General features: G+C 46.9%; 2 protein-coding genes and 3 long non-coding RNA genes across 5 annotated transcripts; 3 read left to right on the top strand and 2 right to left on the bottom strand.

The window, feature by feature from the left end:
- Positions 1-7,649: 7,649 nt before the first annotated feature.
- Positions 7,650-9,413, bottom strand: LOC311602114. The gene is made up of 4 exons (XR_014780684.1): positions 9,362-9,413; positions 9,003-9,061; positions 8,588-8,706; positions 7,650-7,693 (listed from the first exon to the last, which is right to left on the bottom strand). It is a non-coding gene; the product is annotated as an uncharacterized lncRNA (long non-coding RNA).
- A 2,376-nt stretch (positions 9,414-11,789) lies between these two features.
- Positions 11,790-13,368, top strand: LOC311601801. The gene is made up of 3 exons (XR_014780656.1): positions 11,790-11,859; positions 11,970-12,150; positions 13,266-13,368. It is a non-coding gene; the product is annotated as an uncharacterized lncRNA (long non-coding RNA).
- Positions 13,369-13,401: 33 nt separating this feature from the next.
- On the top strand, positions 13,402-14,117 carry LOC311601731. The gene is made up of 3 exons (XR_014780639.1): positions 13,402-13,430; positions 13,576-13,727; positions 14,065-14,117. It is a non-coding gene; the product is annotated as an uncharacterized lncRNA (long non-coding RNA).
- Positions 14,118-21,748: 7,631 nt separating this feature from the next.
- LOC311601214 (uncharacterized protein) lies at positions 21,749-52,190 on the bottom strand (the record flags this gene model as incomplete). The annotated part of the gene is made up of 7 exons (XM_084788608.1): positions 52,134-52,190; positions 49,482-49,638; positions 49,123-49,181; positions 48,708-48,826; positions 47,747-47,813; positions 47,346-47,589; positions 21,749-21,867 (listed from the first exon to the last, which is right to left on the bottom strand). The coding sequence occupies exons 2-7, from the start codon at positions 49,543-49,545 to the stop codon at positions 21,749-21,751; spliced, it is 672 nt and encodes a 223-aa protein (XP_084644734.1). The 5' UTR covers positions 49,546-49,638; positions 52,134-52,190.
- A 2,643-nt stretch (positions 52,191-54,833) lies between these two features.
- LOC311601213 (doublesex- and mab-3-related transcription factor C1-like) lies at positions 54,834-58,177 on the top strand (the record flags this gene model as incomplete). The annotated part of the gene is made up of 6 exons (XM_084788607.1): positions 54,834-54,879; positions 54,946-55,004; positions 55,511-55,638; positions 56,509-56,581; positions 56,756-56,873; positions 57,961-58,177. 5 exons carry the CDS (start codon positions 54,834-54,836, stop codon positions 56,867-56,869), a joined length of 420 nt encoding a protein of 139 aa, XP_084644733.1. The 3' UTR covers positions 56,870-56,873; positions 57,961-58,177.
- Positions 58,178-60,948: the final 2,771 nt, after the last annotated feature.

The raw sequence follows: 60,948 nt of genomic DNA, 5'->3' as shown, positions 1-60,948 counted from the left end.
AACAGAGGAACATCGAATGGACGAGAAACACATTAAGAAATGGTCAACACCCTTTGGTTATCATGGAAATGAAAATCAAAATGACTCTGAGATTCCATCTTACTCCTATCAGAATAGCTAAGATAAAAACTCAAGTGACGGCACATGTTGGTGAAGATGTGGATCAAGTGGAACACTCCTCCATTGCTGGTGGGACAACAAACTGTCACAACCACTTTGGAAACAATCTGGAGCACTCTCAGAAAATTTGGAATAATACTACCTCCACACCCAGCTATACGATTCCTGAGCATACACACGAAAGATGCTCCACCTTACCACAGGTGCACTTGCTCTACTATGGATCTAGGCCTATGCTTTACATGCAGATTTATTTGTAATAGTCAGAATAGGAAACAACCTAACTGTCTCTCAGCTGAAGGATGGATAAAGAAAGTATGGGACATTCGTACAATGAAATACTACTCACCTGTTAAAAAACATCATGCTATTTACATGCAAATAGATGGAACAACAAAAGATCATCCTGAGAGACATTGGCTATAAAAAACAGGATAACGTGGCTACAATCTACAGACCCAAAGAAGCTAAGTAATACGGAGGGCTCAAGGGAAGATGCTTGAATCTTACTCAGTTGGGGAAATAAAGTAGGCGCTGGATGAGAATGGAGGGAGGGAACTGAGTAGAAGAGGGCATGGGAATGGGACCAGGGGGGAGACTAGGAGTAGGGAGAGCCGGGGCGGGCACAGAGGGCTCCTCGAGAGAACAAAAATCAGAGGTAGGGGGCATCCTTTGGTTGTGCCAGAGACTTGGGATAGGGGGGCTCCAGGAAGTCTATTGAGGCCGTCCTCCTGAGATTCCTTCCTGCTGGGGGTATGGAGCCAGATTGGCCTCCTCCTATAGCCTGGTAGGATTTCCAGGGGAGGGATAAGGACACCAAAGACCCACAGAACCATTGACGAGAGATTTGTCCCGCCTACAGCTGTGGGAATGATTGAGGGGATGGACAACCAAAGCCTGGCCCTACTTGAGAACCACACCATGGCAGAGAACCAATCCCTGAGACTATGAGTGTTATTCCTCTGTGATTACACAGAGGAGCCTAGCATAGCTGTTCTCTGAGGGGCATCAGCCATCTCCACGTGGAAGCAGACGCAGAGACCCAAACTTTAGAGTCCTATGGAAGAGGTGGGGGAAGGACTGAGGGAGCCAGAGTGCTCAAGAACAGCACAAGAAGATCTACAGAGTCAACTAAACTGTTCCCATAGGGGCTCAGAGTGACAGAACCAGCAACCAAAGAGCATGCGGGGACTAATCATGGCCCTCTGCACACATGTAGCAGATGAACAGTTTGATCTTCATTTTGGTCCTGCAACAACTGGAGAGTGGTGGGGATGGGCTTGCCACTGACTCTGATACCTCCCTTTGGATCCCATTCTGCTACTGGTCTGTTTTGTCTGGGTTCAGTGGGAGAGGGATCACCTAGCCCTTCAGCGACTTAGTGTGCCAGGACAGATAGGTACCCACGGGGGGACCTTCCCTTTATCTGAGAAAAGGAGGGAGAATGGGGGTGGTTTTGGTTGGGGCCGGGCCACTGGGAAGAGAGGAGGAGGAGGGTGCTGCACACAGGATGTAAAGTGAATGAAGGAAGGAAGGAAGGAAGGAAGGATAAATAGAAAAGAGAGGCTGAAGTGGTAAGGTTACAAGTATAGGTCATGTACAGTCCTGTGGGTGGGAATAAGAAGGAAAGGCATCGACTACACTATAATTTGTTCAAAAATGCCATAGTGACATCTCATACCTTTTTTGCTAAGTTAAAAAAAATGTCTAAATTCTTATGAGAAGCATGTGTGTGTGTTTGTGTGTGTGTGTGTGTGTGTGTGTGTGTGTGTGTGTGTGTGAGAGAGAGAGAGAGAGAGAGAGAGAGAGAGAGAGAGAGAGAGAGAGAGAGACAGACAGACACTCAATGACAGAGAGAGAGAGAGAGAGAGAGAGAGAGAGAGAGAGAGAGAGAGAGAGAGAGAGAGAGAGAGAGACAGACAGACAGACAGACAGACAGACACTCAGAGACAGAGAGAGAGAGAGAGAGGGCAGAAGGCTAAGGAAGTCTTTTGACTTACATGCATGAGGATGCGAGGCCATTCCCACACTCCATGCTAAAGGCCTGGTACAAATGGTTTTGTCTGCTTATAACTCCAGAGTGGCAGAAATTGAGAGTGGTGACTCTCTGTCATTCATAGACCTGCTGGCCTAGTATGCTCGGACAGTTGGTGGCCAGTGAGGAAACCATGTCTTATAGACAAATGTGGATACAGTCTGAGAAAGAAACAGATATGGACATTTTGCACGCCTTCATGAGTGCTCAGACACACACATACAAACACACACACATACACACACTAGCAGAAACACACACACACACACACACACACACACACACACACACACATATGCACACACAGCAAGAAGCTGTACCTAAACTCCCAGGTATATGTTCATGACCACACCCCAAAATAAACCTTACAAAAGAACTCTTCCTTGTTGGCTTCAAATCCTTCAGGATTACATTAATTTTTACCAGAAATGTAGACAAACAACACGCTGAGTAGGCCAAAGAGTACTCGTGCTATAGAACTGGTTTGTGCCACATTCTTGGTATCCAGTTCAAAGCAAGCCTTCCCCATACCTTGACCAAGGTTTTCTCCTATCTAGGTGACCTCCAGGCTCTTGCCACAGTGCTCCCACATTCTCTAAGGTGCTGTGGATCAGCTCTGTAGCTGGCAGCCTAACAGTAGGTAGTGAATACAAGGGGCCCAAAAGACATATCCAGGCCTTCAGAATATTAGTGGAGCTGATGGGTGACAGATACCAAGTTTCAGACAAGCTAATGTATCCATGTTGTTGCAAAACACACACACAAACACACACACACACACACACACACACACACACACACACACACACACACACACACACACACCGAGATCCACTCAGTCCTGTTCCTCTAGAAAACCCAGCATCACACACTTTGCGATGTTGAACTTTCCTTTACGAATTAACATTTGTCACTTGTGGGGTTTTTTTCTTTTTTCTTTTTTTGCTTGTTTATTATTTTATTAATGAAGACTACTCATGAATTTGGTCTGTTTTCCATTTAGGTGTTTTTCTTGTTAGGGTCTGGCCACTGTTACACATACATATCTAATATTATCTCTCATAGAACACATGGTCTGGAAATATTCTCTTATAGTGTGAACGTTGTCAGAAATCTGGATGATTATCCCTGTACTCAAAGATACAGAGCAATCAAGTTGAAAGGAAAACTATGGCAGCCTCTAACCATTGCTGGCCTCCAGAACCACCTCTGCATTTTGAAATACCGTTGCAGCCACAATGTCCCCTGCCAGTTTCTACCTTTGTCTGTTTTCTGATACCAAAAAGAATACTTGAAGTTGGGTCTTCCTTTGTAAATACAGACATTTAATTGGGCTTATGTACAGGACCCTGGGTAGACATGGCTCAGGTGGCAACCTCTAGTAGAATGCGGGTGCTGCTTTCCCCACAGTTAAGCTTGCAAGCAACAATGGGCACAGGCAAAGGACACAAAGCCTCCCTTCACATCAGCCCACTCTTGATCAATTTCCCTACTTCTTTCTCCTGACCCAGAGCGATTATACAAGGGCCTCGCAGCTTTGGAGATGAAAAGAAAAGCAGGAGAAGATGCCATTGTTGTAAACCACACATGTCAAAAACACACCCAAGCACTTGGAGACACAGAAAGGTGGATCTCTGTGAGTTTGATGCCAGGCTGGGCTATAAAGAGAGTCCAGGACAGACGGGGCTACACACACACACACACACACACACACAAATCTGTCTTGAAAAACAAACACACAAACAAACAAGGAGAGTCAAGCACTAAGGGGGAGATAAGTATCATGGGAAAGCACTCAGGCCAGTGAACTCCAGGTGACCTTGACTTCTGCACAGTAAGCATGACTGACTCTTCATTTCTCCAGAACAGAAGTAGAAGACTGATGGTAGAACATTAGATTTGGGCAAGAACCTTGTGACTGGTGGTCACTGTCTCTTCTCCCAGGGTCTCTAGTGCAGCCTGGACACGACCATGGCAGGCCATCTTAGAGGAGCATCTCAATGGGGCTGCCAGCACGCAGAAGGCCTGGGGGCACACCACACAGCACCCGTGTCCATCTCTGGCTTGCTGGTTCACTCTCCTTCCACACAGCCAGCCAGTGTGGCAGGGATTTGGCTCGGTTACCACTGCCAGGTTACACTGCGGGCTTCTCTGGACCACAACTTTGCAACACAGTTCCAACCAACATGATCTGACTGCATGGCTACCACAAGGCCATGGTGTGGTGAAGCTGTGTGACCATAAGTGAAGCCGGGGTTCTTTGGATTCTAGAAGACCTGAGAATCACGTGGTTTGCTATGGTTTGATGATGCTGGCCATCAGATGCTGCACTGTGATGGGCTATCCATCCTGTGTTCTGTCACAGTCTTCTTCTTTATTTGGAATCAGTTTTCTCTATTTTGCCTGAGCACCTTAGGTGCAGAAAAGTATGGGGCCACATCCGGATATGATTTTCTTCTAATTAGGTGGCTCCTAATTTAAAAATTTCCCACCTACCCTCTGAATAGTTTCCTGGTCAGCCCTGGCTCCCATGGATGTCAGGGTTTTAGATTTCTCCTGTTATGTGGAGGTTGACCCAGTATGGAAATGTACTTAGGAGGTCAGAACCTGTCTCAATTCTTACCCAGATGAGAGATTTTTTTATCTTATGCAAGATGTTTCCAGCAAAAGAGAATTCTGCAAATTCGGGATGTTTGTGTTGATGACTGCAGAGTTGAATCAGCACTGCATTGCCATATCGTGACTTAACCATTTTCTGTTCCCTTGTTTTATTCTTTTGGGGTAGATGGGGCAGTAGTGGGTTTTGTTTTTGGTAGTCAATTCAAGGATCATGAAACAGATTTTGGCTGACAGTTGGAAGCAATCTGGTTACATACCATGGCCTCAAAACCAAATTAGACAAAATGATCTTAGTGTCAGATAAGTATTTATAAGGACACTTGTTGTACAGCGGTATTTCCGTGGGTTAAACTTTTGGTTGTGACTACACTTGTTCAGTTCCTATTACAATCGATGTAGAAACCTATAGTGTAGGGGACAGGCTACATGGCCATCTTGCCAGAGCCTAGGTTCCTATTTCTCCAGCAGTCTGCCATTCACCCGAAACCAGCTGACCTTGTCATAGGTCGGCAATTAGACACCTGTTGTGGTTTATTGTGGGGGCTGGTCATTCTAGACCCCCGAGCTACTCCTTTTCCCGAAAGGCGACTGATAAGATCAGATTAAAGGCCAGCTGCCTGCGAGCAGCAGTTCCGGGAGCCTTTTCCTGACTAACCAGATGCTTCAAGACTTACCTGGAATCTCTCTCCTGCAATTATAGCAGCTGTAAAGGTAGACCCCTGCTGGAGCATTCCAGAGTTAGGTATCCACAGCAACCCTTGCTTACGCAAATACCCATGCCTCTGTGCCTATATAAACTCTGTGAAAATTTTTAATAAACGGGGTTTGATCAGAATGGAGACTTGCCCCCTTCTTCGTGTCTAGTGTTCTGTCTCTATACAGGAAAATTTTCCCCCGAGAGGACACATTTGCATTGGGTGTGAGCACATGGTTGCAAAACCATGGCGCTAGATTACTTCAATGACATGGTCAATAGGGTTATGCTTTTCACAGTATAGAGGCAATCTTTGAGTGTGGTAGTGTGGACCAGTGAAATGTAAAAGGTTAGTCTCCCTGTAAGTAATATCATAGTGGTACATGAAGCCCAACTACTAAAATGTGATTCTTGATACCATAGTGCCAGAAGGCTAGGCCCTAGGAGCAAAGGGGGAATGTAGTTGTAATAGGCTGAGAACGTTGTGAACAGACAATTCCTCATATGTTGCACAGTGAAGCTCTAAAGACACAATGAAAGAGCCAAGGCTTCCTAAGGACAAACACGATGGCAGGGTCAAAACGTCCAGTCATATTTAAGCCATTTTGCTACTTCACACTGAGGGGTTGAATGTCCACAAAACAACTAAAGGGTTAAGGAAAACAGAATCATTGTGAACAGGAAAATATATATCAAACGGTGGGGTTGCCACTTTGGGTTCCGTAAGGCAAGTGTTGGGTGCAAGGCAGATGTCCCCTTGCCAGTCACCAAAGCAGAGTGTGTATGCTGAGGTGACACAGAGAGGTGGGACAGCTGCAGCCTTCACTCTCCATCAGGAACTGCAGACAGAAAGGCAAAGGCAAAGTCAGATCACAAATATGTGACAGCCTGGCTCTCTAGTCATAACATTGTGTGCCAGAAGTGTAAGAGGCTCATTGCGATGAACCAACAGACCTGTTCCTAGGTGAATGCCTTCTCTCTAGCACTGGCTCCACCATCATTAACTGCCCTAGTTCTCATTTGGTCAACCCCAGGTACTCAGAGAGGAACCTGGCATTCCTTTATCCCCATGCCTGGGGGGAATGCTTACACTGCCCACCCAGATAGATCCCTGTGAGATTAAAGCACCCCAACCTCATTTAGCATTGTCCTTCAAGGATACCCACAAAGAGTGGATTCCCACTCACACTGGGCTCTTAATTGACTGTTTTTACCCAGCAGCCTTGTTTTCAAGCTTCCCTGGCTCTGAAATTCTCCTCTGAACTCACAGAACCCTTCCTGGATAGAACTCTGAGGTTTGCTGACAAAATTCAGTCTGGGAAGGTATCCATGTTCCATGTGCACAAGGAAAATATCCTGAGTTGGGATGACGATCTCCCCCACATCACAGACACCTATGCCCTGTGCATATGCTGTTAGGCCTTGTCAGGCTGCTGTGGACTGAGACACAGCTGCTGACTGGGAGACATCTCTCCTAGTTCTTTTCCTTCCACTGCCCTCCTGCAAGACTTTCCCACCTTTAGCACCTCACAGTTTTCTTGACTTCTGGGCACTGGCCCTCTGCTATTGAGCAAAACACTAGATAGGTGAAGACCTAAGCAGACACTGGGGTCCACTTTCTCAGTCCCATTGAGGAGTAGGAGTCCCTAGCTGACACGTGCAGGAAACCACCAGCTCTAGCTACCTCTCTCTCAGCATAAGCCCTTCAGTTTTCCCAGTCTATCCACTCCATGTCCCTCATCCAAGCAGCCACCAACCTGCTGTCCTACAAGTCTCTTGCCACGCTGGAGGGGAGTTGTGCAGAATCAGGAGAGCCTCGGCAGCATCCATGACCCTCTGCCTGTCTACCTCAGCAGAAAAGCTGCCCTGGTTTGAGATGTCTGGGGCCCTAGAGTGGACTGCAGGGTTCGCAGGGTTCTGGTTGGAGATGTCATTGATCTGGGGTGTGCTGTCTCTTCCCACGTTGGTACTTTGAGAGTCCTGGGAACTGATGGTGGGGACCTGCAGAAAGGGGTTGTGAGAGAAGGAATTATGACAAACCATACCTCCATCCTTGATGACAGTGGACCCTTCAGCCATCATTCCGCCCCACCAGACAACCAGCTCTAGCGCTTCCCAAAGCCCACCCTCTCCCAGGACATCACCCCCAGTCATTTACCAGGAGCTGTGCTGGCCGTACTGACCGGGCAATGCAGCCGCAGGGATGCATGACCACAGAAGACAACCTGACAACGTGAGGAGAGGAAACATGGACACTAAAGGCACTGCTGACAACCCCTGCAAGCTCACAGGGAGAGCTGGGTGCTCTGCAAGGTCAGCCTGGGGGAGGGGAATATCTGAGGATAGCAGGACCAATGACACCAATGTGGTAGAACTGGAATTGTTCTGATTTCTGTATCACTGCTTCTCAGAGTCACCTTCCACATCACTTCTCTAGGAACCACCTTTTCTGAACTCTTTCCTCCCCGGGTACAGAAAGGTGACCAAGAACTGTTCTAATCTGGAAAGCAGCAGGGAAGATGGGACCGTGGTCCTCTCAGAGACCGGCTCTGGCCTCCACTTGGCCCATGCTCTTCCTGACGGGACACGTTCTCTGTTGGCCTGCAACACTCCCCGGGGCCTCTCTGGCAGGTCCAGTTATGCCTCCAGATTTCTGCAGAGCCTCCTCCCATGCCCACTCACTCTGGGTGCAGGAATAGTCTCAGCGCACTGGGAGCCAGCTGTGTGCTGTGCGCATTGTGCCTGTCCTCCTTAATGCTGCTGTGCAGACTAGTCTCCGCAACCGCCTGCACTGAGGGAAAAGCTCACAGTGATACTTTTCCAAGTATGCCATACAGAATACAGGAAAGCCCAGAGGTCTGTGTCTTTGCAAGTCTGGCTGCAACGTTGCTCTGCTATTCCCCTGTCATTTTTTTCCTTCCTTCTTTCTTCTCTACTTCCTTCCTTGTTTCCTTCCTCCCTACTTCCTTCCCTTCCTTCCTTCTTTCTCCTCTTGCTCTGTGTCCTCCGCCACCCACATGGTCTTCCTTCTTTCTCTCCTAACCTTATCGTACTAATAACGTGATTTCTCACACAGGACAGTAAGCCAGAGCTGGCCCTGTGGGCTTTGTTGTACTCACAGACAGGGAATAAACATGGGATGCCAAGGATCACATGAGAAAGGAATGGGCATTCGATGACTGAAGATCATAGGTGAAAAGGCTGGGGGGCAGTGGAGCAGTGGCCCTTGGATGATTTCCTGCAAGAGCACACATCCTTGTTCAATATCAGGTCGGACACTCCAGAGAGAAGGGATAGGAATGTTTCCAAAACCGGAGATATGCATAAAGAATTACAGAGCTTTCCAAAACTTGATGACCGAACAATACCACGCTTTAGGTTTTCCTTTTAGGTCAGAACATACTAAGACCCAAAGGGAAGTGACTTTCCCAACACAGGAATTTGTCTAGAGACAAAGGCTTTAGGACCCAGTTGAAACGGTACGGATGGTGACTGCTGGCGTGGACTCTCTCTGGACCTGCACATTTTCCTTACCTCTGGGGGAACTGTGTGAGGCAGGACTTCAGGCTGGTAATGAAGATCCTGTTGCTCATCTGGAAGAGACCATGCAGAGATGGTGTGAGCATCCCTTCCCACCGTAGTCTCCTGAAAGCACCCACTCCATTTGAGGACTCCTGCCCCTGCCAATCTTTACCGTACCCCCTCCACAAAGTCTCCGTTTTATGTGTACGTGGGATGCTTGACACAGAATGGGCATCTTATACCTGGACAGATTCAGGTCCTGAGAAGTATTGCCTAAGGCCACATTTCTAATCGATGGCATGACTGGTGACAGAAACACTTAGGATTACTGCACCCAAAGTGACACCAAACCCCTAGCCAGACACACTGACCCACAACATCTGATGTGGTGGAACTCTCTTCAGCGTTCACAGGAGATTTGGGGTCTTCAGCCATAGTCTCTCTCTGGCCTCAAGGACGGTGCCTCTGTCTCTGTGTAGCCTACACTTCTTCCATGAATTCACAGCAGTCAAGGCCCCACCAGATTCCCTAGAGTAGGGGATGGACGGGCTCGTGTTAGGCACACCTACAGGAGGCCTGACCTCTCTCCTATAGGTATGGCACTCATGAGAGGAATGCACAACTCTGCCATTTCTTGGGATCAAAGAGTTTGAAATGCACTTGACCTCTGATTGGTTCTGAGTCCATGGATGTTATGCTGTCAAAGCAAACTACAGTTTCTCAGGGAGCAAGTTAGACTGACATTCTTTATTGCTCTGGTCAGTCTCCTATATCAGTTGAAGTCAGAAGACCAGTACGAAACAGAACACATCCCTCTTCAACTTTTTTGACCAGAATGAAACACTACGCCCTGTGCCAGCCAGGAGATAGTTCCTCCGCAGGTTGTTTTTCTCAGTACAAAATACTATCACTGTGGGCTGTAGACTTTGCTCAGAGCTTAAGAGCACTGGGTGCTCTCCCAGTCGATGCATTTTCAATCCCAGCACCCACATGGCAGCTCACAAGCCTCTGTAACTCCAGCTCCAGGGTTTCTGACACCCCCCCCCCCCGCACACACACAGAGACAGGTAGGCAAAACCCCATTGAACAAGAAATAAAAATGAAGTCAAAACAATACACTCTCTGCTGTCATGAAAACCCATGCCTTCTGCTATATACAGCCTTTGGCCAACCTCCAAATGCTCCTCCTCAGCGCACCCATGGCACCTGAGCTCAGCTTCTTCCACGCTTTGATTGGCCCTTCTTGTGCATGTCACGCTCTAGCAGTTCAAGACCAGAGATTCTCCTCTGGAAACTCAGTCATCCCTCCCTGCCCCACCTGAGCCATAAGTAGCAGAAGCTTCCCCCTGGGGTGCTGAAGCTGGGAACCCTGGCGAAAGGTTCAGTCAGGGGGCAGGCTACATCATGGCAGCGTCTGCCTCTCTGGCCTCACCCCTTTAGACTTGCCAGAGGAGGCCGAATGCTGTAAGATTGGGAGAGCCCAGGTGAAGGGGGCAGGGATAAGAGGACTTGGAACCTAGTTTGTTTTTCTTGAAGCCAGCCTCTAGTCACCCCAGAGTCCAGCCAATCAGGATGAAGCAGTGGGCTTCTGAGGGAAGATGCAGCTCCTTCCCCTGCCAGCTGAGGCTCCTGCCAGTGAGCTGCCAGAGCTGCTTTCTCCATCTCTCTCTCTCTCTCTCTCTCTCTCTCTCTCTCTCTCTCTCTCTCTCTCTCTCTCTCTCTCTCTCTCTCTCTCTCTCTCTCTCTCTCTCTCCTTGCAGCACCCTCTTCTGGACCAATGACCTTCCAAATTTACTCCCCTCACACATCCTTCCCAGCCACCTTGTGGCTGCTCTGTGACCCTTGCTGACCTCTAGGTGACCCAGCATCCAGTGTCTTCCGCGAGAAGAATACTGAGATTTGCGCCCCCTGGTGGTGGCTCCCTGGATTGCCGCCGTTTTTGTGGCGCAAATGTTTTGAACCCCCTTGCTTGCTGAGAGCTCTGTTCAGCATTCTAAATTACAGTACCTGGGGACTAGAGAAGGCAGGCGTCCTGGTGTCAAGGGTAACTAATGCCAGGGCTCACTTGAAAAGCAGAGGGGGGTGGATCTCTAAGTTTGACGGCAGCATGGTAAACAGAAGTGAATTCAGAAGAGTTAGCATGCAGATTCTCACATATAGGTAGAAGGACAAAAGACAAGGGGCCGGGAAGTCACATGTTTGTCTGAGGGAGTGTTTCCTAGCTGACACTACGGAGTAAAAAAAAATTTTTTTTACTTACACAATAAAGACAGAGGAGGCAGGGAGTATGCGGCTAGCAGAAATATGGAGGGATTTATTCCTAGAACAGAAAACAAAAAGGTTAGATGTAGACTCCAACAAGTTGAAGCCCTTGCCAGACATCGGCAAGTATTCTCTGGGGTTTTAAGATGGCCTCAGAATGAGAAAAGACGATGTGAGGACAGATGGTGGCCCATGCCGAAATCTCACGCTGGAGTTCGAAGAGACAAATTAGAGCAGCTCGGCGACCCGATCTACTGAAGCTGTATGCACCCACACCCCACGTTGTTTCGCACTCAAACGGAGGCAGTTTGCGGGCCCGTGACCAGAGGGTGCAAAGCTCAATTCGTCCCTCCTGTGGTAAAGGTGGCCCTCCTGAAGTGAGCAGCAGTTACCAGCACCACCACAGCTTGAGTGCAGCAGCGGGTCTCCGAGCGGCCACTAGGGGCCGCCATTCTGCCGGACGGACGAACACTGGAAGCTCATTGGCCTTTGTGGCAAGGCAGGAAGTAGAGCCTCGGGCCAAGCCGGAAGCCCTGAGAAGGCTTGAGGAACAGCCGCGAGCCTAGGCTTCTCTCAGGCGCCTCAACTCGCTGATCCTGAAGGCCTGGTACCTGGGCGTAACCACGGGTGGCACTGATGTGGGACAGGTCCTTCCTATTTTTCTGTGCCTTTCCTCTTCCCTCTACCTGCTCAGGTGCCCGTTTCCTTCGTTTTCAGGCCTCTTTAGGCGACGCCTGCCAGAGATGGGAAGCAACCAGGAGGAGCACCCCTCGACCCCCCGCAGCCTTTCGGCCCCTCCAGGCCCTTCCCAGCCGCCTCGGGCCCCGCCCCAAACCCTTCTGAGAATGCACATCCCCAGGTTGCTCGCCGGTCTGGGACCTGCCAGGCAGCAGTTGAGGTAGGCATCGGGTGTGAGGGAAGAGAAGAAGCCGCACTCGGCACGGTCGCAGCAGACAAAGTGTGGAGCCCACTGTGGGACATTAGCGGACAACCGGGAGGGAATGGGTGGGTTTGAGGAGAGGAGAGGGCGGGTGAGCGGCCTGGCTTGGAGCCAATGGGCAGGTGAGTCGGCCGGACACGGTATTTGGGCGATGCCAGGGCCCAGTACTCGGTACTCAGCATGGGCTTCAACAAACATCTGCCACGTGTAGGATGCTGGGAAGGAATGAAAGGGCAAAGAATGGAACAGGGAGAGATGTGGATGGAATTCGCGGAAATACTGTTTGCTCGAAACAGTTTCCTGTGTGGTGGGTTTTTAGGTATGACTCGTGTGTCCACTGTCTTCAGAAGAGCAAGAGGATTTCCTGGGAGGGGTGCAGGGGTGTGAGTGGGGACAAAAGTGTAATCCGTTGAAAAGTGGAGCGAGGGGATACTTAAGATTAAGGCATGAAGAAACCTTGATTGGAGGGTGAAGGGGTAATTGAACACTGGTCATCCATGTCACTCCTGAATAGTTGGTGTGTGTTTTTCCCATGTGGGGAGCGAATGAATGCGGGACGCCCAGAAGTCAGCTGCCAAGGTGTCCAGGCTTTGGCGTGATTGTGGCTCGAGGCGCAGGGCTGCTGGAGTAGGCCTGGAAACGGGGTGTGTGTCCCGAGTCTGAGCCGACTGATGGCAGAATGGAGCCAAGGGCAAGAGGTGGCTGTGGGGAGGCGGTGGGTGAGAGCGACCACATGGGAAGGATGGAGACTGTGTGAATAAGATAGGGCGATGAAGGCTGAAGGAAACTGTGAGAGGACAAACTCGTGGTGAGCATGCTGGAGAAGAAGAGTCTACTTGCCAGAGGAAGCTTTTTCTGTGTTTCTTTCTTTGTTTGTTTGTTTGCCTGTTTCCTTGCTTGGTTTTCTTTGGGTTTGGGTTTCGGTTTCAGTTTCAGTTAGGGTGGTTATTATTTTTGGGGGTGGGATTTTATGTTCTTCCTTCCTTCCTTTCTCCCTTCCTTTCTTGCTTGTCAGAAAGACCAGTTACTTTGGGGCCATTGGGATACAGTGGTGTTTCTGCTCTCCATTCCAGAATCATGGAGGCAAAAGCCAAGCCGAGTTTCTACTGCTTGCCCTCCTCCTCAGAAGCGAGCATGGGGAACACAACTGGAGCAGCACCAGGAATCAAACCAGGCCTCAGACGACCTGGAAATCTCTCTGTCAGAGGTCACAGTTGGGGCAGCCGGACCCAAGCCATGTGAGAAGCCCAGTCCTCCCGCTCTCGGGTCTGCTGGTACCCCAGTTGTGCTGTGTCCTCGTGGGTGGGGCCTGTTGGCATGGGAGGGGGGCCAGGCCCCACCCTTGCACATGACCAGCAGGAGTCCCTCAAACCCCTACTGTAGGGATCACAGTGTAGCTCTGCCTGCACCGAGTTCAGAGAAGAGGGTGCGTGGTGCACCTCTAAAGAGACGCCAGACTGGACTACCAAGAGCGAGTGTCCCCTGCAAATCTGCCAGACAGGGCAACATGTCCTCTACCTGTGCAAAAACTCACAGTGAGTATTCTTGGCTAGGGAGGGCGCCTTAGTGTAGGTGGAGGGAAGCACAGCACTAGTAACTCTGTGACCAGCCTTGTCACAGAATTGTACTCTGTGTGACCTTGGAAGAGTACACCGTGGACCTCAATGGGGCCCAGTACAGAGTGACATCGTATATCAATGGTAGGTGGCAGCTGAGTGCGGGAAGCAGAGGCCTTGCAGTTGGGGGGTGGCTGGGGGGCGGAATGGGTTGTGGCTTTGGAGAGTTCTGTGGCGGTGACTACTCAGAATGTTGGTGAATGGTCAGATGAGGCAAGTGGGCAGCCAACAGGGAGCAATTCTTTGTCTTTTACAGCTTGGGAGAACACTGGGGGCCAGCCTGAAGACCTGCACCCTGCAAGAACCCAGCGGGTAAGGAGAGTCTGTTACTTGAGTCGGAGTGGGGGGCCCCCACCAGTTACTGTCGAGACGACTGTCCTCTTTTTCTCTTTTTTTTCCACTATATTTTTAAATTTTCTACATATACATTTATATTACTACAGATATACAGAATCAACTACTTATACCAAGAAGAACCGTGACACAGTCAGGAATTATGTAAATGTTAGATTCCTTGAGTTTTGACTGTTTGTATTTGGCAGCGTTCAAGACCCCTCTCAGCTGAGTCTTAAAGTCAGGGCTCCCACCTCTAACAGTTCATCACGTGGCCGTGTGCTGACGTGGGAAACATCCCTTCTCCTTGGGCCTCAGTCTTCTCAGTGGCGAGAGAGCATGTTAAGACGGAGGGAGGCTTCTGCGGGTGTCTTGGGAGCACTGACATTCTGGGCTCCTGCCATCAGGGTGTGATTTGCCCATGCGTCATCCTCCCTTCCCGGCTGGCCTGGAACCCAATCCCCACCTGTGATCTCTGTCTCTACAGGAGAGCTCCCAGCTATTCTACTGGCCCCCACCACGTTCACCTCTGCCCTACAGGGCAGCAGCCTCAGAGCAGAAAATGATGGTTTCTCCTTCCATGGGGCTACATGGGGCTTTGGCCTTTCCCAACATGTGAGTAGAGAGGGACTTGGAGCTGTCTGTGTCATTTGTCCATGTGCGTCCAACCCTGTGCTCGGTGCCATAGGAGCAGCAGGAGGATGGTCTGGGAAGAAGGAGGAGGAGGAGGAGAGGGCAGGGAGAAGGCTGACACTCAGACCGAGGGGCAAACACAGGGTTCTCTCCTGCTTTGGTGGTCCATGCCTCCGAGACTTGGTACCGGTGACTTTATGTTTCCAAGCATCCACTTCCTAGAGGACATTTTGGCAAAACATATTGTACACCTGTCGCACTGTAAAGAGTACCAGAGCAAGGCCTTCCAGCACACAGTAGGCCTTCCGCACACGCACACTGTTTCTCTGCATCCCAACAGATGGGTGAGACAGAAGGTCCCAATGAAACCTAGTGTCACGGCAGAGACGGCCACAGAGGCCCAGGGGAAAGTCCAGAGGACAACAGAGAAACCCTCCTGGGAGTGCTTCAGGCTTCCTTTCATGATGTGTGGTGGCTGGTAAAGAGCTGGCAGGACCCAGTCCATGAGACCCGAATCTCTCCAGGGACTTTGCAGTTTCAAATGCAGACACCTGTGGTTCCCTGATGTCCTCTTCAAAACAAACAAACAAACAACAACAACAAAAACAGACACTATAGAGATGACTGTCAGGGTGTGAGCGGATGTTATGTCAAGGAAAGCCGAGTGAGAAGGACAGAGTGTGTGTCCAAGCCGTGGGGTCTGAGCTCTCCACTGCCCAGTGGATTCCCACGTTCTGGTATTGCAAAAACCCCGCCAGTCTCTCTCTACAGGTTCTACCTACACACCTCAGTGCTTAATCCCCTCACCTCTTGTTTCCAGATACTCAAGGGTGAAGCTCCTGCCAAGTCCTAGCACAGAGCGTCATCCACTGGAGCTGCAGGTCCCTGGAGAAGTGAGGCTTCTGGAAACTGGGGAGGCGGGAGCTAAGTGGCTGTGTAGACAAGTCGGCCTAGGCCTTGGTAGTGGGCAGTGGAGTCAGCAGGGCACTGGGTGGGGGGCACATGTGCTTCTGAGAAGAGGTATCGAATAGAGGGCTCCTATTCTCCTCACACCTGTTCCTTTGCAGGGCCCCAGTGCCTCAGTTTCTGCTGCCTCAGAGCGTCAGGAGATACTGGAGGCTGCCGAGGCCTTGTTGACTCTGAAGAACTCTTCTTGGACCCGGCGCTCGACCCACAGATAACCAGGTAGCTGGCCTGTTGCAAAGGAGCATGGGATGGAGATGCTTGGGAGAGTAGAAGCACTGTGCTAAGTTGGTCTTTGCTGGGCACACGGGCTTAGTTGGTGGTTGGATTGACTTTGGGGCTGGGTACCCCAGACATCTGAATCTGACTTCAGGGAGGGCACATGGGGATCATGCAGCAGATACGTGGCTTGTCGAGTTTTGTGCTCAGCAGTAACTAACAGGCTGGGGTCCTGGTGTCAGGAGAGAGGAAGAGACTGATGCCCCTAGGTGTTGCAGGGATTTGCTGCAGGGCAGGAAGAAGTAAATCTGGCTTCTGGATTCCCTGCCCAGGCCAGTGTCTGCAGTCTACTGCACACTCTGGTGGTGGGTTTATTGCATGCCTCTGATTTCAGGGGGATTTCCGTTCAGATGTGCAGGCTGGATTCCTTCTCAAGGTGTGTTTTGCCATCAAATCATAAAATGGCCCACCCAGAGGGCTAGGGCTCTGTGATCTGAGAAGGGAATTCAACCTCTCTCATAAGTCTGGAAAGCAAGGCCAGTGACTATTGGGCCAGGAGGCAGATGGGGCCCAGGGAATGTAGCAGGAAGCCACGCTGGACAGAACTGCTGGAAGGGAAGGTGCAGAATAAAACTGGAGAGGTGGCTGATTACAGGGGTTTGGCAAGGGTGGGAGGTGAAACCTAAGCTAGGGCTTCTTAATGTTTCCTGACCAACCTAATTGTAAACACCACTGTGCTTGCACTAAAGCACATGAACACACACACACACACACACACACACACACACACACACACACACATACACACACACATCCTGGCACTAGGCCAGAAGCAGTGGGTAGTGGGAAGCCTAGGAAATGTTCTGATATCAGGAAGGTTATATTTAGAGACCATGAACTTCAGCACCATAGACTGGTGTCCTGGATGGAGAAATCAGGGAAGGTGAGTCTGGAGATGGGGAATTCAGACAAAAACAAGTCTGTCCACTGGTGTCAGTGACAAGTCATCAATTGTAGGAGAGAGTGGAGAAGCGAGGAGAGTCTGGGAAGGGATTTGTGTTCATTAGGTGGTTTTGATCCCATCCTTTCTGCTTTCAGGTCTTGCGTGAGTTAGAACAGTGAAGCCTCCCAGCCCATGCTTGAGATACCTTGGGATCCAGCAGCTGGCTCCCCCCACCTCCTGCACCTTCCTCTTAAGCTTAAGTGCCCAGAGGAGGGGGTGCAGGCTTGTTCAAACAGCAAGTCATTGATAGCCTGTGCGGTTCAGGCCTGAAACAGTTCAATGTGCTTTAGAGGCCTTAGGGCGTTTACTAAGCTTTCAGGCTCTTCATACTGTGGGGTCAGTTCCTTGGCTCATATGCTATGTTCCTTTACCCTCTCCCTTGTCCCCTTGAAAGCTCTTGCTTTTTGGTGTATCTTCTGTGAACAGCATTGCTTAATTTAATAGGGCCTGTCTGTCAGAGGGCTTCTGAGTGGGTTGGTAGGCCAGTGTTTGCATTTGTTTTTAGTTGTGTTTGTACCCAGGCATTACTGTACTTAATACTTGAATGTGGACACAAGAGAATTTTCCATTCGTGACCAACCTTGTGCATGTGAACAAACAATCAATCATTGGTGGGAGGTACTGCTCAGGTCTTCACTGTAAGTGATTGCACCTTGCGCAATGGTCTCCCCTCTGGGACTCTGATCATGCCACACGTTCCAAGCCACAGCCACTTGGAATGACTCCTTCACACCTTCAAACACTCTCTCCCAATAGAGACTGTTATACCTTACCAAGCTGGGCTGTCAGCATGGAATTCAGCCTAGGCACCCTCTGGACCACAGCTTCGGTGTGCAGGCCCTGAAGAGCATAATCCCTGAAGATGTCCCGTCTGCATCACAGATGCTTTTCCAGTCCCATCTGACCAGCATCAATTATCTTGGTAAAGCAAAAGCTTCACTTTAGTGGTGCTTTTATTATGTTAAGTGCAGTTCATTCTCCAGCCCCATAGGTGTGTGATGGTCAATATGTGATTTAAGCTACTGAAGTGATTCTTTTACAATTAGGTGCCCTTCTGGTTGGTCCCAATATGCTAAGAATTACAATTTTCCCTTGATGGAATCATTTTTCCTTGATGATTATTGTCGTGTCTTTCCTCGTAATGGATTTTTCCATGATTATGTTGTGCCTTTCCTCATATCTTTGAATACCTTTTGGTTCGAAGTCTTTTGTTGTCCGATACTAAAATGTCTACACAATCTTGCATCTTGGATCTATTTGCTTGGAATTCCTTTTTTTCATCCTTTAACCTGAGGTGGTATCAATCCTTGGTATTGAGGTATGTTTCTTGGATGCAGCAGAAAGTTGGATCCTTATTTTGCATGCATTCTGATACTCCGTGTCTGTTTTTTGGGTAATTTAGACCACTGATGTTCCAATTTATCAGTGAAAAGTTTTTGTTAATTTCTGTTATGTGGTGGTTTTGAGCGTGGTGGTGGGGGTGGTGTCAGCTCATGCTGATGAGATTGTGGAGCAAAGGGAGTACTCAGCTGTGGCTAGTGGGAGTGCCAACTTGTGCAGTACCTATGGAAACCAGGGTGGGCATATTAGTGGTCGTGGTTTCTTCTATATGTATTTATGGGTTGTATACGTACTTTATGTGATCTATGAACTTCATAATAAAGAGGCTGTGTTAGCCGTTTGTAAGTTATTTGTACAACCAATACTGTCTACTATTTGGTTCCTCTATGATACAAAATTGTAAATGTCAGTCTATATCCAACACACATGTTCAATGTTTATTTGTTTAGGACTTCCCTGTATACTTGAAGCATGCAAAGTGGAAGATCTTCAGTGCCGTCTCCACTTAAGCTGGGGTGGGGGCGATCGATGTGCTGTATAGCTTGATGGTCCTTGTTTCACATTCTTGTGTTTCTCACCCTAATAGCACACAACTTTCATTTCAAGCTGTCTTTGAGAAAGCTCGGTGGGAGGGGGACACATCGACACAGCTATGAGAACCCAGGGATCAAATGCCACAAGCTCTGAGCCATAAGGAGAGCCAACACTTGTACTGGGCCATGGCTGGTTCCCAGGCTAGGAGAGTAGCAGTGTTATTGGTGAGTGTGCAGAGAATCTCGGGTGAGTGCAGAGTAGCATAGGCTAGTCTCTGCCCCTATGGAGCGGTGACTCTGCAGCTCCGAGCAGAGTGGGAGGCAAGAGACAGGTCCATCAAAGCCTAGAGCAGTGGTCCTCTACCTTCCTAATGCCATGACGCTTTACTACAATTCTTCATGCTGTGGTGACTCCCAACCGTAACATTGTTTCGCTGCCACCCCATAGTTGCAATTTGCTACTGCTGTGATTTGTAATGTAAGTATCTGATACACAGGATATCTGGCATGCAACCCGGTGGGGCTCTCCTCCCACAGGTTGGGAATCGTTGGTCTAGAGAGACTGTGATAGGTGACTGTAGCAGGAGGTAAGGTCAGCATCAGAGGCACATCATTTGTTAGACACAGTGTCGGAGTAGTGCTGAGTGGTAGCAGCGAGCATCTTGCGGGCGGTGGGCAGATAGTTCTTCTATGGCCATGGTTGGAGTCAGCCTGTGGAGTGTTGGGCAGAACCGGTTCGTCTGTGCCTGAAGAGTGTTGTGCAGAAAGGACGGGTCTGTGTCTGAGAAGTGGAGCTGATGTGAAGGCTCCTCGTGGGTCAGTCCTCCTCTGCTTCAAGGTTCTTCGTGCAGCTACTCAGTGCAACCATTTTCAGCAAATATATCAGTAGACATTCACTGCTTAATCACAACTCGCACGCGTGCACGCAGGCAGGCACGCACGCTCGCTAGCACGAGCCATAACCCCTGGGTACACTGTTTAGCCACTGGGACTTGAAATGTCCAATCCTCTTAAGGTCGCTGTAGCTGAGTCTTGGATGTGAGGTTCGACTGGGATTGGAGAAGTTATTGCATAGAGCTCTGATTCCCAACCGAATTCGGCTTAGTGAATTTTTTTTTTTTGTCAGCCTGACACAGCTATGGTCATCTGAGAAGAGGAAACCCCAATTGAGGAACTCTTTCCACCTGACTGGCATGCGTATTTTCTTGATTAACAATTCATGATGTAGGGTTCAGCCCACTGGGGCACTGCCATCTCTAGGCAAGTAGCCTTGTGTTATGTAAGAAATTAGGCCAAGCAAGCCATGGAGCGAGGCAGTAAGCAGCAGTTCCCCAAGGGCTCTGTGTCAGTCCCAGCCTTGAGTTCCTGCCTGTCTGCAATAAATCTCAGGGCCCTAAGCTGAGGGGAGAAACTGTACCTTTTCTCTTCGCTTGCTTGAGGTAACTGGTGTTATTCAGAGTAATAGAAACCAAGTAGGGCAAAGCCGAAGTCAGTAGACAGAGGACTGGTGAGGAGAGATGGTGCTCAGGCCACAGATGTGCCACAGAGAAGGGATTCATCTAAGTCATACTAGGATTAGCGACTTGGTGATGGTTAATCTGTACTGTGGCTCTGACTGCATTTTAGTCAACCAGGAGGTGTATGTCTGGATATGTCTGTCTATGAGGAGGGTTCCAGAACCATTTTCTTGAGGGGAGATGGCTCCCTATGAGTGTGGATGGTATCATTGCCAGGACTGGGTTCCATCATTGAATAAAAAGGAAAAAAGAAATGCCACTGTCCCCTGCTCCATGTGTTCAATTTTCCCCAGTGGTGGAGTCTCCGTTGCCTGTTCCAGGCAGAGTGAACTCTGTCACAAACTCCCCTCCAGGAAGGTTGTACCTTTTATACTGGGAACCTAAATGTATACTCTGTGAGCTATTTTTGAAAACAATGAAAAACATAACCAACACAGGCCCGACTGTTCTCGGCCTGTGGGTCCCACCTTGGCTGTCCTAGGGGAATAGAAAAAAGGGGCTTGGGACTTGAAATGCTGCTGTCTGCCTGTCCACCACAGCCTCCTCTGAAAAGACCCTCCCTGCTAAACAAGAAAGGACAATGGTTTCTCACAGATGGTGCTGCCAAGCTTTTCCCTTTTTCCTCTTCATTCCTTCATTTTGACTTGTACAGGAGACTGGGTTACTATAGACAAGAGGAGTAGTTGTGTTTTTCTATGTCCTGTTTGTGTGTTCTTGTAGGTAAAATGCATTTCATCGTCCAATAAAACTGCCTGGAGACTACCCCCTTCCTCTCTGGTAAAGAATCAGCTGTGCCCAGTCCTCCCTTGCAGCCTTACCACGAGGAAACTATGTTGCAGTACCTTCCAAGGACACCCTAAGAAGACAGAAACCACTTATCACAGGGAGAACAACCTTGTGTAGTTGGAGACAAGGTTGTCTCTTGGGGGTCCTCTTTTTTGAGGAGCCGTGGATGCCTGGGTACTGTGAAGACTAAAGCCCTTTTAGGAGGGTCCTTACATTCTTTGTGTAGGTGGCCCTCTCCCACCTCTTCATCACCGTGGCTCAAGATGTTCAGCTGTGAAGCCTGCTTAGACTACAAGGGGAGGGAACTTGCAAGTCTCCCCTCCTCACTGTATGGCAGAATGGGGGTCAGAGCTGGCAGCTGTGAGAAGAAACACTCTTGAGTGGAGACTGCATTGCAACAAATGCCCCCGACATAGCAAGCATCATTGCCTCAAGGAGGGCTCATGATTCCCTGTAGAGTACTCAGAAAGATGCTTGCTCTCCTCTCCAAGACACCCTGTCCCTTTCAGCAAAACACTCTCCAGGCTCTCCTTAAGTTGATGTCAGTATGGAATGTGAAGGAAATATCAGGAAGCCAAAACACTGTAATGTTTGCCAGCGTTTATTTCAATCTCATCGAACAAGATTCTTGGGAGAACAGGGACCTGGGTAGCAGAAGGCCTTGCTCACTGTCCATGGCCCCATGTCCAGGGCTCCTGGGATCTCAGCCTCAGCGAGTCTGGCGTCCTCTCCTAAGGAGGAAACAGAGAGACAAGTGGACCCTAAAAGCCCTGCGGGAACTGAGAGGAGGGCTTGGGTGCTGCCTGGGGGAGAGCAAGGGAGACAGCCAGGCTTGCTGTGAGAGATGAGAGAGGGAGGGGCTGGCTCAGAGCCCTCACCTGAAGAAGCTGGACACACGTGCCAGCGTTCTCTGGAAGCGGCCCTTCCAGGACCTTCTTGGAGGAGCAGAGTTGCTGGTTTCTCTTGGCCCATAGCATGCTTTCTCCATGGTGTGAGCAAAGACACCACCTTCATGGGAGTACCATGCGTTTCCCCCAGTCTCAGAAAGAGGGTTAAGGCAGCAGTTCCATTATGGCTGTTGCCAGCTACCTGATTTGTGTACTACGATGTGAACCTGCACTGCAGGTAGAGGTGCACAGGCTGGGGTAGAGGGAGACCTGCCATGAGCGAACCCAGCTGCCCCTGGAGGGTGTTCCAGACCCATGGAAATGACACTTACCAACCCAGAAGGAGGAAAGAAGGGGATGAAGACCATGCTTCCAAGAACGTGTGTGGTGTCACCAGTGGCACCCTACTCCAGGACTCCTTTGCCCAAATCAGCTGAGCTGCCACCTATGCTGGGTGCAGAGTGTGGGGCCCAACCTCTCCATAGCCCTAAACCCCGCCCCTTATGCCTCTAACCTATTGCCTGTGCCTATGGCTCCTCCGGGCTTCAGGCCAGCACACTGTGCTCAACCAGTGGATACATTTCTGGAGTGTGGCCTGCTTCCCAACTCCCGCCCCTCGGAACTCTCCTTCTTTCTTGGCTTGGCTTTTCATCTTCACTCTGTGCAGGGCAGCAGCCTGAGCGCAAGTTCTGCTGTCTGAAGTAAAAATGCAGAGGTCTTCGGTCTCTCGGTGAGTGCCTGTTCGGCAGGGTTTCCACACACAAAACTGCTCAGGAGTCCTGCCTGCGGTCACCCCATTTGGTTAGGACTATGGTGTTTCTTGTGGCTCTCAGGAGGCTCAGCTTCCACATGATTCCTCGAGTACATGCTGGGCATGGCGCCCTGAGGCCTGGAGGACAGGTCACCAGCTTTCCTCTGAGGGGTTTGCGCTCCGCAGGTCATGCACATACCTGCTCCTGTGTGTCTGCTTCCGGTGGTTGATGCAAAGTATTTTGGAGCCTCGGAGCTTCTTCAGTGTGCAGGACAGTCACAAGGGAACAGACATAGGGTTTCAGGTTTAGCAGTTTACACTTAGATCTGTGATTCATTTTCAGTTACCTCTTTTGGGAGATATTGGAGCCAATTGACAGTTGTTTGTTTGAAAGTTTTTCCTTGAAGGCATCTTGTTTTTTGCTGTGTCATTCCCTAATACAATTATCATAGAGTCTTTGCAGTGCTGCCTCTGGCTTTTTAAAAATTCATTGTTTTTTTCATTTCTAATTAATTTATTCATATTACACCTAAATTGTTAGTCCTTCCCTTGTATTCTCCTATCCTTCCCTCCCTCCCACTTTCCCACTTCTCCCCTCCCCTATGTCTGTGATTGAGGGAGACCTCCTCCCCCTATATATGCTCTTAGAATAACGAGCCTCTTCTTGGTAACTTGCTATCCTTCTCTGAGTGCCGCCAGGCCTCCCCATCCAGGGGACATGGTCAGAAAAGGGACACCAGAGTTCATGTGAGAGTCAGATCTCACTCTCCACTCAGTGGTGGAGAATATCCTGTTCATCAGTTAGTTCTGGGTAGGGGTTCGAAGTTTACTGCCTATTTCTCCTTGGCTGCTGCCTTAGTTTGAGGAGGACACCAGGACCCAGATCTGACTGTCATAAAGTTCTTCTTGTAGGTTTCCAGGACTCTGTGGATCCTTCAATTTCCCTGTTCTTCCATGCTACTCTCACCTAAAGTCTCAATAGGATGTCCTCTCCTCTGACCCACTTTCCTGGTAAGTAAAGTTTTTCATGGGACGTATCCCTTGGACTAGTGTCTTAATATAAGTGAGTATATACTGTTTGTCTCTTTTTGCTTCTGGGTGAACTCACTCATTATGATGATTTCTAGTTCAGTCCATTTGTCCACAAATTTCAGACTTCCTTGTTTTTAACAGCTGAGTAGTATTCCATAGCGTAAATGTACCACAGTTTCTTAGTCTATTCTTCTATTGAGGGACACTTAGGCTGTTTCCATGTTCTGGCTATTTTGAATAAAGCAGGTATGAACATGGTTGTGCATATTTCCCTGTTGTGTGGGAGGGCATTTCCTGTGTATATTCCAAGGAGTGGGATAGCTGGGTCTTGAGGAAGCCCTATTACCATTTTTCTGAGAAAGCGCCAGATAGCTTTCCAAAGTGGTTGTACTAGTTTGCATTCCCACCAGCAATGAAGGAGTGTTCCTCTCTCTCCACATCCTCGCCAACATGTGGTGTCACTTGAGTTTTTGATCTTAGCCATTCTGATGGGTGTAAGATGGAATCTCAGTGTCGTTTTGATTTGCACATCTCTGATGACTAGCGAGGACGAGCATTTCTTTAAGTGTTTCTCAACCATTTGATATTCCTCTGTTGAAAATTCTCTGTTTAGTTCTGAGCCCCATTTCACAATTAGGCTGTTTGGTTTTGTGGTGTTTAATTTCTTGAGTTCTTTATATATTTTGGATATTAGACCTGTGTCAGATGTAGGGTTGGTGAAGATCTTTTCCCAGTCTGTAGGCTGTGGCTTTGTTCTCTTGACAGTGTTTCCTGCCTTACAGAAGCTTCTCAGCCTCATGAGGTCCCATTTATTAATCGTTGACCTTAAGGCCTGGGCAGTTACTGTTCTGTTCAGGAAGTTGTCTACTGTGCCTATGTGTTCCAGGCTCTTCCCCACTTTTCCCTCTAACTGAATTAAGGTCTCTGGTTTTAAGTTGAGGTCTTTAATCCACTTCGACTTGAGTTTTGCTCATGATGACAAATTGCATCTTTCTACATGTAAACATCCAGTTAGACCAGCACCATTTGTTGAAGATGCTATCGTTTTTCCATTGAATAGATTTGGCTTCTTTGTCAAAAATCAAGTGAGCAAATGTGTGTGGATTCATCTCTGGGTCTTCAATTCGATTCCATTGATCCCCCAGTCTATTGCTTTGCCAGGACCATGCTGTTTTAATTACTGTTGCTCTGTAGTACAGCTTGAGATTAGGTATGGAGATTCCTCCGTAGGATCGTTTATTGTGTAAGTTGTTTTTGCTATTCTGGGCTTTTTATTTCTCCATATGAATTTGAGAATTGATCTTTCAATATCTTCAAAGTATTTTGTGGGTATTTTGATAGGGATTGCGTTGAATCTGTATATTGCTTTTGGTAAGATGGCGATTTTTATTATGCTAATTCTCCTGATCCATGAACAAGGTAAATTCCTCCATCTTCTGATGTCATCTTCAATCTCTTTCTTCAGAGGTATAAAGTTTTTCTTTTCAAATAAGTCCTTCACTTGCTTGGTTAGAGTTACTCCTAGATATTTTATATAGCTTGTGGCTATCGTGGAGGGAATAGTTTTCCTAATTTCTTCTTCTGCCTGTTTGTCATTTGTATATAGGAAAGCTACTGACTTTTTTTAGTTAATTTTGTATCTTGCCAATTTGCTGAAGGTGTTTATCAGCTGTAGGAGTTCTCTGGTGGAATTTTGGGGGTCCTTTATATACACTATCATATCATCTGTAAATAGGGGTAATTTGACTTCTTCCTTTCCCATTTGGATCCCCCTGATCTCCTTTTAATATCTTATTGCTCTGGCTAGAACTTCAAGAACTATATTGAAGAGATATGGGGACAGAGGGCAGCCTTGTCTGGTCCCCGATTTTAGAGGGATTTCCTTGAGTATCTCTCCATTTACTTTAATGTTGGATATTGGTTTGCTGAATATAGCCTTTATCATGTTTAGATAAGTGCCTTGTATTCCTGATTTCTCCAGAACTTTAAACATGAATGGGTGCTGGATTTTGTCAAATGCTTTTTCTGTGTCTAAGTAGATGATCATATGGGTTTTTCTTTCAGTTTGTTTCTATGGTGGATTTCATTGATGGATTTCCATAGGTTAAACCATCCCTGCATGCCTAGAATGAAGCCTACCTAGTCATGGTGAATGATGTCTTTGATGTGCAGTTGTATTCGTTTTGTGAGTATTTTATTGAGTATTTTTGCTTCAATGTTCACAAGAGAAATTAGTCTGAGATTCTCTTTTTTAGTTGGGACTTTGTGGGGTTTAGGTATCACCGTGACTATGGCCTCATAGAAGGAATTTGATAATGTTCCGTCCATTTCTATCTTTTGGAATAGCTTGAATAGAATTGGTATTAGCTCCTCTGGTAGAATCCTGTGCTGAAGCCATCTGGTCCTGGGCTTTTTTTTTTTTTTTGGCTGGGAGACTATCAATGGTTGCTTCTATTTCTATAGGTGAAATAGGGCTATTTAATTTGTTTATCGGATGTTGATTCAATTTTAGCAAATGGAATTGGTGGAGAAAATTGTCGATTTCCCTGAGATTTTCAAATTTTGTGGCATAATTGCCTTTAAAGTAGGTTCTAACTTTCGGGGGTTGGTGTCCCTGAAGATTGTGAAGTATTTCTTATATCAATTATTATGTAACATCTTAAAGGGAGATGGTCCAGCAATTATTTTTGTTCAGTGGAATGCTGTGAACTAAGCAAATCCTAATAGTTCTAAGTACAAAAAACAAGTGTTTGTGGAGTGTTGAGGAATAATTGGGATATCTGTATCATATGCCCTACCCACACACCTCCAAGTCTCAAGGACCTTTGTGAAAGAAGAGGCAGGAAGATTGTGAGACCTAAAGTCAGGAAAGACCAGGATAAGACAGTGTCTTCTGCTTAGGACAGGACCTCTGTACTTTTGAACTCATAGCACTGTAGAGCTGGGGCGGTCCATGGGCTCACAATCAAGCCCAGTGTGCCCTACGGCCTATGCTGATCATTTCCTACAGTTTCCTGAGTGATGCTATTACAGGAACGCACCCTCAGGCCAGTTTCATGTGTGGTACTTAAATGTCTAAATAGGAGCTGGAGTGACAGCTCAGTGGTTATGAGCACTGGTCGCCCTTACAGGAGTTCTGGGTTCATTCCCCAGAACCCACATAGCAGAACACAACTGACTGCAACTTCAGCTCCAGTGAAAATGATGCCCTCCTTTGACTTCTGCAGGCACCAGGCACATAGTATACATGCATACATGCAGATAGACTATGCGCACACATAAAGAATAAGTAATTATAGGAAAATTTTAATGGTGAATGGACCTTGTATTACTAGAGAAAGCTAGAGTAAACTGTACTTTCTAGTGAATATTCTTCACACATTGACATGGCATAGATGGGCCTAAAAATTGTGAACCTTGAGAAAAGTTGGGATTACAAGCATGAGTTACTACAACAGGTTTACTGTGGTCCGATTTTCTTTTCACATTATTTTGATTTTACATAACTGTGTGTGTGTGTGTGTGTGTGTGTGTGTGTGTGTGTGTGTGAGAGAGAGAGAGAGAGAGAGAGAGAGAGAGAGAGAGAGAGAGAGAGAGAGAGAGAGAGAGAGGCGGGGTGAGGGAGGGAGAGAGAGCAGGAGATCAAAATGCATGCAGGTCTGGTGCCTGCAGAGAGGGAGTCAGAGCCCCTGGCATTGGAGTTCCATATGATGAGGCGCTGCCACTTGGGTTCTGGGAACTTAACTGGGCCCTCTTCAAGAGCAGGAAGTGCTCTTAAACTTTGAACAATCTAGCCAGTTCCTGATGTGAACGTCTTCTGTGCTGTTTATGGAAGGCAACATGAACAGCTCTTTCTGTGCCACTGACCATGGTGCAAAGAGTATAGGCAGGAGGATACTGGACATTTCTTTTTCTCAGCCTTGCTACTTATGTTTGAGGTCATGATGGCTGAGGCTGGGTATGGTAAGTGGAGCCTCTTACATTTTGTTAAGGTGAGCAAACTATCTGTAGAGATGCCCAGGAATGAATCTCTGCTGTGGGATCTGTTCTGTGCCCCCGATACTAATCTGCAAGTCACTTTTAGTATGGGTTTTCTAACCTACACTTCAACAGCGTGGCGAGGAGCACAAAATGAAGCAAACTGGTCCATTTATGGTAGGTAAGAAAGGACTGGGTACAAGGACAAATATACCCGCCAAGGGCAGCCTTTAATAGCTGGAATTGAATCTGCATTCTCTAGAAGAACAGTTCGTGTGCCTAACTGCTCAGGCATCTCTCCAGCCCCTCTAGTGTCTTTTGAGAGTTCCTCTTGGTATTCTTGTAGGAAAGCCCTGGCCATGATAATTTCCCTCACTTTTCCTTTATTAAACAATAACTTTAACTCAACATAATTTTAAACACCTGAGTGAATGTGATATAGGCTCCTAAAATGATCCCCCTAAACGATCTTTCGAACATTTACTAGGTATGACACCTTGGGGTGCTGGAGATATGAGGCACATCATACTCTGCTCTTTCATGAGCTACGGTGTTGTTGAGATGTTCTTCTGAGCAGAGCTGTGTGCTCCTGTGCTTTCAGTGGTGTTCACATGTAGGCACTTGCATAAGGGCAGAGCTAGGTCTCACAATAGTTAACCTCAAAAGAACTGAGAGGAAGGTACAGAATTTGCTGTAGAGATGAGGGAAATGCTAGCCCTTGGACAGAAGAAAACCAATGCCTGGGGACAGAACCCACCCACCCCAGCTCCTGGCCTCTTATTGATGCTGGCACGTTTCTCTTAACCACAAGTATGAGTTCACTGGAGTCTTTATGTGTCTTTCCTGAATCACTAGATAGCCTGTATATAACAGCATCCTCCTCCTCAGTGTGAATTGGAGTTGGAGCTGGATTTCAGAAGTTCTGAGGAGAGAAGGTCAAGGCACCCAAGTGGCTGGGCAAGGGCGCTGGGTAGTCATAGCCTCTCAGTGTACAGCCTCAGATATGATGAGCCAGTAGTCTTACGGAGACAAGGGGGTTTTCTTGTTGTATATGTTGTTGTTAATTGTCATGAAATACCTGACAAAAACTACCTAAGGAAATAACAGTTTATTTTGGCTCCGAGTTCGAAGGGATACACTCTGTGATGCCTGACAGTGGGAAAAACCTGGTCTGTGGCACTGACCTGTGGGTGGAGAAAAGAGACGACCTCCCAGCTGACTTTCTCCTATGTCCCATTTTTAAAAAGAGTGTGTCACCCCAGGCCATCCATCCTCAGTGAAACCTCTCTGGAGACATACATGGCTGTGCCTATCGGTATCTTAGGCACTTCTTAATATAATCAAGTGGGTGATTAAAATTAACTATCCTATCATGCTAAGAGCAGCTGCCACAGTTTGCACTTTCGCATGTGCTAATGCTGCAAACACACTGACTGGGCAATTGATAGACACATCATGAGGTCATGGGAGGACACAATTATTGATTCCTAATATTTAACAAGTTTCTACTAATATTTCTATTAGACAACTCCTATATGGCCTCTCTTCCCTGAAACCTGAAATAAAAGTCATATACAGAAGAAAGAATATGCCAAAGTGAATATAATTTCCTTCAGGCAGATGTGTGTGGCTTTGGCAGGATTTTAACAAAACCAACCTCCTCAACAGACTAAAAGAATTCCTACTAGTAATGTTCATGCTTCAGAGAGCATATTCTATCATAATTTTGTGGAAAAGAAGATGATAGCTTCAAATTTGCTTTCACATCACAGAAACTCTGTGTGCTTTATTTTTCTAATGTGTCTCCACCATTTCTCTTGGAGTACCGTACAGTTAAGGCCCACCACTACTACTTATGATAAAAAACCCAGTGTGTTTTACTACTTATTTGTAGGCCATGTCATGCCCAATGGTGTTAAAGGTGTATTTAGGGGTGTTTTTCAGTATGCCATCTTTGGCCTTTTTGGTACCGGTGGCTAAAATTAGATGAGGTTCATGCAAGACAAGCACTGTAACGCAGAGCAAGATCCGCACACCTTTACACTTCATGGTACCATACACTATAGTTAAATTGGACAAGCAAGCCAGGAATTCACGATGGATCCCATGTAGGTCTGGAGTTTGCCACCTCCTGCTTCATTCTCCTGAGTACACGAGCTTATAGACCTTTACCATTAGGCCGTCTTAGGTGTAATCTTGTTCATTGTTTTCAAACAGTTTCTTATTTGTTATAAGCCATTACCTTCCTTCACCCAGTATTTTAGTGTACTGAAAAAATTTTACTCGTGTGGGTATGAGGACAGAACTTTCAGAGGCTAAATTGTAATGAAATCCAAGGAAACAGTGTGCAAGTGTAGGTCAGGCTAGGTTGTACTCAGTTCACTTTACATACAGGCTCTGGAATTACTTTTTAACAGACTGACATGATTGGAGAACATGCAATCACTCCTAACCGACTCCCTGTAATTAAATTGATGCTTCATTATAGTATTATGAAAGAGTAAACAAAGAACAAGTGTTACATTCCACAACTAGCATGGTCCTTTGCATCATAATATAAAAATTACTTTAAAAAATCAAAGAAGGAGTAGTATATAAAAATTAATGTAATTGGGCAGGTGGGAGTATTTGGACTGTCTGGCAACCTACATGATACTTGTATTTAACACATTTTCTTGGTGAGGACACGTCATTGTGTTGCCTTGGGAATACAACACAGTCCTTAGAAGATGTATGCCAAAGTAATTGAATGGAAGGGGTTGAAACCCTTAAATGGCTAGGTGGAACTTCAACTCATACCAGAAGCAGAGGAGATGAAGCAATGTGAGTATATTGTTGCAGGACATTTGACCACGCATACCAGATGCCATACACGTCTACTAGGCCTTCTAGCGCAAGGTAGTGATTAAATTAACCACCTTTTAATAGGAAATGTATTAGAAGCTCTAGAATTTCATGAGAAGCATCATGTTAACAACAAAAGCTTGAAGAAAGATTTTTCTGTATTACTTGGCATCCAGCCAAAACAATTATAAGGCAATGCCCTAGTTGTTCTTTGTTTATAGCAAAACGTCATTACAGTCAGAAGGTAACCTAAAGTCTGCCCAAACTCCTCCACCGTCCAAGGGCAATACAAGTAATAAACATTGAATGCCTACTCTGATCTACCCAATGGACAGGACATTCTCACCAGTTATGTGGAGAGCAAGGACTGACTCTGACATGAACTCTGGTGCCCCATATTTGACCACCTCCCCTTGGAGGGGAGGCCTGGTGGTAGTCAGAGAAAGGATAAGCAGGCTCCCAGGATGAGACTTGATAGCCTATGAAAATATAGTGGGGAGGAGGGCCCCCTTGGTCATAGGCGTAGAGGAGGGAAATAGGGTGAGAGTAGGAGGGAGGGAGGAACAGGAGGACACAAGGGATGGAGCAACAATTGAGATGTAATCTGAATCAACTAATAAAGAAATTTAAAAAAAAAGAAATGAAAATGGCAGATGGATGTGTTTCCTTTTGCAGAGTTTGTAAAATTAAAGTATGTGTACCATACCATAGATAACATACTTAGGACTTCAATGTGCAACTGCTCTGAGTTCTGAAAGGCTGATTCTGCAATTACACATTTATTACAGGTTATGGCTATTATGGGCATACCTGTACAAATGAAGGCTCACAATCCTCCTGCATATGTCTCTAGTAAAATGAGACAGTTTTATGCATCTTACAATATGAAGGAAATTACAGGTATACCACAGAATCCTACAGGACACACAGTTATAGAAAGATCTAAGTGCACTTTAGAAGATATGCTTAATAAACAGACCCTCATGGATAGATTACTTATTGCTTTATTAGCTTTAAATTTGTTGAGTGCTATTGAGGAAGGAACAACACCCACGGAGAGACACTGGGTAGTGGGAAAAACCACTGAATTAAATCAACATACACACACACACACACACGCACACACACACACACACACACACACACACACACACACAGAGAGAGAGAGAGAGAGAGAGAGAGAGAGAGAGAGAGTGCTCTTTTTTCCAAGACAGATTTTTTTTGTGTAACAGAGATCTGGCTGTCCTGGACTTACTTTATAGACCAGGTTGACCTTGAACTCATGGAGATCCACCTGCCTCTGCCACCTGAGTGCTGGGTTTAATGGTATGTGCCACCATGTCCTGGTGCCCATCACCCTGTATATTTTAAAGATATATTGACCTCAGAATGGAAACCCATTATATTCTATGGTGAGGAAATGTTTTTTTCATACTAGAAGAAAAGCTGTGAATATCATCAAGATTGATAAAGCTTGGATTCATACAGGAGAGTCCTCTTGAATAAAGAGAGATGAGAATTCACAGATAGCACAGTCATCCAATCCAAACTAACTTGTAATTAGACTAACAAATGCCTCTCATTTGATCAGGAATGGAAAAATAAAAATAAGAAGATTATCAAATGATAATTTACCAAAGGCACACTGTTCTTACTGGCATGAAATAAAAACTGAGCTTTCTTTTCTTTTTTCATTTTTCATTTTTCTTTTGGTTTTTTTTTTCGATACAGGTTTTCTTTCTGTCATCTTGGCTGTCCTGGACACACTTAGTAGACTAGGCTGGCCTTGAACTCACAGTGATCCACCTGCCCCCTCCCCGATTGCTGGGATTAAAGGCATGTGCCAGCACGCCCGGCTAAAAGTGGATTTTCTTAAACCACATGCTTTAATTCTGTGTTAGACTGTAAATTACCACATGGCATACACCATCTTGGACATCAGCTTTTTAGTTTTCTTCTTAAATAAAAGGAATATTTTTGTTGTTTGATATTAAAACACCCACTTAAGAGGTTTTAAATGTTTTAAGTAGATTGTAGGGGTTACAAAAGTTGTTTAAACTTGTTTTCTAGATCTCTAAGTGTTGGAATTATTTGGAGCTAAGATAAAAGATTTGAGCCATGTGGCGATAGCCCATGGCTTTAATCCCAACAGAGATAGGCAGATCTCTATAAATTAGTTGTTTTGCAGCCTAAGTGTCCCTCAATAGAAGAATGGATAAAGAAACTGTGGTACACATACACTATGGAATACTATTCAGCTATTAAAAACAAGGAATTCCCAAAATTTGTGGATAAATGGATTGAGCTAGAAATGATCATAATGAGTGAGTTAACCCAGAAGCAGAAAGACTCAAATGGTATATACTCACTTATATCTGCATATTAGCCCAAGGGGCATGTCCCACGAAAGCCTTCACTTACCAGGAAACTGAGACAGAGGGGAGGACATTCTGGTGGGACTCTAGATGAGAGAAGCATGGGAGAATGGCAAAGTAGAAGGATCTAGAGGGTCCTAGAAGCCTACAAGTAGAACATTATGATAGGCAGATTTGGGCACAGGGGTCCCGCTCAAACTAAGGCACCAGCCAAGGACAATATAGGCGGTAAACCTTAAACCCCTACCCAGATCTAGACAATGGACAGAACACTCTCCACAGTAGAGTGGAGAGTGGGATATTACTTTCTCACATACTCTGGTGCCTCACCTTTGACCATGTCCCCTGGAGGGGGAGACCTGGTGGCACTCAGAGGAAGGACAGCAGGTTACCAAGAAGAGACTTGATACCCTATGAACATATACAGGGGGAGGTAATCCCCCTCAGGAACAGCCATAGGGGAGGGGAATAAGGAGAAAATGGGAGGGAGGGAAGAATGGGAGGATACAAGGGAAGGGATAACCATTGAGATGTAACGAGAATAAATTAATAAAGAAGAAAAAATGAAAAAAATTAGTTGTTTTGATATTCTAGAGTTACAATGAACATGGGGGTGGTTGTTCACACTTTTTTTTATTACCTGAGGATTCACACTTTTAATTCCAGCTTCTGGGAGCCACATATCTTTAATCCCAACAGTTGGGAGGCAGAGGCAGGTATATAAGAGTTACAGTAACAAAAACTTAAAATCCATTTGCAAAAATCAGGACAAACTTGAAAGTTAAAGTCCTTCAATGATCTATGACTTAACTTTAGATGTTTATTTAAACATTGACTTTATATATATAAAGAGAAGGGAAAAACAGGCATTTTTATCTATACTTGCTAAGGTATATGTAGTTTCAAAATATCAAATTTTTAATAAATTTAATTAAAAGATAATACTTTTTCTGTTGCCAAAATCTGTTTTGCCCTAGGAAAGATAAAATGTGCTTAAAAAAAGGGGCACCCCCAGAGCTAGGGTTGTAGCAGGGTTTTACTTTTATCTTTCAGAAGAATAAAAGCATTCTACTAAAGAATCCAGAGACCACCAAAATAAAATGAAGCATCTGAAGAAAAACAATGGACATCAAGAGACAATGTCACAAGATAAGTGTAAACTGGCCAAATAGTATTGCTGCCCCTTGCAGACATATACGTAGCAAGTGGTTTTTATGTGGTCCCAGTTCAGTTAAAAATTAAAGCTGACGTTAGAGTTGGAAACTTGGGCCTCTCTTCTAAACCCACGTATGCTTATTAAAGGAAAATTCAAAATATGTCTCATCAGAAGAGCCACCTGGCATGGGATGGAAGAAAACAAAAGCCAAAGGACTCTTCTATTGACACTGATCTCATGTTTTGGTTTTCGTTTAACTCTCTAAAACTTTTCTTGAGGTTTAAATAGTGTCTCAAAATCGATAATATTATTATGCAAATATAAACTTTCTGTCATGATACTAGTAGTCATAGAGTATTAACTAATTCCAGAAATAAGTTTCATCTAGCTTCCTGTATGTGTTTCCAGGTTTGAATCTGAAGCAAGAATCTAGGACGACAGTTGTTTGTGTACGTTGGATGCACGTAAGAGATTGTGGTCCTCAAACCCTTAGGAGATCTGAATATGGCACTTAAAAAGTTTAAATTTCATAGCATTCCTAACAGTATTCTTTTAAGTCTCCAAGATGATGGTGGGGCCCTGCAACAATGAATCCACCTGTCCTGTGGCAATGCCACTACTGGGCAAAACTGCCCCATGCCACTTCTAGTGCCAGGCTCTGCTAAAACCATGGGCACCTTTGGGTGGACTGCTGTGTTCTGCCTGGTCAAGATTGCCACTAAGCTGACAAACACCCGCCACAGATCAGCTTTGGACTGCAAACTGCTTAGGGCATTCAAACTGCCGAGCTCGCAGAACACTGACATGAACATTTTACAGAATTTGGTCTAAAAAATACTTAATATTAAGACTTCCCAATACAACCAAGCTGGACATCGGAGAAAGCATGGCAGAAACTGTTTCACTTTTGTAAATACTTTTTACTGTGTTAGAGTTAAAAAAATATTTTCCTTTTATTAAGAAACAAGTGGGGGATATAGAAACAGTATTGGAGTAACAGAGGGAAAAGGGTTGATAATTGATTCTACTCAAACTGTAGAGCCAATACTAGGCAAAACTCTTACATTGCTCTAGATCTTTGTATATTGATACATTAAGGTTATATTTAGTTACATTGTCATAACTCTTTGAATATTGATACAAACTAAGGTGATAGTTTGGTATTGTACTTATATAATTTTTAAAAATGCAAGGTGAAGACAGGCAGTGGTGGTGCACACTTTTAATCCCAGCTCTCAGGAGGCAGTGGCAGGTGAATCTCTGAGTTTGAGGCTAGCCTGGTCTACAGAGTGAGTTCTAGGACATCAAGTGCTTCATGGAGAATCCCTTTCTTGAAAAAAAAAACTCAATGTGAAGTTTTAGCCCTTTTGAAAGCTACTATTGCAACCTGTTTAGGATAATTAAGAAATTCAAATTTATAGTCAATTAAATATGTGGTTTTGTTATATACCAGGTTGGTCAATTATAGAAATGTGCCTAGAAATTAACAATTCAGATGTATTAGAGAGAGACAGGTGGTCTTCGAAAACCTGAGAGATCTCCGGAAAGTGGCATATAAACATGTTTTATTCATTTAAAGTCTTTGCCCAATGAGACATGTCCGTTCTGGCAGTACCCCTGCCTACGTCAAAGAAGATGATGACCACTGAACAACCTCCATATGGAGTCTGCTTCAACTGTGGCAAAGCAGTCACTGGGCAAGGAAACTGCCCTTGCCTCAACTGGTGATAGCATAATGTGGACAAGCAGGACACAAAGAAAGTCAACTGCTGATTTCTGCCAGGAAAAGGGAGACAAGTCCTTCATAATTCCTGCTTCACAGAAAAATCTATCAAATATTCTGGACCAGCAATCAGAAGGCATGGATGCTCCTATGCTGCAGAGGAATGTTGAGTGACTGTGCAGGTAGCCAGCATGCTCTGTCTTTTCTACAGTTTTGGAAGCAGCTTGCTCTGCACTCCCTGTTTATTCAGTTTTTGTTTATCTTTCTCAGGTCTCTGTTGAGGTTGAAGATGAGATATAGTCTCACAGTCTAGCTTAGTTGTAAGAATTGAAGGGGATGTTTTAAGGTCTAAAAGATGTTCCTATGTTGAGAAATGCAAGTTAAGATAGAGATATAGTTACAGAAGTTTAGACTTGACCAAGAGAGGAGAGATAGAGTACCTTTTCCAAGGTTACTAAATAATAATGGACTGGACATTGTAAATGTCCAGCTAGTACACGGTTTATTGATGTTAGAGAAAAGTCTCTCATTGAGACAAAAGGAGGAAATGTTGCAGCATATTTGACTACGTCGTGAACCCTGAGACTGTGTACGGGAAAAACCTGTTTCTAGGTGTGGTATGACTGAGCCCTAGCATACACCATAATTTAAGAGCTTCCTGTGAATAGGATTAAATAGAGTCCAGCATAGGTCAAGAGGAAGAGCAAGCCACTAGTAGACAGGGAGTGACTATGAAAAAACACACAGAGAGTGAGAGGTAGTCCAGAGCACATAAAGAGAGACGCAGGAGGTAGAAAGCAGAGACATTCAGTTTGAAAGAGCTGTAAGACTGCATCAAGAAGAAGGGGATTTTTCTTTCTGGGACAGTGGGTGAGGAGGGAGGTCCTCCGGGTGCTTTCTCTGCCTCTTTGAGCTAGTAAGCTTTCACCACAGCATCTGCCTTTTGAGTCTTCATTGGTAAAACCCAAAGGTTGGGCTCGCTGCATTTAAAATCAACACTATATGGTTGGGCAAAAGAGTGCTCGTTGTATTTGTCTTCACCCTTAGGTTATAAGACCCAGAAATATGATGTCAATGGATGTGTCCTCTTACTGTAGAGTTGCCTACGGCCGTAGTTAATGAAGATTGCTTGAAAGTCATCTGGGCGCTAAAGAGAGCAGAGGACATACATGAAAGCAGGATGACATTAAGTTCTTAATGGGGGCTGTGGAAGAAGGGAAATTGCTGTCCTTTCTGCCAGTTCATGAAGGTTGTCCCCTCCCTGAAATGCCATTGCCATCCACAGAAAGAACAGAGAGTTTTTTCCAGGATCAAATACTGCTTCCCACACCTCGTCTTCTACTCTGAGCCTACAAGTACTGGAGCTCAACCCTGTGGCTGAAAGAACACCAGAAAGAGCTCACCATGGGGCTCCTGCCTAAAACCCCAGCACTCAGAAGGCAAAGGCGTGAAGACAACTGGGGCTAAAGACAGTCTGGACCACACAGTGGGTTGAAGCCCATCTGGGGCTACATAGTGAGCCATATTTCAATAGTGTTTTGATGTGCCAGAGAGATGGTTAGGCACATCAGAACACAGTCTGCTGGTCTCGAGGATCTGGCTTCTTTTCCCAGGACCCACAAGGCAGCTCTTAGTCATCTACAGCAAATTGAGTCCCAGAGGGTCCAGCAAGCTCTTCTGGCTTCTGGGGCACCTGCACCCAAGTGGTGCCCAGGAAGGTAGGCATGCAAACCACCCAATAATATCAAACAGCACAGGAAATAACACCATGGATTTTCATAGAACACCATGGATTACGACTGGATTTCAACAAAAACAGAGAGCGGATAAACTCATGGAAACTGAACAACTCTCTATTCAAAGACCACTCTAGGGAAGAAATTAAGAATGAAATGTCAGACTTTCTAAAATCCAATGAAAATATAGACACAACATATGCAAACTTAGAGCATACAAGATAGTCGTGCTAATAGGAAGTTCGTAACACTAAGTTCCTTCGTGAAGACATTGGATAGATCTCAGCCTACTGAATAAAAAATATGCCTGAAAGCCTTAGAGCAAAGAGAAACAGACACACTGAAGACGAGTCTTCCACAGGAAATAATCATTCTTGGGGATGAAATCAACAGTTAGAGACAAAGACAACAATATAAAATATCAAGGAAACCAAGAGCTGATTCTTCGAGAAAATCAACAAGATAGACAAACTCTTATCTAAACAAACTTAAAGGCAGAGAGCCAGTATCCAAATTAATAACATCAGTAATGAAAAGGGGGCCATAAAAATAGACGCTGAGGAAATCCAAAGAATTATTAGGTCTTACTTCAAAAGCCTGTACTACTCCACATAATAGGAAAATCAAAATGAAATGGGTGATTTTCTTGATAGGTACAACTTACCGACTTTAAATCATGGTGAGTTAAACAATTTTAAGGTCCTATAACCACTGAGGAAATAGAAAGAGCTATGAAAAGTCTCCCAACCAAGAGGAAAGGCTCTGGGCCTGTTGGTCTTAGCACAGAAACATTGATACCTGAACCACACAAAGATTCAATCCAGAAAGGGAATGTCAGACCCATTTCCCTTGTTAACATAGATGCGAAAATACTCAACAAAGCGCTGGGCATGGTCGTGCACACTTAGTCTCGAAAAAACTCAGAATAAATACTCAATAAGATACTCACAGACCAGTTGAAGAACACATTTAAAAAAAACAGCCACCATGTTCAAGTTGGCTTCATCCCCGGATTACAGCGATGGTTCAGTATACAAATATCCACCAATAGAATCCACCATATTGATAAATTGAAATACAAAAAGCACATGAGCATATCATTAGATGCATAAAAATCCTTTGAGAGAATCCCAAAGCCATTCATGTTGAAAGACTTGGAGTGATCACTGATACAAGGCAGATACTTAAACGTGAGAAAGGCAATATACAGCAAGCCAATAGACACCATCAAATTAAGTGGCGAGAAACGTAAAGCAATTCCACTAAAATCAGAGAGAAGACAAGTCTCGCCACTCTCTCCATAGCACTAAAATATAGTACTTGAAATTCAAGCTAGAGCAATAAGACAACCAAGTGAGATCAAGGGGACACAAATTGGAAAAGAAAGAGTCAAGATATTGCCATTCACAGATTATACAATAGTATACATAAATGACACCCAAAATTCTACCAGAGAAATTCTACAGCTGTTAAAGCACTTTCAGCAAAGAGACTGGATGCAAACCAACTAAAAAAATAATCAGTAGCCCTTCATTAAATAAACTATAAAGGGTCGAGAAGGAAATTATGGAAACAACACAATTCACAATAGACAAAAATAATGTCAAATATCTTGGTGTAAATCTAACCAACAAAGGGAAAGGCTTGTATGACAAGAACTTCAAGTCTTTGAAGGAAGAATTTGAAGAAGATAAAATAACATGGACAGATCTCCCATGCTGTTTGACCAGGAGAATAAACATACTAAAAATGGCCATCTTACCAAAAGTAATGTGCAAACTCAAAACAATTCTCATGGAATTCCAACACAATTCTTTACAGACCTTAAAAGAGCAATCCTTTACCTTACATGGGAAACAACAGGATAGCTAAAACAATTGTGTACAATAAATCCTTGTTTCACAATTCCTTGTTTCAAGATGTACTACAGAGCAATAATAATACAAAACAGTAAGGTTTTGTCCTAAAAACTAAACAAATTGTTCAATGGAATCTCATCCAAGCCCCAGAAATAAGCCCACACACCTACCAACATTTGATTTTTGAAAATAAGACAAAACAACACAACGGAAAATTGAATGCATCTCCAACCAATGCTATTGCTCTAACTAGATGTCTGCCTTGACAAGAACAAAAATGGATCAATGTTCATCATCCTGTACAAAACTCAAATCCAAGGGGATCAAAGACCTCAACAAAACTGGATACACTAAATCTAATAGAAGAGCAAGTGGGGAATGGCCTTGAACGCATTGGTACAGGAAACAACATTCTGAACAGAACTGCTCAGGCAGTAAGATCAATGAGTAAAAAATGGGACCTCTTGAGACTGAAAAGCTTCCTTGAGGCAGAGGACACTGTCAATAGGATGAAACAGCAGCCTCCAGACTGCGAAAGGTTCTTCACCATTCCTACATTGGAGAGAGGACTAATATCAAAAAATATACAAAGATCTCAACAAATTAAACACCAACAAATGAAATAACCTTACTTTAAAAAAAAATAGGGTTCAGGGAAAAACAGATAATTCTCAACAGAGGAACATCGAATGGACGAGAAACACATTAAGAAATGGTCAACACCCTTTGGTTATCATGGAAATGAAAATCAAAATGACTCTGAGATTCCGTCTTACTCCTATCAGAATAGCTAAGATAAAAACTCAAGTGACGGCACATGTTGGCGAAGATGTGGATCAAGTGGAACACTCCTCCATTGCTGGTGGGACAACAAACTGTCACAACCACTTTGGAAACAATCTGGAGCACTCTCAGAAAATTTGGAATAATACTACCTCCACACCCAGCTATACGATTCCTGAGCATACACACGAAAGATGCTCCACCTTACCACAGGTGCACTTGCTCTACTATGGATCTATGCCTATGCTTTACATGCAGATTTATTTGTAATAGTCAGAATAGGAAACAACCTAACTGTCTCTCAGCTGAAGGATGGATAAAGAAAGTATGGGACATTCGTACAATGAAATACTACTCACCTGTTAAAAAAAACATCATGCTATTTACAGGCAAGTAGATGGAACGACAAAAGATCACCTGAGAGACATTGGCTATAAAAAACAGGATAATGTGGCTACAATCTACAGACCCAAAGAATTCTAAGTAATACGGAGGGCTCAAGGGAAGATGCTTGAATCTTACTCAGTTGGGGAAATAAAGTAGGCGCTGGACGAGAACGGAGGGAGGGAACTGAGTAGAAGAGGGCATGGGAATGGGACCAGGGGGGAGACTAGGAGTAGGGAGAGCCGGGGCGGGCACAGAGGGCTCCTCGAGAGAACAAAAATCAGAGGTAGGGGGCATCCTTTGGTTGTGCCAGAGACTTGGGATAGGGGGGCTCCAGGAAGTCTATTGAGGCCGTCCTCCTGAGATTCCTTCCTGCTGGGGATATGGAGCCAGATTGGCCTCCTCCTATAGCCTGGTAGGATTTCCAGGGGAGGGATAAGGACATCAAAGACCCACAGAACCATTGACGAGAGATTTGTCCCGCCTACAGCTGTGGGAATGATTGAGGGGATGGACAACCAATGCCTGGCCCTACTTGAGAACCACACCATGGCAGAGAACCAATCCCTGAGACTATGAGTGTTATTCCTCTGTGATTACACAGAGGAGCCTAGCATAGCTGTTCTCTGAGGGACTTCAGCCATCTCCACGTGGAAGCAGACGCAGAGACCCAAACTTTAGAGTCCTATGGAAGAGCTGGGGGAAGGACTGAGGGAGCCAGAGTGGTCAAGAACAGCACAAGAAGATCTACAGAGTCAACTAAACTGTTCCCATAGGGGCTCAGAGTGACTGAACCAGCAACAAAAGAGCATGCAGGGACTAATCATGGCCCTCTGCACACATGTAGCAGATGAACAGTTTGATCTTCATTTTGGTCCTGCAACAACTGGAGCGTGGTGGGGATGGGCTTGCCACTGACTCTGATACCTCCCTTTGGATCCCATTCTGCTACTGGTCTGTTTTGTCTGGGTTCAGTGGGAGAGGGATCACCTAGCCCTTCAGCGACTTAGTGTGCCAGGACAGATAGGTGCCCACGGGGGGACCTTCCCTTTATCTGAGAAAGGGAGGGAGAATCGGGGTGGTTTTGGTTGGGGCCGGGCCACTGGGAAGAGAGGAGGAGGAGGGTGCTGCACACAGGATGTAAAGTGAATGAAGGAAGGAAGGAAGGAAGGAAGGAAGGATAAATAGAAAAGAGAGGCTGAAGTGGTAAGGTTACAAGTATAGGTCATGCACAGTCCTGTGGGTGGGAATAAGAAGGAAAGGCATCGACTACACTATAATTTGTTCAAAAATGCCATAGTGACATCTCATACCTTTTTTGCTAAGTTAAAAAATATGTCTAAATTCTTATGAGAAGCATGTGTGTGTGTTTGTGTGTGTGTGTGTGTGTGTGTGTGTGTGTGTGTGTGTGTGAGAGAGAGAGAGAGAGAGAGAGAGAGAGAGAGAGACAGACAGACACTCAATGACAGAGAGAGAGAGAGAGAGAGAGAGAGAGAGAGAGAGAGAGAGAGAGAGAGAGAGAGAGAGGGAGAAAGAGAGGGCGGAAAGCTAAGGAAGTCTTTTGACTTACATGCATGAGGATGCGAGGCCATTCCCACACTCCATGCTAAAGGCCTGGTACAAATGGTTTTGTCTGCTTATAACTCCAGAGTGGCAGAAATTGAGAGTGGTGACTCTCTGTCATTCATAGACCTGCTGGCCTAGTATGCTCGGACAGTTGGTGGCCAGTGAGGAAACCATGTCTTATAGACAAATGTGGATACAGTTTGAGAAAGAAACAGATATGGACATTTTGCACACCTTCATGAGTGCTCAGACACACACATACAAACACACACACATACACACACTAGCAGAAACACACACACACACACACACACACACACACACATATGCACACACAGCAAGAAGCTGTACCTAAACTCCCAGGTATATGTTCATGACCACACCCCAAAATAAAACTTACAAAACCACTCTTCCTTGTTGGCTTCAAATCCTTCAGGATTACATTAATTTTTACCAGAAATGTAGACAAACAACACGCTGAGTAGGCCAAAGAGTACTCGTGCTATAGAACTGGTTTGTGCCACATTCTTGGTATCCAGTTCAAAGCAAGCCTTCCCTATACCTTGACCAAGGTTTTCTCCTATCTAGGTGACCTCCAGGCTCTTGCCACAGTGCTCCCACATTCTCTAAGGTGCTGTGGAATCAGCTCTGTAGCTGGCAGCCTAACAGTAGGTAGTGAATACAAGGTGCCAAAAGACATATCCAGGCCTTCAGAATCTTAGTGGAGCTGATGGGTGACAGATACCAAGTTTCAGACAAGCTAATGTATCCATGTTGTTGCAAAACACACACACAAACACACACACACACACACAAACACACACACACACACACACACACACACACACACACAGCGAGATCCACTCAGTCCTGTTCCTCTAGAAAACCCAGCATCACACACTTTGCGATGTTGAACTTTCCTTTACGAATTAACATTTGTCACTTGTGGGTTTTTTTTCTTTTTTTTTCTTTTGCTTGTTTATTATTTTGTTAATGAAGACTACTCATGAATTTGGTCTGTTTTCCATTTAGGTGTTTTTCTTGTAGGGTCTGGCCACTGTTACACATACATATCTAATATCATCTCTCATAGAACACATGGTTGGAAATATTCTCTTCTAGTGTGAACGTTGTCAGAAATCTGGATGATTATCCCTGTACTCAAAGATACAGAGCAATCAAGTTGAAAGGAAAACTATGGCAGCCTCTAACCATCGCTGGCCTCCAGAACCACCTCTGCATTTTGAAATACTGTTGCAGCCACAATGTCCCCTGCCAGTTTCTACCTTTGTCTGTTTTCTGATACCAAAAAGAATACTTGAAGTTGGGTCTTCCTTTGTAAATACAGACATTTAATTGGGCTTATGTACAGGACCCTGGGTAGACAGAGCTCAGGTGGCAACCTCTAGTAGAATGCGGGTGCTGCTTTCCCCACAGTTAAGCTTGCAAGCAACAATGGGCACAGGCAAAGGACACAAAGCCTCCCTTCACATCAGCCCACTCTTGATCAATTTCCCTACTTCTTTCTCCTGACCCAGAGCGATTATACAAGGGCCTCGCAGCTTTGGAGATGAAAAGAAAAGCAGGAGAAGATGCCATTGTTGTAAACCACACATGTCAAAAACACACCCAAGCACTTGGAGACACAGAAAGGTAGATCTCTGTGAGTTTGATGCCAGGCTGGGCTATAAAGAGAGTCCAGGACAGACAGGGCTACACACACACACACACACACACACACACACACACACACACACACACACACACACACACACTCACAAATCTGTCTTGAAAAACAAACACACAAACAAACAAGGAGAGTCAAGCACTAAGGGGGAGATAAGTATCATGGGAAAGCACTCAGGCCAGTGAACTCCAGGTGATCTTGACTTCTGCACAGTAAGCATGACTGACTCTTCATTTCTCCAGAACAGAAGTAGAAGACTGATGGTAGAACATTAGATTTGGGCAATAACCTTGTGACTGGTGGTCACTGTCTCTTCTCCCAGGGTCTCTAGTGCAGCCTGGACACGACCATGGCAGGCCATCTTAGAGGAGCATCTCAATGGGACTGCCAGCACGCAGAAGGACTGGGGGCACACCACACAGCACCCATGTCCATCTCTGGCTTGCTGGTTCACTCTCCTTCCACACAGCCAGCCAGTGTGGCAGGGATTTGGCATGGGTACCACTGCCAGGTTACACTGCGGGCTTCTCTGGACCACAACTTTGCAACACAGTTCCAACCAACATGATCTGACTGCATGGCTACCACAAGGCCATGGTGTGGTGAAGCTGTGTGACCACAAGTGAAGCCGGGGTTCTTTGGATTCTAGAAGACCTGAGAATCACGTGGTTTGCTATGGTTTGATGATGCTGGCCATCAGATGCTGCACTGTGATGGGCTATCCATCCTGTGTTCTGTCACAGTCTTCTTCTTTATTTGGAATCAGTTTTCTCTATTTTGCCTGAGCACCTTAGGTGCAGAAAAGTATGGGGCCACATCCGGATATGATTTTCTTCTAATTAGGTGGCTCCTAACTTAAAAATTTCCCACCTACCCTCTGAATAGTTTCCTGGTCAGCCCTGGCTCCCATGGATGTCAGGGTTTTAGATTTCTCCTGTTATGTGGAGGTTGACCCAGTATGGAAATGTACTTAGGAGGTCAGAACCTGTCTCAATTCTTACCCAGATGAGAGATTTTTTTATCTTATGCAAGATGTTTCCAGCAAAAGAGAATTCTGCAAATTCGGGATGTTTGTGTTCATGAGTACAGAGTTGAATCAGCACTGCATTGCCATATTGCGACTTAACCATTTTCTGTTCCCTTGTTTTATTCTTTTGGGGTAGATGGGGCAGTAGTGGGTTTTGTTTTTGGTAGTCAATTCAAGGATCATGAAACAGATTTTGGCTGACAGTTGGAAGCAATGTGGTTACATGCCATGTCCTTAAAACCAAATTAGACAAAATGATCTTAGTGTCAGATAAGTATTTATAAGGACACTTGTTGTACAGCGGTATTTCCGTGGGTTAAACTTTTGGTTGTGACTACACTTGTTCAGTTCCTATTTACAATCGATGTAGAAACCTATACTGTAGGGGACAGGCTACATGGCCATCTTGCCAGAGCCTAGGTTCCTATTTCTCCAGCAGTCTGCCATTCACCCGAAACCAGCTGACCTTGTCATAGGTCGGCAATTAGACACCTGTTGGGGTTTATTGTGGGGGCTGGTCATTCTAGACCCCCGAGCTACTCCTTTTCCCGAAAGGTGACTGATAAGATCAGATTAAAGGCCAGCTGCCTGCGAGCAGCAGTTCCGGGAGCCTTTTCCTGACTAACCAGATGCTTCAAGACTTACCTGGAATCTCTCTCCTGCAATTATAGCAGCTGTAAAGGTAGACCCCTGCTGGAGCATTCCAGAGTTAGGTATCCATAGCAACCCTTGCTTACGCAAATTCCCATGCCTCTGTGCCTATATAAACTCTGTGAAAATTTTCAATAAACGGGGTTTGATCAGAATGGAGACTTGCCCCCTTCTTCGTGTCTAGTGTTCTGTCTCTATACAGGAAAATTGTCCCCCGAGAGGACACAGTTGCATTGCGTGTGAGCACATGGTTGCAAAACCATGGCGCTAGATTACTTCAATGTCATGGTCAATAGGGTTATGCTTTTCACAGTATAGAGGCAATCTTTGAGTGTGGTAGTGTGGACCAGTGAAATGTAAAAGGTTAGTCTCCCTGTAAGTAATATCATAGTGGTACATGAAGCCCAACTACTAAAATGTGATTCTTGATACCGTAGTGCCAGAAGGCTAGGCCCTAGGGGCAAAGGGGGAATGTAGTTGTAATAGGCTGAGAACGTTGTGAACAGAGAGTTCCTCATATGTTGCACAGTGCAGCTCTAAAGACACAATGAAAGAGCCAAGCCCTCCAAAGGACAAACACGATGGCAGGGTCAAAACGTCCAGTCTTATTTAAGCCATTTTGCTACCTCACACTGAGGGGTTGAATGTCCAAAAAACAACTAAAGGGTTAAGGAAAACAGAACCATTGTGAACAGGAAAATATATATCAAACAGTGGGGTTGCCACTTTGGGTTCCGTAAGGCAAGTGTTGGGTGCAAGGCAGATGTCCCCTTGCCAGTCACCAAAGCAGAGTGTGTTTGCTGATGTGACACAGAGAGGTGGGACAGCTGCAGCCTTCACTCTCCATCAGGAACTGCAGACAGAAAGGCAAAGGCAAAGTCAGATCACAAATATGTGACAGCCTGGCTCTCTAGTCATAACATTGTGTGCCAGAAGTGTAAGAGGCTCACTGCGATGAACCAACAGACCTGTTCCTAGGTGAATGCCTTCTCTCTAGCACTGGCTCCACCATCATTAACTGCCCTAGTTCCCATTTGGTCAACCCCAGGTACTCACAGAGGAACCTGGCATTCCTTTACCCCTGGCCTGGGGGGAATGCTTACACTGCCCACCCAGATAGATCCCTGTGAGACTAAAGCACCCCAACCTCATTTAGCATCTTCCTTCAAGGATACCCACAAAGAGTGGATTCCCACTCACCCTGGGCTCTTAATTGACTGTTTTTACCCAGCAGCCTTGTTTTCAAGCTTCCCTGGCTCTGAAATTCTCCTCTGAACTCACAGAACCCTTCCTGGATAGAACTCTGAGGTTTGCTGACAAAATTCAGTCTGGGAAGGTATCCATGTTCCATGTGCACAAGGAAAATATCCTGAGTTGGGATGACGATCTCCCCCACATCACAGACACCTATGCCCCGTGCATATGCTGCTAGGCCTTGTCAGGCTGCTGTGGACTGAGACACAGCTGCTGACTGGGAGACATCTCTCCTAGTTCTTTTCCTTCCACTGCCCTCCTGCAAGACTTTCCCACCTTTAGCACCTCACAGTTTTCTTGACTTCTGGGCACTGGCCCTCTGCTATTGAGCAAAACACTAGATAGGTGAAGACCTAAGCAGACACTGGGGTCCACTTTCTCACTCCCATTGAGTAGTAGGAGTCCCTGGCCGACATGTGCAGGAAACCACCAGCTCTAGCTACCTCTCTCTCAGCATAAGCCCTCCAGTTTTCCCAGTCTATCCACTCCATGCCCCTCATCCAAGCAGCCACCAACCTGCTGTCCTGCAAGTCTCTTGCCACGCTGGAGGGGAGTTGTGCAGAATCAGGAGAGCCTCGGCAGCATCCATGACCCTCTGCCTGTCTACCTCAGCAGAAAAGCTGCCCTGGTTCGAGATGTCTGGGGCCCTAGAGTGGACTGCAGGGTTCGCAGGGTTCTGGTTGGAGATGTCATTGATCTGGGGTGTGCTGTCCCTTCCCACGTTGGTACTTTGAGAGTCCTGGGAACTGATGGTGGGGACCTGCAGAAAGGGGTTGTGAGAGAAGGAATTATGACAAACCATACCTCCATCCTTGATGACAGTGGACCCTTCAGCCATCATTCCGTCCCACCAAACACCCAGCTCTACCGCTTCCCAAAGCCCACCCTCTCCCAGCACATCACCCCCAGTCATTTACCAGGAGCTGCGCTGGCCGAACTGACCGGGCAATGCAGCCGCAGGGATGCATGACCACAGAAGACAACCTGACAACGTGAGGAGAGGAAACATGGACACTAAAGGCACTGCTGACAACCCCTGCAAGCTCACAGGGAGAGCTGGGTGCTCTGCAAGGTCAGCCTGGGGGAGGGGAATATCTGAGGATAGCAGGACCAATGACACCACTGTGGTAGGACTGGAATTGTTCTGATTTCTGTATCACTGCTTCTCAGAGTCACCTTCCACATCACTTCTCTAGGAACCACCTTTTCTGAACTCTTTCCTCCCCGGGGACAGAAAGGTGACCAAGAACTGTTCTAATCTGGAAAGCAGCAGGGAAGATGGGACCGTGGGCCTCTCAGAGACCGGCTCTGGCCTCCACTTGGCCCATGCTCTTCCTGACGGGACACGTTCTCTGTTGGCCTGCAACACTCCCCGGGGCCTCTCTGGCAGGTCCAGTTATGCCTCCAGATTTCTGCAGAGCCTCCTCCTATGCCCACTCACTCTGGGTGCAGGAATAGTCTCAGCGCACTGGGAGCCAGCTGTGTGCTGTGCACATTGTGCCTGTCCTCCTTAATGCTGCTGTGCAGACTAGTCTCCGCAACCGCCTGCACTGAGGGAAAAGCTCACAGTGATACTTTTCCAAGTATGCCATACAGAATATAAGAAAGCCCAGAGGTGTGTGTCTTTGCAAGTCTGGCTGCAACGTTGCTCTGCCATTCCCCTGTCATTTTTTTCCTTCCTTCTTTCTTCTCTACTTCCTTCCTTGTTTCCTTCCTCCCTACTTCCTTCCCTTCCTTCCTTCTTTCTCCTCTTGCTCTGTGTCCTCTGCCACCCACATGGTCTTCCTTCTTTCTCTCCTAACCTTATCGTACTAATAACGTGATTTCTCACACAGGACAGTAAGCCAGAGCTGGCCCTGTGGGCTTTGTTGTACTCACAGACAGGGAATAAACATGGGATGCCAAGGATCACATGAGAAAGGAATGGGCATTCGATGACTGAAGATCATAGGTGAAAAGGCTGGGGGGCAGTGGAGCAGTGGCCCTTGGATGATTTCCTGCAAGAGCACACATCCTTGTTCAATATCAGGTCGGACACTCCAGAGAGAAGGGATAGGAATGTTTCCAAAACCGGAGATATGCATAAAGAATTACAGAGCTTTCCAAAACTTGATGACCGAACAATACCACGCTTTAGGTTTTCCTTTTAGGTCAGAACATACTAAGACCCAAAGGGAAGTGACTTTCCCAACACAGGAATTTGTCTAGAGACAAAGACGTTAGGACCCAGTTGAAACGGTACAGATGGTGACTGCTGGCGTGGACTCTCTCTGGACCTGCACATTTTCCTTACCTCTGGGGGAACTGTGTGAGGCAGGACTTCAGGCTGGTAATGAAGATCCTGTTGCTCATCTGGAAGAGACCATGCAGAGATGGTGTGAGCATCCCTTCCCACCGTAGTCTCCTGAAAGCACCCACTCCATTTGAGGACTCCTGCCCCTGCCAATCTTTACCGTACCCCCTCCACAAAGTCTCCGTTTCATGTGTACGTGGGACGCGTGACACAGAATGGGCATCTTATACCTGGACAGATTCAGGTCCTGAGAAGTATTGCCTAAGGCCACATTTCTAATCGATGGCATGACTGGTGACAGAAACACTTAGGATTACTGCACCCAAAGTGACACCAAACCCCTAGCCAGACACACTGACCCACAACATCTGATGTGGTGGAACACTCTTCAGCATTCACAGGAGATTTGGGGTCTTCAGCCATAGTCTCTCTCTGGCCTCAAGGACGGTGCCTCTGTCTCTGTGTAGCCTACACTTCTTCCACGAACTCACAGCAGTCAAGGCCCCACCAGAAACCCTAGAGTAGGGGATGGAAGGGCTCGTGTTAGGCACACCTACAGGAGGCCTGACCTCTCTCCTATAGGTAGGGCACTCATGAGAGGAAGGCACAACTCTGCCATTTCTTGGGATCAAAGAATTTGAAATGCACTTTACCTCTGATTGGTTCTGAGTCCATGGATGTTATGCTGTCAAAGCAAACTACAGTTTCTCAGGGAGCAAGTTAGACTGACATTCTTTATTGCTCTGGTCAGTCTCCCATATCAGTTGAAGTCAGAAGTCCAGTAGGAAACAGAGCACATCCCTCTTCAACTTCCTTATTCTGTGGCTCGAGAGCATGGGGAGGCCATGAAAAGGGCTGCTGGAACTCTCAACGGCAGTGGAGTTTCTCTGCCACCACATAATTCTACCTCTATTATCTAATATTATCCTTGCTCTCCATCGCTCGCTCGCTCGCTCACTCACTCACAATAACCATTCAATGAGGTCAAGACAAGTGTCCCTCCATCCACTTCAGTGTTCACTACTCTCAGTTCTGTTGCTCCATGCTGTTCCCCGCCAAAGACCACCACCATTACTCCTTCATGGGTGAACATTCATCTGTCTATCTAAACCACTGCATCCACTGTTGCCCGCGTGGACGAGAATGAACCCAGTCACTAATCTCAAGGAAGACCGTGCATGCCCTTCTCCCTGGATTGGGGTTTACCTGCAAGCCCACTTTAGTCTTACTAATTCTTGTGATCCCCTGTGAAATAAAACCACTTGTTCCTCCTGAGATCCTGCTGTTTTGCCCACTCCGGCCTGGTGGAGTCATGCCTGAAATATCAGTACATGGGAGGCTGAGGCAGGAGAGTAGCGTGCTGGACAACAACTCAAAACACGGGCAATCCTGTCTCCAATAATAACCACATGGAAGACATTAAAAATAAAGGATTATGGACTTCTAGGATCTTGGACATCCAACATTCATTTCTCTTCCTGCATCCCCCATTTACACATTTTCTGCTGCACCAAAAAAATATTTTTTAGACCAGAATGAAACACTATGCCCTGTGCAAGCAGAAGATAGTTCCTCCGCAGGTTGTTTTTCTCAGTACAAAATACTATCACTGTGGGCTGTAGACTTTGCTCAGAGCTTAAGAGCACTGGGTGCTCTCCCAGTCGATGCATTTTCAATCCCAGAACCCACATGGCAGTTCACAAGCCTCTGTAACTCCAGCTCCAGGGTTTCTGACAACCTCCCCCCCCACACACACACACAGAGACAGGTAGGCAAAACCCCATTGAACAAGAAATAAAAATGAAGTCAAAACAATACACTCTCTGCTGTCATGAAAACCCATGCCTTCTGCTATATACAGCCTTTGGCCAACCTCCAAATGCTCCTCCTCAGCGCACCCATGGCACCTGAGCTCAGCTTCTTCCACGCTTTGATTGGCCCTTCTTGTGCATGTCACGCTCTAGCAGTTCAAGAGCAGAGATTCTCCTCTGGAAACGCAGTCATCCCTCCCTGCCCCACCTGAGCCATAAGTAGCAGAAGCTTCCCCCTGGGGTGCTGAAGCTGGGAACCCTCGCGAAAGGGCTCAGTCAGGGGGCAGGCTACATCATGGCAGCGTCTGCCTCTCTGGCCTCACCCCTTTAGACTTGCCAGAGGAGGCAGAATGCTGAAAGATTGGGAGAGCCCAGATGAAGGGGGCAGGGATAAGAGGACTTGGAACCTAGCTTCTTTTTCTTGAAGCCAGCCTCTAGTCACCCCAGAGTCCAGCCAATCAGGATGAAGCAGTGGGCTTCTGAGGGAAGATGCAGCTCCTTCCCCTGCCAGCTGAGGCTCCTGCCAGAGAGCTGCCAGAGCTGCTTTCTCTCTCTCTCTCCCCTCTCTCTCTCTCTCTCTCTCTCTCTCTCTCTCTCTGTTTCTCTCTCTCTCTCTCTCTCTCTCTCTCTCTCTCTCTCTCTCTCTCTCTCTCTCTCTCTCTCTCTCTCTCTCTCTCTCTCTCTCTCTCTCTCTCCTTGCAGTACCCTCTTCTGGACCAATGAGCTTCCAAATTCACTCCCCTCACACATGCTTCCTTGCCACATTGTGGCTGCTCTGTGACCCTTGCTGACCTCTAGGTGACCCAGCATCCAGTGTCTTCTAAGAGAAGAAGACTGAGACTTGCGCCCCCTAGTGGTGGCTCCCTGGATTGCCGCCGTTTTTGTGGTGCATGTGTTTTGAACTCCTTTGCTTGCTGAGAGCTCTATTCAGCATTCTAAATTACAGTACCTGGTGACTAGAGAAGGCAGGCGTCCTGGTGCCAAGGGTAACTAATGCCTGGGCTCACTTGAAAAGCAGAGTGGGGTGGATCTCTAAGTTTAATGGCAGCATGGTAAACAGAAGTGAGTTCAGAAAAGTTAGCATGCAGATTCTCACATATAGGTGGAAGGACAAAAGACAAGGGGCCGGGAAGTCACATGTTGTCTGAGGGAATGTTTCCTAGCTGACACTACGGAGTAAAAAAATTTTTTTTTACTTACACAATAAAGACGGAGGAGGCAGGGAGTATGCGGCTAGCAGAAATATGGAGGGATTTATTCCTAGAACAGAAAACAAACAGGTTAGATGTAGACTCCAACAAGTTGAAGCACTTGCCAGACATCGGCAAGTATTCTCTGGGGTTTTAAGATGGCCTCAGAATGAGAAAAGACGATGTGAGGACAGATGGTGGCCCATGCCGAAATCTCACGCTGGAGTTCGAAGAGACAAATTAGAGCAGCTCGGCGACCCGATCTACTGAAGCTGTATGCACCCACACCCCACGTTGTTTCGCACTCAAACGGAGGCAGTTTGCGGGCCCGTGACCAGAGGGTGCAAAGCTCAATTCGTCCCTCCTGTGGTAAAGGTGGCCCTCCTGAAGTGAGCAGCAGTAACCAGCACCACCACAGCGTGAGTGCAGCAGCGGGTCTCCGAGCGGCCACTAGGGGCCGCCATTCTGCCGGCCGGACGAACACTGGAAGCTCATTGGTCTTTGTGGCAAGGCAGGAAGTAGAGCCTCGGGCCAAGCCGGAAGCCCTGAGAAGGCTTGAGGAACAGCCGCGAGCCTAGGCTTCTCTCAGGCGCCTCAACTCGCTGATCCTGAAGGCCTGGTACCTGGGCGTAACCACGGGTGGCACTGATGTGGGACAGATCCTTCCTATTCTTCTGTGCCTTTCCTCTTCCCTCTACCTGCTCAGGTGCCCGTTTCCTTCGTTTTCAGGCCTCTTTAGGCGACGCCTGCCAGAGATGGGAAGCAACCAGGAGGAGCACCCCTCGACCCCCCGCAGCCTTTCGGCCCCTCCAGGCCCTTCCCAGCCCCCGCGGGCCCCGCCCCAAACCCTTCTGAGAATGCACATCCCCAGGTTGGTCGCCGGTCTGGGACCTGCCAGGCAGCAGTTGAGGTAGGCATCGGGTGTGAGGGAAGAGAAGAAGCCGCACTCGGCACGGTCGCAGCAGACAAAGTGTGGAGCCCACTGTGGGACATTAGCGGACAACCGGGAGGGAATGGGTGGGTTTGAGGAGAGGAGAGGGCGGGTGAGCGGCTTGGCTTGGAGCCAACGGGCAGGTGAGTCGGCCGGACACGGTCTTTGGGCGATGCCAGGGCCCGGTACTTGGTACTCGGCATGGGCTTCAACAAACATCTGCCACGTGTAGGATGCTGGGAAGGAATGAAAGGGCAAAGAATGGAACAGGGAGAGATGTGGATGGAATTCGCGGAAATACTGTTTGTTCGAAACAGTTTCCTGGGTGGTGGGTTTTTAGGTATGACTCGTGTGTCCACTGTCTTCAGAAGAGCAAGTGGATTTCCTGGGAGGGGTGCAGGGGTGTGAGTGGGGACAAAAGTGTAATCCGTTGAAAAGTGGAGCGAGGGGATACTTAAGATTAAGGCATGAAGAAAACTTGATTGGAGGGTGAAGGGGTAATTGAACACTGGTCATCCATGTCACTCCTGAATAGTTGGTGTGTGTTTTTCCCATGTGGGGAGCGAATGAATGCGGGACGCCCAGAAGTCAACTGCCAAGGTGTCCAGGCTTTGGCGTGATTGTGGCTCGAGGCTCAGGGCTGCTGGAGTAGGCCTGGAAACGGGATGTGTGTCCCGAGTCTGAGCCGACTGATGGCAGAATGGAGCCAAGGGCAAGAGGTGGCTGTGGGGAGGCGGGGGGTGAGAGAGACAACATGGGAAGGATGGAGACTGTGTGAATAAGATAGGGCGATGAAGGCTGAAGGAAACTGTGAGAGGACAAACTCGTGGTGAGCATGCTGGAGAAGAAGAGTCTATTTACCAGAGTAAGCTTTTTCTGTGTTTCTTTGTTTGTTTGTTTGTTTGCTTGCTTGCTTGGTTTTCTTTGGGTTTGGGTTTGGGTTTCAGTTTCAGTTAGGGTGGTTATTATTTTTGGTGGTGGGATTTTATGTTCTTCCTTCCTTCCTTCCTCCCTTCCTTTCTTGCTTGTCAGAAAGACCAGTTACTTTTAGGCCATTGGGATACAGTGGTGTTTCTGCTCTCCATTCCAGAATCATGGAGGCAAAAGGCAAGCCGAGTTTCTACTGCTTGCCCTCCTCCTCAGAAGCGAGCACGGGGAACACAACTGGAGCAGCACCAGGAATCAAACCAGGCCTCAGACGACCTGGAAATCTCTCTGTCAGAGGCCACAGTTGGGGCAGCCGGACCCAAGCCATGTGAGAAGCCCAGTCCTCCCGCTCTCGGGTCTGCTGGTACCCCAGTTGTGCTGTGTCCTCGTGGGTGGGGCCTGTTGGCATGGGAGGGGGGCCAGGCCCCACCCTTGCACATGACCAGCTGGAGTCCCTCAAACCCCTACTGTAGGGATCACAGTGTAGCTCTGCCTGCACCGAGTTCAGAGAAGAGGGTGCGTGGTGCACCTCTAAAGAGACGCCAGACTGGACTACCAAGAGCGAGTGTCCCCTGCAAATCTGCCAGACAGGGCAACATGTCCTCTACCTGTGCAAAAACTCACAGTGAGTATTCTTGGCTAGGGAGGGCGCCTCAGTGTAGGTGGAGGGAAGCACAGCACGAGTAACTCTGTGACCAGCCTTGTCACAGAATTGTACTCTGTGTGACCTTGGAAGAGTACACCGTGGACCTCAATGGGGCCCGGTCCAGAGTGACATCGTATATCAATGGTGGGTAGCAGCTGAGTGCGGGAAGCAGAGGCCTTGCAGTTGGGGGGTGGCTGGGGGGCGGAATGGGTTGTGGCTTTGAGGAATTCTGTGATGGTGACTACTCAGATTGTTGGTGAATGGCTTCAGATGAGGCAGGTGGGCAGCCAACAGGGAGCAATTCTTTGTCTTTTACAGCTTGGGAGGAGAACACTGGGGGCCAGCCTGAAGACCTGCACCCTGCAAGAACCCAGAGGGTAAGGAGAGTCTGTTACTTGAGTCTGAGTGGGGGACCCCACCAGTTACTGTCAAGACCACTTTCCTCTTTTTCTCTTTTTTTCCACTATATTTTTAAATATTCTACATATACATTTATATTACTACACATATACAGAATCAACTACTTATACCAAGAAGAACCGTGACACAGTCAGGAATTATGTAAATGTTAGATTCCTTGAGTTTTGGCTGTTTGTATTTGGCAGCGTTCAAGACCCCTTTCAGCTGAGTCTTAAAGTCAGGGCTCCCACCTCTAACAGTTCATCACGTGGCCGTGTGCTGACGTGGGAAACATCCCTTCTCCTTGGGCCTCAGTCTTCTCAGTGGCGACATAGCAGGCTAAGACGGAGGGGGGCTTCTTCGTGTGTCTTGGGAGCACTGACATTCTGGGCTCCTGCCATCAGGGTGTGATTTGCCCATGCGTCATCCTCCCTTCCCGGCTGGCCTGGAACCCAATCCCCACCTGTGATCTCTGTCTCTACAGGAGAGCTCCCAGCTATTCTACTGGCCCCCACCACGTTCACCTCTGCCCTACAGGGCAGCAGCCTCAGAGCAGAAAATGATGGTTTCTCCTTCCATGGGGCTACATGGGGCTTTGGCCTTTCCCAACACGTGAGTAGAGAGGGACTTGGAGTGGCTGTGTCATTTGTCCGTGTGCGTCCAACCCTGTGCTCGGTGCCATAGGAGCAGCAGGAGGATGGTCTGGGAAGAAGGAGGAGGAGGAGGAGAGGGCAGGGAGAAGGCTGACACTCAGACCGAGGGGCAAACACAGGGTTCTCTCCTGCTTTGGTGGTCCCTGCCTCCGAGACTTGGTACCGGTGACTTTATGTTTCCAAGCATCCACTTCCTAGAGGACATTTTGGCAAAACATATTGTACACCTGTCGCATGGTAAAGAGCACCAGAGCAAGGCCTTCCAGCACACAGTAGGCCTTCCGCACACGCACACTGTTTCTCTGCATCCCAACAGATGGGTGAGACAGAAGGTCCCAATGAAACCTAGTGTCACGGCAGAGAGGGCCACAGAGGCCCAGGGGAAAGTCCAGAGGACAACAGAGAAACCCTCCTGGGAGTGCTTCAGGCTTCCTTTCATGATGTGTGCTGGCTGGTAAAGAGCTGGCAGGACCCTGTCCCTGAGACCCGAATCTCTCCAGGGACTTTGCAGTTTCAAATGCAGACACCTGTGGTTCCCTGATGTCCTCTTCAAAACAAACAAACAAACAAACAAACAACAACAACAACAACAACAGAAACAGACACTATAGAGATGACTGTCTCAGGAAAAATGTGTTGGGGTGTGAGCGGATGTTATGTCAAGGAAAGCCGAGTGAGCAGGACAGAGTGTGTGTCCAAGCCGTGGGGTCTGAGCTCTCCACAGCCCTGTGGATTCCCACGTTCTGGTATTGCAAAATCACCGCCAGTCTCTCTCTTCAGGTTCTACCTACACACCCCGGTGCTTAATCCCCTCACCTCTTCTTTCCAGATACTCAAAGGTGAAGCTCCTGCCATGTCCCAGCACAGAGCGTCATCCACTGGAGCTACAGGTCCCTGCAGAAGTGAGGCTTCTGGAAACTGGGGAGGCGGGAGCTAAGTGGCTGTGTAGACAAGTCGGCCTAGGCCTTGGTAGTGGGCAGTGGAGTCAGCTGGGCACTGGGTGGGGGGCTCATGTGCTTCTGAGAAGAGGTATCGGATAGAGGGCTCCTATTCTCCTCACACCTGTTCCTTTGCAGGGCCCCAGTGCCTCAGTTTCTGCTGCCTCAGAGCGTCAGGAGATACTGGAGGCTGCCGAGGCCTTGTTGACTCTGAAGAACTCTTCTTGGACCCGGCGCTCGACCCACAGCTAACCAGGTAGCTGGCCTGTTGCAAAGGAGCATGGGATGGAGATGCTTGGGAGAGTGGAAGCACTGTGCTAAGTTGGTCTTCGCTGGGCACACGGGCTTAGTTGGTGGTTGGATTGACTTTGGGGCTGGGTACCCCAGACTTCTGAGTCTGACTTCAGGGAGGGTACATGGGGATCATGCAGCAGATACGTGGCTTGTCGAGTTTTGTGCTCAGCAGTAACTAAGAGGCTGGGGTCCTGGTGTCAGGAGAGAGGAAGAGACTGATGCCCGTAGGTGTTGCAGGGATTTGCTCCAGGGCAGGAAGAAGTAAATCTGGCTTCTGGATTCCCTGCCCAGGCCAATGTCTGCAGTCTACTGCACACTCTGGTGGTGGGTTTATTTCATGCCTCTGATTTCAGGGGGATTTCCGTTCAGATGTGCAGGCTGGATTCCTTCTCAAGGTGTGTTTTGCCATCAAATCATAAAACGGCCCACCCAGAGGGCTAGGGCTCTGTGATCTGAGAAGGGAATTCAACCTCTCTCATATGTCTGGATAGCAAGGCCAGGCACTATTGGGCCAGGAGGTAGATGGGGCCTAGGGAATGTAGCAGGAAGCCACGCTGGACAGAACTGCTGGAAGGGAAGGTGCAGAATAAAACTGGAGAGGTGGCTGATTACAGGGGTCTGGCAAGGGTAGGAGGTGAAACCTAAGCTAGGGCTTCTTAATGTTTCCTGACCAACCTACTTGTAAACACCACTGTGCTTGCAGTAAAGCACATGAACACACACACACACACACACACACACACACACACACACACACACACACATCCTGGCACTAGGCCAGGAGCAGTGGGTAGTGGGAAGCCTAGGAAATGTTCTGATATCAGGAAGGTTATATTTAGAGACCATGAACTTCAGCACCATAGACTGGTGTCCTGGATGGAGAAATCAGGGAAGGTGAGTCTGGAGATGGGGAATTCAGACAAAAACAAGTCTGTCCACTGGTGTCAGTGACAAGTCATCAATTGTAGGAGACAGTGGAGAAGCGAGGAGAGTCTGGGAAGGGATTTGTGTTCATTAGGTGGTTTTGATCCCATCCTTTCTGCTTTCAGGTCTTGCGTGAGTTAGAACAGTGAAGCCTCCCAGCCCATCCTTGAGATTCCTTGGGATCCAGCAGCTGGCTCCCCCTCACCTCCTGTACCTTCCTCTTGAGCTTAAGTGCCCAGAGGAGGGGGTGCAGGCTTGTTCAAACAGCAAGTCATTGATAGCCTGTGCGGTTCAGGCCTGAAACAGTTCAATGTGCTTTAGAGGCCTTGGGGCGTTTACTAAGCTTTCAGGCTCTTCATACTGTGGGGTCAGTTCCTTGGCTCATATGCTATGTTCCTTTACCCTCTCCCTTGTCCCCTTGAAAGCTCTTGCTTTTTTGGTGTATCTTCTGTGAACAGCATTGCTTAATTTAATAGGGCCAGTCTGTCAGAGGGCTTCTGAGTGGGTTGGAAGGCCAGTGTTTGCATTTGTTTTTAGTTGTGTTTGTACCCAGGCATTACTGTACTTAATACTTGAATGTGGACACAAGAGAAGTTTCCATTCGTGACTAGCCTTGTGCATGTGAACAAACAATCATTCATTGGTGGGAGGCACTGCTCAGGTCTTCAGTGTAAGTGATTGCACCTTGCCCAATGGTCTCTCCTCTGGGACTCTGACCATGCCACACGTTCCAAGCCTTAGCCACTTGGAATGACTCCTTCACAACTTCAAACACTCTCTCCCAGTAGAGACTGTTATACCTTACCAAGCTGGGCTGTCAGCATGGAATTCAGCCTAGGCACCCTCTGGACCACAGCTTCGGTGTGCAGGCCCTGAGGAGCATAATCCCTGAAGATGTCCCGTCTGCATCACAGATGCTTTTCCAGTCCCATCTGACCAGCATCAATTACCTTGGTAAAGCAAAAGCTTCACTTTAGTGGTGCTTTTATTATGTTAAGTGCAGTTCATTCTCCAGCCCCATAGGTGTGTGATGGTCAATATGTGATTTAAGCTACTGAAGTGATTCTTTTACAATTAGGTGCCCTTCTGGTTGGTCCCAATATGCTAAGAATTACAATTTTCCCTCGATGGAATTATTTTTCCTTGATGATTATGTCGTGTCTTTCCTCGTAATGGATTTTTCCATGATTATGTTGTGCCTTTCCTCATATCTTTGAATACCTTTTGGTTCTAAGTCTTTTGTTGTCAGATACTAAAATGTCTACACAATCTTGCATCTTGGATCTATTTGCTTGGAATTCCTTTTTTTCATCCTTTAACCTGAGGTGGTATCAATCCTTGGTATTGAGGTATGTTTCTTGGATGCAACAGAAAGTTGGATCCTTATTTTGCATGCATTCTGATACTCCGTGTCTGTTTTTTGGGTAATTTAGACCACTGATGTTCCAATTTATCAGTGAAAAGTTTTTGTTAATTTCTGTTATGTGGTGATTTTGGGGGTGGTGGTGGGGGTGGTGTCAGCTCATGCTGATGAGATTGTGGAGCAAAGGGAGTACTCACCTGTGGCTAGTGGGAGTGCCAACTTGTGCAGTACCTATGGAAACCAGGGTGGGCATATTAGTGGTCGTGGTTTCTTCTATATGTATTTATGGGTTGTATAAGTACTATATGTGATCTATGAACTTCAAAATAAAGAGGCTGTGTTAGCCGTTTGTAAGTTATTTGTACAACCAATACTGTCTACTATTTGGTTCCTCTATGATACAAAATTGTAAATGTCAGTCTATATCCAACACACATGTTCAATGTTTATTTGTTTAGGACTTCCCTGTATACTTGAAGCATGCAAAGTGGAAGATCTTCAGTGCCGTCTCCACTTAAGCTGGGGTGGGGGCGATCGATGTGCTGTATAGCTTGATGGTCCTTGTTTCACATTCTTGTGTTTCTCACCCTAATAGCACACAACTTTCATTTCAAGCTGTCTTTGAGAAAGCTCGGTGGGAGGGGGACACATCCACACAGCTATGAGAACCCAGGGATCAAATGCCACAAGCTCTGAGCCATAAGGACTTGTACTGGGCCATGGCTGGTTCCCAGGCTAGGAGAGTAGCAGTGTTATTGGTGAGTGTGCAGAGAATCACGGGTGAGTGCAGGGTGGCATAGGCTAGTCTCTGCCCCTATGGAGCGGTGACTCTGCAGCTCTGAGCAGAGTGGGAGGCAAGAGACAGGTCCATCAAAGCCTAGAGCAGTGGTCCTCTACCTCCCTAAGGCCATGACGCTTTACTACAATTCTTCATATTGTGGTGACTCCCAACCATAACATTGTTTCACTGCCACCCCATAGTTGCAATTTGCTACTGCTGTGATGTGTAATGTAAGTATGTGATACACAGGATATCTGACATGCAACCCGGTGGGGCTCTCCTCCCACAGGTTGGGAATCGGTGGCCTAGAGAGACCATGATAGGTGACTTTAGCAGGAGGTAAGATCAGCATCAGAGGCACATCATTTGTTAGACACAGTGTCGGAGTAGTGCTGAGTGGTAGCAGCGAGCATCTTGCGGGCGGTGGGCAGATAGTTCTTCTATGGCCATGGTTGGAGTCAGCCTGTGGAGTGTTGGGCAGAACAGGTGGGTCTGTGCCTGGAGAGTGTTGTGCAGAAAGGACGGGTCTGTGTCTGAGAAGTGGAGCTGATGTGAAGGCTCCTCGTGGGTCAGTCCTCCTCTGCTTCAAGGTTCTTCGTGCAGCTACTCAGTGGAACCACTTTCAGCAAATATTTCAATAGATATTCACTGATTAATCACACACACGTGCGCATGCATGCACACATGCACGCACGCTCGCTAGCACGAGCCATAACCCCTGGGTACACTATTTAGCCACTGGGACTTGAAATGTCCAATCCTCTTAAGGTCGGTGGAGCTGAGTCTTGGATGTGAGGTTCGACTGGGATTGGAGAAGTTATTGCATAGAGCTCTGATTCACAACCGAATTCGGCTTAGTAATTTTTTTTTGTCAGCCTGACACAGCTATGGTCATCTGAGAAGAGGAAACCCCAATTGAGGAACTCTTTCCACCTGACTGGCATGTGTATTTTCTTGATTAACAATTGA

This window comes from Acomys minous (assembly GCF_964271855.1).
Source record: "Acomys minous genome assembly, chromosome: 7".
Classification (NCBI taxonomy): Eukaryota; Metazoa; Chordata; class Mammalia; order Rodentia; family Muridae; genus Acomys; species Acomys minous.
Note: the sequence above shows the minus strand (reverse complement) of the source record. Positions and strands in the feature narration are given on the sequence as shown.